Genomic DNA, 72,089 nt, shown 5'->3' with positions numbered 1-72,089 from the left:
GGACTTCAGGTGACTAATGAAGCTTTGTTTGAAGTCTGGTGGTTCCTCAAACTATACTTTTTTTCCCTAGTTAGAGCCTACACTATTGGTGTTCTGTTCAGGAAATTACATCCTGTGCCAATGGGTTCAATATTATTCCCATTATCTCTTTTATTTGGTTGGGTGTGCCTGGTTTTATGTTGAGGACATTATTAATCCACTTGGCTTTGAGTTTTATGCAAAGTGATAGGTATGGATCAATTTGCATTCTTCCACATGCTGAGGTCCAATTAGACTCATTCCATCTTTTGAAGATTCTTCTGTTATTCCATTTTATGTTTTTGGCTTCTTTAATCAAAAATTAGGTGTCCATAGGTGTGTGGATTTATATCAAATAACTGGATATAGAAAATATTAAAAATAAATCATTATTCTCTATCTGATCAAACACAATCCTGGGAACTTTGAGTTAAAATAAACTGTATAAAAATGCCCTTATGAAAATGCTGTACTGGGGTTTAGGGATTTAGCTCAGTGGTGAAGCGCTTGCCTAGCAAGCGCAAGGCCTTGGGTTCGGCCCCCAGCCCCGGAAAAAAAAAAAAAAAAGAAAGAAAAGAAAGAAAAGAAAAGAAAAGAAAGAAAAGAAAAAAGAAAACAAAAGAAAAAAGAAAATGCTGTACCAAAAATTTTTATTAAATTTTATTATTTTATAAAATCAACTCTATCTGTTGATTTGTCTGTCTATCTGTCTGATTGTCTGATGTTCATAATACCGATTGTATGTAGGTATTTCTTTGTAGGCCACTGTAAATAAAATTGCAATTGGACTACACTAATGAAGTAATTCCCTATATTCTATAGAATCAGGGTCTTTCTTAAAACTAAAGAACTTAGGTTATATTCTAGAAAGACATAGAGGTACAGCTAGGAAAATGGCATTCAATAAAATTGAGTAAAATGACAGTATAAAATTACTGGAAAAAGTTAAAAACCTACAAAGATTGTCTTTATTGTATTAAAGAGTAAGAAAGAGAGGATGTATGTTCATCACTTAATGTATTCTCTTCTTTTGTTAATGCCATTAAAATGTAACAGAATAGTTATTATTAGCTATTTTCTGCCAGCGAGAGAGTCTTTGATTTATAAATGTGCTGAATCATGCATTCGCCTTACTTCCCAGTGTACACATGAAAGGTATTTCAAGCAGAACAGCCGTAATAGAACACAGCAGCTATTTAATAACACACAATAAAACCATATGTAAGAAAGAGCAGTAGGAGTTTTACTTAGTGGTTTAATTTCAGAACATTTCCACAGTATCATAGTAGTCATACCAACATGTTTTTTTTTATTTATTTATTTTCATTAACTTGGTATTTATTTACATTTAGATTGTTATTCCTTTCGGTTTCAGACAAAATCCCTAGCCCATCCCCCCCCCTCTATGGGTGTTCCCCTCCCCATCCTCCCCCATTGCCGCCCTCCCCCAACAATTAGTTCTCGGGGTTCAGTCTTGGCAGGACCAAGGGCTTCCCCTTCCACTGGTGCTCTTACTAGGCCATTCATTGCTACCTATGAGGTTGGAGCCCAGGGTCAGTCCATGTATAGTCTTTGGGTAGGGACTTGGTCCTGGAAGCTCTGGTTGCTTGGCATTGTTGTTCATATGGGGTCTCAACCCCTTCAAGCTCTTTTCAGTCCTTTCTCTGATTCCTTCAGCAGGGGTCCCGTTCTCAGTTCAATAGTTTTGCTGCTGGCATTTGCCTATGCATTTGCTGTATTCTGGCTGTGTCTCTCAGGAGATCTACATCCGGCTCCTGTCGGTCTGCACTTCTTTGCTTCATCCATCTTGTCTAATTGGGTGGCTGTATATGTATGGGCCACATGTGGGGCAGGCTCTGAATGGGTGTTCCTTCAGTCTCTGTTTTAATCTTTGCCTCTCTATTCCCTGCCAAGGGTATTCTTGTTCCCCTTTTAAAGAAGGAGTGAAGCATTCAATTTTGATCATCTGTCTTGAGTTTCATGTGTTCTATGCATCTAGGGCAATTCAAGCATTTGGGCTAATAGCCACTTATCAATGAGTGCATACCAATGTATGTTTTCTGTGATTGGGTTAGCTCACTCAAGATGATATTTTCCAGTTCCAACCATTTGCCTATAATTTCATAAAGTCATTGTTTTTTTGATAGCTGAGTAATATTCCATTGTGTAGATGTACCACATTTTCTGTATCCATTCCTCTGTTGAAGGGCATCTGGGTTCTTTCCAGCTTCTGGCTATTATAAATAAGGCTGCTATGAACATAGTGGATCTTTTGTCTTTTTTATGTTGGGGCATCTTTGGGTATATGCCCAAGAGGTATAGCTGGATCCTCAGGCAGTTCAATGTCCAATTTTCTGATCCAGACTTTTCAGAATGGTTGTACCAGTCTGCAATCCCACCAACAATGGAGGAGTGTTCCTCTTTCTCCACATCCTCGCCAGCATTTGCTGTCACCTGAGTTTTTGATCTTAGCCATACTCATTGGTGTGAGGAGAAAACTCAGGGTTGTTTTGATTTGCATTTCCCTTATGACTAAAGATGTTGGAAATTTCCTTAGGTGTTTCTCAGCCATTCAGCATTCCTCAGCTGTGAATTCTTTGCTTAGCTCTGAACCCCATTTTTAATAGGGTTATTTGTCTCCCTGCAGTCTAACTTCTAGATTTCTTTGTATATTTTGGATGTAAGCCCTCTATCTGTTGTAGGATTGGTAAAGATCTTTTCCCAATCTGTTGGTTGCCGTTTTGTCCTAACCACAGTGTCCTTTGCTTTACAGAAGCTTTGCGGTTTTATGAGATCCCATTTGTCAATTCTTGATCTTAGAGCATAAGCCATTGCTGTTTTGTTCAGGAAATTTTCTCCAGTGCCCATGTGTTCCAGATTGCTTCCCCCTTTTTCTTCTATTAGTTTGAGTGTATCTGGTTTGATGTGGAGTCCTTGATCCACTTGGACTTAAGCTTTGTACAGGGTGATAAGCATGGATCGATTTGCATTCTTCTACATGTTGACCTCCAGTTGAACCAGCACCATTTGCTAAAAATGCTATCTTTTTCCATTGGATGGTTTTGGCTCCTTTGTCAAAATCAAGTGACCATAGGTGTGTGGGTTCATTTCTGGGTCTTCAATTCTGTTCCATTGGTCTATCTGTCTGTCTCTGTACCAATACCATGCAGTTTTATCACTATTGCTCTGTATATTGCTTGGTTCAGGGATAGTGATTCCCCCTGAAGTCCTTTTATTGTTGAGGATAGTTTTACCTCTCCTGGGTTTTTTGTTATTCCAGATGAATTTGCAAATTGTTCTGTCTAACTCTTTGAAGAATTGGATTAGTATTTTGATGGGGATTGCATTGAATCTGTAGATCACTTTTTGGTAAAATGGCCATTTTACTATATTAATCCTGCCAATCCATGAGCATGGGAGATCTTTCCATCTTCTGAGATCTTCTTCAATTTCTTTCTTCAGAGTCTTGAAGTTCTTATTGTACAGATCTTTTTACTTGCTTGGTTAAAGTCACACCGGTGCTTTATATTATTTGGGTCTATTATGAAAGGTGTCGTTTCCCTAATTTCTTTCTCGGCTTGTTTCTCTTTTGTGTAGAGGAAGGCTACTGATTTATTTGAGTTAATTTTATACCCAGCCACTTTGCTGAAGTTGTTTACCAGCTTTAGTAGTTCTTTGGTGGAACTTTTGGGATCACTTAAATATACTATCATATCATCTGCAAATACTGATATTTTGACTTCTTCTTTTCAATCTGTATCCTTGACCTCCTTTTGTTGTCTGATTGCTCTGGCTAGAACTTCCAAGAACTATATTGAATAAGTAGGAGAGGTGGGCAGCCTTGTCTAGTCCCTGATTTTTTAGTGGGATTGCTTCAAGTTTCTCTCCATTTAGTTTAATGTTGCGACTGGTTTTGCTGTATATAGCTTTTACTATGTTTAGGTATGGGTCTTGAATTCCTATTCTTTCCAGGACTTTTATCATGAAGGGGTGTTGAATTTTGTCAAATGCTTTCTCAGCCTCTAATGAAATGATCATGTGGTTTTGTTCTTTCAGTTTGTTTATATACTGGATCACGTTGATGGTTTTCCGTATATTAAACCATCCCTGCATGCCTGGGATGAAGCCTACTTGATCATGGTGGATGATTGTTTTGATGTGCTCTTGGATTCGGTTTGCCAGAATTTTGTTGAGTATTTTTGCGTCGATGTTCATAAGGGAAATTGGTCTGAAGTTCTCTTTCTTTGTTGGGTCTTTGTGTGGTTTAGGTATAAGAGTAATTCTGGCTTCATAGAAGGAATTCGGTAGTGCTCCATCTGTTTCAATTTTGTGGAATAGTTTGGATAATATTGGTATGAGGTCTTCTATGAAGGTCTGATAGAATTCTGCACTAAACCCCTCTGGACCTGGGCTCCTTTTGGTTGGGAGACCTTTAATGACTTCTTCTATTTCCTTAGGAGTTATGGGGTTGTTTAACTGGTTTATCTGTTCCTGATTTAACTTTGGTACCTGGTATCTGTCTAGGAAATTGTCCATTTCCTGCAGATTTTCAAGTGTTATTGAATATAGGCTTTTATAGTAAGATCTGATGATTTTTGAATTTCCTCTGAATCTGTAGTTATGTCTCCCTTTTCATTTCTGATTTTGTTAATTTGGACACACTCTCTGTGTCCTCTCGTTAGTCTGGCTAAGGGTTTATCTATCTTTTGATTTTCTCAAAAGAACCAACTTTTGGTTCTGTTGATTCTTTCTATGGTCCTTTTGTTTCTACTTGGTTGATTTCAGCTCTGAGTTTGATTATTTCCTGCCTTCTACTCCCCCTGGGTGTATTTGCTTCTTTTTGTTCTAGAGCTTTTAGGTGTGCTGTCAAGCTGCTGACATATGCTCTTTCCTGTTTCTTTCTTCAGGCACTCAGAGCTATGTGTTTTCCTCTTAGCACAGCTTTCATTGGCGTCCCATAAGTTTGGTATGTTGTACCTTCATTTTCATTAAATTCTAAAAAGTCTTTAATTTCTTCTTTATTTCTTCCTTGACCAGGTTATCATTGAGTAGAGCATTGTTCAGCTTCCATGTATATGTGGGCGTTCTTCCCTTATTGTTATTGAAGACCAGCTTTAGGCCGTGGTGGTCTGATAGGACGCATGGGATTATTTCTATCTTTCTATACCTGTTGAGGCCTGTTTTTTGACCAATTATATGGTCAATTTTTGAGAAAGTACCATGAAGTGCTGAGAAGAAGGTTTATCCTTTTGCTTTAGGATAGAATGTTCTATAAATATCTGTTATTCCATTTGGTTCATGACTTCTCTTAGTCTGTCTACGTCTCTGTTTAATTTCTGTTTCCATGACCTGTCCATTAACTAGAGTGGGGTGTTGAAATCTCCTACTATTATTGTGTGAGGTGCAATGTGTGTTTTGAGCTTTAGTAAGGTTTCTTTTACGTATGTAGGTGCCCTTGTATTTGGAGCATAGATATTTAGCATTGAGAGTTCATCTTGGTGGATTTTTCCTTTGAAGAATATGAAGTGTCCTTCCTTATCTTTTTTGATGACTTTTAGTTGAAAATTGATTTTATTTGTTATTAGAATGGCTACTCCAGCTTGCTTCTTCAGACCATTTGCTTGGCAAGTTGTTTTCCAGCCTTTTACTCTGAGGTAGTGTCTGTCTTTGTCCTGAGGTGTGTTTCCTGTAAGCAGCAGAATGCAGGGTCCTCATTGCATATCCAGTTTGTTAATCTATGTCTTTTTATTGGGGAGTTGAGGCCATCGAAGTTAAGAGATATTAAGGAATAGTGATTATTGCTTCCTGTTATATTCATATTTGGATGTGAGGCTATGTTTGTGTGCTTTTCTTCTCTTTGTTTTATTGCCAAGACGTTTAGTTTCTTGCTTTTTCTAGGGTATAGCTTGTCTCCTTATGTTGGGCTTTACCATTTATTATCCTTTGTAGTGCTGGATTTGTAGAAAGATATTGTGTAAATTTGGTTTTGTCATGGAACATCTTTGTTTCTCCATCTATGTTAATTGAGAGTTTTGCAGGATACAGTAACCTGGGCTGGCATTTTTGTTCTCTTAGGGTCTGTATGACATCTGTCCAGGATCTTCTGGCTTTCAGTCTCTGGCGAAAAGTCTGGTGTGATTCTGATAGGTCTGCCTTTATATGTTACTTGACCTTTTTCCTTACTGCTTTTAATATTCTTTCTTTATTTTGTGCGTTTGGTGTTTTTGAGTATTATGTGGCGGAGGTTTCTTTTCTGGTCAATCTATTTGGAATTCTGTAGGCTTCTTGTATGTTTATGGGCATCTCTTTCTTTAGGTTAAGGAAGTTTTATTCTACAATTTTGTTGAATATATTTACTGGTCCTATGAGCTGGGAGTCTTCACTCCCTTCTATACCTATTATCCTTAGGTTTGATCTTCTCATTGAGTCCTGGATTTCCTGTATGTTTTGAACCAGTAGCTTTTTCCGTTTTACATTATCTTTGACAGTTGTTAGTATGATTTCTATGGAATCTTCTTTTTTTTTTTTTTCTTTTTTTCAGAGCTGGGGACTGAACACAGGGCCTTGCGCTCGCTAGGCAAGTGCTCTATCTCTGAGCTAAATCCCCAACCCCTCTATGGAATCTTCTGCTCCTGAGATTCTCTCTTCTATCTCTTGTATTCTGTTTGTGATGCTTGTATGTATCGCTCCTTGTCTCTTTCTTTGGTTTTCTATATCCAGGGTTGTTTCCCTGAGTTCTTTCTTGATTACTTCTATTTCCATTTTTAATTCCTTCAATTGTTTGATTGTGTTTTCCTGGAATTCTTTCAGGGATTTTTGTGATTTCTCTCTATAGGCTTCTACGTGTTTATTTATGTTTTCCTGGAATTCTTTCAGGGATTTTTGTGATTCCTCTCTATAGGCTTCTCCTTGTTTATTTATGTTTTCCTGTGTTTCTCTAAGGGAGTTCTTCATGTCTTTCTTGAAGTCCTCAATCATCATGATCAAATAGGATTTTAAATCTTGATCTTGCTTTTCTGGTGTGTTTGGATAGTCAGTGTTTGCTTTGGTGGGAGAATTTGGCTCCGAGGATGCCATGTAGTCTTGGTTTCTGTTGCTTAGGTTCCTGTGCTTGCCTCTCGCCATCAGATTATCTCTGGTGTTACTTTGTTCTGCTATTTCTGATAGTGGCTAGACTGTCCTATAAGCCCGTGGGACAGGAGTGTTGTAGACCTGTTTTCCTGTTTTCTTTCAGCCAGTTATGAGGACAGAGTGTTCTGCTTTCGGGCGTGTAGTTTTTCCTGTCTACAGGTCTTCAGCTGTTCCTGTGGGCCTGAGGAGTTCCTGTGTGTTCCTGTGAGTCAGAAATGTGGGCCGAGTGTAGTCTCTTCTGGCTTCCCAGGCTTGTCTGCCTGTCTGAAGGTTTAGCTCTCCCTCCCTCGGGATTTGGGTGCAGAGAGCTGTTAATCCAGTCCCTTTAGGTTCGGAGGTGTCTCAGGCGGGGGGGTCTGCAGCTCCAGTGGACCCTGTTACCGTTTCCCAGAGGCCATCCCACATGTTTTTATTTTACAGAGCACAAGTCGTCCACATTTTTATGAAATTCTATTCTCACTGAAATGCAACTTTTTAATTTAAAAAATCCTCTAGAATTTAACTTTTGTTCTATTTAGTGTATACATTTTAAAACTCCATGGTTCAAAGAATTTAAATATACTTAATATGTTTAATAAATATGGGTCCATGACTAAAGGGCAATTATAGTTTCCTTTATCACTTTATGTTGTACAACCTTGGAAATAAAGTTACAAAACTCTATCTTCCTCAGAAGATCTATATATCTCATTGAACAAGATATTTTAGAAAATATGGGGCATAAAATAAAAAGAGAAATCAATGTTTATGTTACAGTGGAAATTACTGGGTTTTTAACACATTATATTTTCTGTCTTCACTGGGCTGTAAAATATAACTCAATGATCAAATAAAACATATCTTTCTTATTTAATAAAGGTTATATATCATTTAGTGAACTTCTGTCCCCACACTGTCCGCAAACAAACCCCAGCTTCTTGTAACTACTATGTTATTTGCTGATGCTTTGAGTTTGGTTGTTTTAGAGTTCACAAATAGGTGAGCATAGGTGACACTTGTCCTTCTATACATGGTTTATTCAGAATCCATTCATATTGCAAATTACAAGGTTTCTTTCTTTTAAAAAGATGGATAGCATTATTTTGTGTAATACTTTTATTTTCTTCATTTGTCTATTAATAGACAATATGTGCTAGGTTTATTTTACTTCATAATGGCTAGAATTTTTAAGGATACCTATTATGAATATGAAATCATTGTTGTGAAATGTCCATTAGAAAACGTGAACACTCCTACTTTGATACTTTTTTCTATTTAATGATAACATTTTGAAAAAATTATACTAACCCAATTTTGTTCAACTTTGCAATCATGGCCAAAGAGCCATTACTTCAAATTCAACATTTAATATTTTTTTTCCAAAAAATTACATCTTCTTCTGGATCATTTCCATCAAGTGTATGGTACTAGCTTTCAAATGATATTTCATTCATCCTTTACTTCAAAAGCACTTTCTTAAAGTTTAGTTTTGAATATTTTGTTCCATTGTCTTGATCTTCTTTAGAATATCAAGTTAATCATATGCTGAACACTTCTCCTGTCTGATTACTATAGTTCATAAGTTTGGCATGCATAGTATAATGCAAAATTTATCATGGGGATTAAAAAGGTTCAAACTTCTAAAATATACAAAAAATGAAAATCTATAAAATGCATAGCAGTGACTTAAATGAAAATATTAACAAGTTTGAAGATACCATTTTATAGTACATATACTTTTAAGATTAAAATATTTGTTAATTAAGAATACATGAAATTGCATGTCTAAAAGGTGTATCATAAAGTATTCCTTTTATTGTCTAGTAAAGAAATATTTTAATGATTTATTTTGAAAAATTATTTATATAAAGTAGATAAAAATATAATACACCTCAACTCTTTCATCCATACAACAGCTTACTTCTTCACTAAAAACTCTACCCTGTGTATACATTCAGTTATTTTTTATACATATCAGTCATACATCTGTAGATTTTTAATCCATTGCTCAATAAAAAAGATACATTAAGAGCTGGGATCATTATCTTTCCTAATCTATAAGTATAATATCATCCAATATCTAATAAGCATTTAAATTTCATTTTGTTGATATGTATTTTGTTATAATTTAAGTTCTATTCCCAGAGTTCATATACATTGACTTGCTTTATATTTTTCATCATGGCTTTCTTTTATTCTACTCTTTTACATTTGTTTTGAAAGCAAAACAAATCCTAAGGGAACCTAGAGGTACCTAGGAGTCAAGTTCTAGAGATATCTGAGATATTACCTAGATTAGATTAACTGAGCTGAAAAGACCTGTCCAATAGAGGTGGTGAAATTCCATGAGCTGTGGGCCCAAATGGGCCTTCATAAGACACTTTTGTATACTATTTTGTCACAGCACCAAGTCAAGCAATTAATATATTTCTCAAAATTTGGATTTTGCTCATTTCATTGCTTATGTTGTTTTGCTAGAGGAGGATTCTAAAATATTTTTTACCCTGTTAGAAATTCTACTTTGAGTTCTCTTATTTTTTTTCTTTCATTTTTTAAAATAATTTGCTCTTTTAAAAGATTTATTTATCTATTTATTTATTTATTTATTTATTTATTTATTTATTTATTTATTTATTATAAGAACACTGCAGTTGTCTTCAGACACACCAGAAGAGGGCGTCTGATTTCATTACAGATGGTTGTGAGCCACCATGTGGTTACTGGAATTTGAAATCAAGACCTCTGGAAGAGCAGGCAGTGCTCTTAACCACTGAGCCATCTCTCCAGTCCTCTTTCATTTTTTTATTAAATTATTTTATTTACACTCCAAATGTTGTTCCCCTTCCAGGTCCCCCTCACAGTGTTATTCACAACTACTTTTGCCTCTGAGAAGGTGCTCCCCCACCCACCTTCCTTACCCACTCCCTCTCCCCACCTCACTTCCCAGCATTCTGCCTCCCTGGGACATCAAGTCTCTTCAGGATTAGGCACATCCTCTCCCACTGAGGCCAGACAAGGCAGTCTTCTGTTACATATGTGTTGGGAGGCCATGAACAGTTGATGGCTTAGTCTCTGGGAGCTCTGAAGGGCCTGAGTTAGTTGATACTGTTGTATGACTTGAATTTCTTCTCCACAGCCATTTCTCCTTCCTTTTACATGGCTCTACTTTAGTCAAAAGCAGTTATGTCTTTAAAGTCCCCCCTGCATCAGTGTAAGCAGATTCTGTAGTATGTGGGGAACATTCTTTATATATTTTTTGCTTCAGACAACATTATATATCTAGTTTCTAAAAACTTGAAAATTTGCCCACAACTGTCATTCTAGACTATATAGGCAAATGATTTTAGGTATCTACCATTTTTATTAAAGCATTTTATATAATCTGGAAAATTAATATAACATCAGATGATATAGCTATTGAGCTGTTGAAACAAAACCAAATAAAATCTCTGCATAAGAATTAAGATTTTTAGAAGAATGTACTGGTATCACTTAGAATTATGTTTGCTCTTGAATAAACACATTAAAGAATATTATTATTGCTTAAACCACTACACTGGGTTACTTCACTCTGACTTTACCTAAAATAAATATATACAGGTGATTTCTTTCCAGTACCATTGCACTCTTACCTCTTCTGAACAATACACTACCTTTTTGAATGTTTCAATGATGGTCATAGATCACCTATGGTATAGAACATTGCCAGATATTTCTAGGATTATGTTCTGAGACCCATAACTACAATGTAACACATTTCAAAATAGAAATGTATCAACAAATAGCTAAGCTGAAGTTCTACTGGGTCATAGTTCCCTGATACCCTTAGAGATGTCTATTCTATTTTTATACAACACTATCATCAGCCATGGCAAGAAACTGTCTTGTACATGTCATAGATCAGAGAAAATAGCATTGCTTTCACCTGTATGATTATTTTTACTTTACAGCTTCTAAAATATTTTCCATTCCTCTCCTCCATATATAAAGCCCTACTTTTAAATGATCTTGTGTGATTCATTTTATATCTGTTATTTTCACTCCCCTAAAGGATATCTGAGTGAATAAACTCACTCATTTTTAAAACAAAAATTCATTAAACTTTACTTAAAATTAAAAAAATGGGGGTGATGGATCTGATCTCACAGGATTAGAATCTATATAAATACTAATACGAGGAAACTGAGATCTTGAGGGGTCATTTTATATAAGTCCTGGTATTATGGGCCTTGCAATATCATAGTCAAAGAATGCACACTTAGACTCACTAGATGCTGGGCATAAGGAAAATGTAGAGTAGCAGAAGAAGACTGTATATTTTTTAGAGAATCAATGATTACTATTATGTTGTTGTTATGTACTTTATTGACCTGAAAAATACTATTTTTATGCTAATGTTGAAGAGAACAGCTGCTTATGCACTCATAACATTTTGCTTCAGAAACATGTGGGTTTTATTACTTTATCACTGAGATGAAAGTAATATTCTAGTGTATAGTTTAACTTCTAAGTTATTAAGCCTATTAGAAAGATGCAGAAAACCTCATTTCAATTCTTATCTGCTTCTATTGAGTTTGAAAGAACTCCAACTTCTAAAACCTTAGTGCTTCAAAAACAAGGTGGGCATGATGAAAGCTTTTTTTTGTTTACCAACTTTTCTGATTATAAGTAAAACAATGGAGAAACAAAATAAAATGATATTTTAAAGTATTTCTTCAATATAAGCAATAGAAGTAATTATACTTTTTGTTGTTGTTCCAAATGTTTTTATTATTTTTTTAATTCATTGAAAGAAATACAATTTTATTTTAAAAATTGAGTAATCTCACTAACTGAAGGCCAGGAACAAACAGAAGTTCTGAGACAGACCTGATTAGCTTTGGAATGGAATCTTCTCCAGCCTATTACACCAACAGGCATCTTTCCTATTTCTAAGGCATCAGGAGCATTCTAGGAACTCCATGGGCTATTTCAGCATGAAGCTTCTCTGGAAGGGGGTGGGAAGGGTTAAGAACATCAAAAGTATCACATCCCTTTCTTATCAAACTGTACATGTTTCGACTTCTATCAACTGAGAATCATAAAAACTGTGTGGAATGGACCTGGATTTCAAACACCCAGCCACATTTTAGGAAAATCCTTACTAGGATTCCAAAGTCAGCTGTGACCCAAAGGACACAAAGGGCACCTCAGATCCCTCCTCTATTCCCATAACTAGTCAAAGGGCAGCCATCCTAGGAGATACAGACGTGGCTAGTCCACACTACAGTTTGACTGTAGTCACTTAGGAAAGCCACCAGACATGTGGACAAGGTAAATCAAAATCTAAAGGTTCCCCAGTAACAAGAGTTTCAAAAACACCCTACAGTTTCCAAAGCCCACATTTACCCATTCCCCAAACCTAGTTTTCCCCCAACTTTACAGAGATACTTAGCAAACTAAATATTATTCCCACTTGAGTAAGAAAGTCAAAACACCAACTAACATCTGTGTTCAATGTGGAACAACTTGCTTGTGCTAACAATCTCACAAAGGTAAGACAAAAGCTGGAGCTCATCTGTGTGGTCTGATTTGAAACACTGAACACTTACTTCCCTAAAGCTTTTTAAAGTCCTAGCACTGGTAACCACAAATTCCATAAGAACATCCATTTGTGAAAGCTGGGATTTCTTTACTTCACCTAAAGTCATTTTTAAAAACGTGTAAGTGTTGGAAAAAAATGCTGACTATGCTAACACAGACTTATACTATCTATAAAATGGGCCCAAATTATTACGATGGTTTCGGTAGCTCTATAATTTACCATACACCATTTAGAATAAAATCACAAATTGAGAAATACAGATGGAATTCAGCTTTTCTTAATCCAAGATATTGTCTCATTAGAACTTCCATTTTCCCATTCCTACATAAGAAGTGTTTCTAGGGAAGTGAAGATTTATTAAGAATATTCAAGTCCGGGACTTTTGTTTTAACTATAAACCCTAAGTTTCCTTTTAGTGCTTCAAAAATTCACTATCATTTAAGTCCACATAAATTACATGACTAATTAGACGAACCTAGAAAATAACCTCCAATGAAACAAGATCAAGTTCAGCCACTGAACCAAGTAGTCCAGGGTGATCATACCTCTCATGTTTAAGTTACAAAGCCGTAGAGCCTGGAAAGCGATCTACTGCCCTGTTTAAACACAATTTGCTGTCAGGTTCAGTATGGATGGGTTGCTCATTGTCTGAGAGGTTGTATGCATGCTCAAGAAACCAGTCTTTCAGTATACTTTATTTCACTGTCAGCAACTTAATTTTGGCTCCAACCGTTCCTTCTCTTCTTTTAGCTGGTTTATTCTTTTCAGTGTATCTTGAGCTTTCCGCTTGAGTTTTAATGAGCTCTTTTTCTAGGCCATATCGTTAGTTCTCAATATTTCGATTCTTGAGTGAGCTCCTTTTGCTTTACTTGCTTGGAAGTGTAGATTTGCCTCCTCCCCGCTGGCTCAGCAGGCACCAGCTAAGGAACCTGAAGTAAGCCATTGACATGTGCCTGAGGATGAATAACACTTAATTCCATTGTTCACTCCTTCAGTCGCAGCTGGCTGCTACAGCTTGCTCATGTGGACATGTTCCTTTGCCAACATAGAACAGAAAGAAATCAGAGCAGTGTGATTCGAGGAGGCCACTCTCAACTGCCAAAATATCTTTCATATACCTGATCCACCAGCCGGTCTGCTGGCCCCCAGAAGGCCTCAACTCCAAGCCACCTGCACAATGTGTCTCAGCCTGTGAGTCAGCAAGGAGGATCAATGGTTATAAAACCATGGAGGAGCAATAGTTATGAATGGCCTCTGCCTGTTCCCCACCTCAGCCACTGGCTTTCCGGCCTCTTCTGTCCTGTAATTATACTTTTAAAAAAATAAAGTGGAAGTGTCAAGACATCTTTTCTTATTTAAAATAAAATGTAGATAAAATAGCTCCTTTTCTTGTTAACAAAGTGTTCCTATAATATTTCACTGTTTCAATTCATACCTTCTATTCATTTACTAAGTTTTGGCTAAGAGACTGAAACAAATAAAAAAGACTCAGCCATAGCACACAAGATATATTCAGTACATATTCTCTCATCATCATTTCCAACTATCTATATAAGTGAAGTTTATCTTCTCCATTGAAGATACACATCAATAGAGAAGCTCCCCACTTCTAAAATAAACAGTAATTTTAAGAGTAACTATGTTTTTTAGAAACTTAAAATATTAAATAAGCCATAGTGCAAATTTTTTGATAATAATGAACACCTGATTTTGAGAAATACCTTATATGTTTTATATTTCTGAAAGGCTAAATAGTAGGCAGTATTAGCACTCCCCAGGCAAAGCAACCATTGGTGATTATAGTAGAATATTTATTGAACAAGATTGTGGATCAATACAACATAAGAAGTGTGACAATTACTTTTGTTAATATTCTGTAGGAGGCTGGACAAAATCATAACAATATTTTTATAAGATGGTATAGAATTTGGAGTTGCTCTACAATGATTAAGGCAGCTCTACTTGAAATATTTTATTCCTATTTCTCATTCAAACCAAGGAAAATTTTAGATAAAGAATGATTTATTAGTTACTCTATTTTTTCCTGTGATAAAACACCGTGACCAAGCCAACACATTAGAAGCAAGCAGCAAAAGCAAGCACTAGAGCAGGAATAGGAAGCTGAGAATTCAGATCTTTAAATGCCAGTTCAAAACAGAGAAAAGTAAAAGTGGGTGGCATGAGCCATTTTTCTCTCGAAGCTTAAACCAACAAGGCCACACCTACAAAACTTCCCCAAACAAAGCTACTGACTGGGAACCAAGGGTTAACATATCTGAACCAATAGGGGACACTTTCTTTCAAATTATTACAACTAGGGATTGTAGTTCAATGGTAGAATATTTATCTGCATGAGCAAACACCTGGCTTGGATTCTTACTGCTGTGAAGATACTTGAGGGTAGAAAGGTAGATAAATGGAAGGGAAAGAAAAGAGAAAATTAAAAATGGTTGAACTACAAAAGTAAAATTAAAATGAGGTGGGGGAGTAATACATCATTTAGATTAGATCTATTCAATGAATTAGGCTGGAAACAAAGCTTCATGCTTTTCTGATATATTCAAGGCCCTAGCCACTATATTGAAAGGAAAAATTAGCCAAGGGATGGTGTCGTAAACCAGAAATCAGGAGGTTGACAGGATGATTGCCAGGAGTTCAAATCTGGTCTAGGCCACAATGAAAGTACTAAGCCAGCTTGCACCACAGAGTGAAACTTTAAAATAATAATAATAATAATAATAATAATAATAATAATAATAATAATAATGTAAATATTCAAAATTATAGTACAAACTTTAATACACGTATGAGTAAAATAGTGTCTCTTTTTGAGTACTCAGAATACTGTAAAAATAAATACATGAATAAACTATTTCAAATTTCCTGTAGCTATGATACAAAGAGTGAAATGTTGCAAAGTAAAATCAATGACAATATGGCAATATCCACAAAGAAGTAGTCAAATATCTCAAATATTTGGTGTATAATTCTGCAGAATCTGTTGGTAAAATTCAAAGTGCAAATTTACAATAGAAAACCAAGTTATTCTTTTTTGTAAACCTGAATTTTTTCACCTAAGCAATAATGAAATGAAGGTGCATAAATATAATTATGTGTATAGAAAACCAGAAACTATAAAGATAAGCCAATTAATATTTCAGCTAAAGGTAAAAGAATTAAAAAACAAAATAAAATAGCCAAAATAGATTACAGATGATGCAGATTATTAACAAAATTATATCTGTACTTTAAAATAGAGATTAAGGTCTGGAAGGGTGGTCAGAAGCTATGATCCTTTACTATTCTTGCAGAATATGAACATTTGCCTCTCGCACCCTCAGCAGATGGCTTACAAATAATTATCTGTAACTAGCTCAAAGGGATCCTATGGCTAATTCTGGCCTCTCTGGACACCTACATTCACAAGTCCCTTCCCTTTGTCCTCTCTCCTCTCTCTTTCTGTCCTCTTCTGCCCCCTTTCTTTCTCTTCCCTTCATATACTCATGCCCCAAAATAACTTTATTTTATATTAGACCCATCATATGGCTAGTACTTTGTGGTGGAAGGAGATACCTTAGCATGAGTGCACTGATGCACTCCCTCCCACTGCATCATGTCATCTGATTACAAAACATATCAGAGGCAAATATTGTAACATATTATAAGGAAAATATGATCACCAATTCATTATAAAAATTATATAATGAAGATTTAAACTCAAAACAGAAAAAATAACATGATTAGTTCATTAAAAAGCTAAATAAAAGCAGAATTTCCCCCAACAATAGCCACTACTATAATACTTAGTAGAGAACAGAATAAATCATGACAAACGTTTTAGAAAAATTAACTTTACAAATTCCTACAGATAATATACAGTATGCAAAATTACAAATGACTCATAGAGGCAGGATGACAGTCAGCCTTATACTACCTGAATGTAAATTTTTTAATTGATTCCCTTATTTCTGATGAATAGAGTCTGACAGACCTTTGAATATGATGTGTTGCCTCAAAATAAGGTTGGTGTATTAAAGGCATGATCCCCAAGTTATTGATCATGGGTGAAGATTTAAGAAGCAATTGAAATAAGATCTCTCTCTCTCTCTCTCTCTCTCTCTCTCTCTCTCTCATGTGTGTGTGTGTGTGTGTGTGTGTGTCTGTATGTGTGTATGTGTGTTCTGCTTTGCTCTGTTCTGTTCTAGACAGCTTTTTCTTGCTTTTCAATAATTCTCTGAGACAGTGCTCTCTGCTAATAAAAATTTTAAATGCTATCTGGATACCTCTGGATATCATGGCATTTCTGACCAAAATCAGAAAAGCTGCTAGAAAAATTATTGAATCTTCCAACCAAGACAGAAATCCTGTTTAAAAAAAAATTGAAGAGCTGCTTTTGCTCTCCAGAGATCTCAAGATCTCCAGATCGCTCAGCTCGCAATAGAGAAAAATTCTGATGGGGAACTTCTGTGACCTTGAACTCAGGAATCTGCCTGCCCTTGTATCTGTCTGCTTTTGTGTCTTTCTGACAAACTGGCTCATAGTGTAGCTACCTTTCTTCCTTTAGACTTTTGAAGGCCCTCATAATTCATAAATCCTTGTATTTTTGGATAGTTAAGAAATTATATATTGATTCCATTCAAAAACCTTAAGGGCTGTCCTGAAGGTCTCAGCATTTAAAATTTTGCTGAGACATTACCAAAATCTTCACCACCTGGACTCATGCTGTCTGATTTTCACAGACTCATCAACACTAACAGAAAGGACATTCCTTAGAGCAATATAAAATCTGTATATTATTATACAAACAAAGAGCATTCAGGAGTACTTTTAAGTTGCTAGTATGAGAACTCTAATTTCTTTACAGAGGCAATTATTGCTATGAACTTTCCTCTTAGTGGTGCTTTCCTAGTGTCACATGAATTTGAGTATGTTAGACCATCATTTTTATTGAATGCTAGAAACTCTTTAATTATTTTTTATTTCATTCCCGACCCAGAGATAACTGAGTAAAAAGATGGTCAGTTTACATGAATGTGTTTTCTTTCTGCAGTTTCTGCTGTTGTTGAAGCAACAACAATCCATGGTGAGCTGATAAGAAGCAAGGGATCATTTTGATTTTCGTGTATCTATTGAGGCTTGCTTTGTGACTGGCTATATGTTAAATTTTGGAGAAGGATCCATGAAGTACTGAAAAGAAGGTACATTCTTTTGTGTTAAGGTGAAATACTCTGTAGCTATTTGTTAGGTTCCTTTGATTCATGTCTGTTAGTTTCATTATTTCACTGTTTAGATTTTGTCTGGATAACCTCTCAGTTGGTGAGACTGAAGTGTTGTTATCTCTCACTATTTTTTTTCATCTTTATTAACTTGGGTATTTCTTATTTACATTTCGATTATTATTCCCTTTCCCGGTTTCCCTGCCAACATCCCCCTAACCCTTCCCCTGAACTTCTATATGGGTGTTCCCCTCCCTGTCCTCCCCCCGTAACCCCCCTCCCCCCAACAATCACGTTCACTAGGTGTTCAGTCTTGGCAGGACCAAGGGCTTCCCCTTCCACTGGTGCTCTTACTAGGCTATTCATTGCTACCTATGAGGTTGGAGCCCAGGGTCAGTCCATGTATACTCTTTGGGTAGTGGCTTAGTCCCTGGAAGCTCTGGTTGGTTGGCATTGTTGTTCATATGGGGTCTCAAGCCCCTTCAAGCTTTTGCAGTCCTTTCTCTGATTCCTTCAACGGGGGTCTCATTCTCAGTTCAGTGGTTTAATGATGGCATTTGCCTATGTATTTGCTGTATTCTGGGTGTGTCTCTCAGGAGAGATCTATATCCGGTTCCTGTCGGCCTCATCCAACTTATCTAGTTTGCTTCATCCAACTTATATAGTTTGGTGGCTGTATATGTATGGGCCACATGTGGGGCAGGCTCTGAATGGATGTTCCTTCTGCCTCTGTTCTAAACTTTGCCTCCCTATTCCCTCTAAAGGAAATTCTTGTTTCTCTTTTAAAGAAGGAGTGAAGCATCCACATTTTGGTCATCCTTCTTTAGTTTCAAGTGTTCTGTGCATCTGGGGTAATTCCAGCATTTGGGCTAATAGCCACTTATCAATGAGTGCATACCATGTGTGTTTTTCTGTGATTGGGTTAACTCACTCAGGATGATACTTTCCACCTCCTTCCATTTGCCTATGAATTTCATGAACTCATTGTTTTTGATAGCTGAGTAGTACACCATTGTGTAGATGTACCACATTTTCTGTATCCATTCCTCTGATGAAGGGCATCTGGGTTCTTTCCAGCTTCTGGCTACTATAAATAAAGCTGCTATGAACATAGTGGAGCATGTGTCTTTGTTGTATGTTGGCGCATCTTTTGGGTATATGCCAAAGAGAGGTATAGCTGGGTCCTCAGGTAGTTCAATGTCCAATTTTCTGAGGAACCTCCAGACTGATTTCCAGAATGGTTGTACCAGTCTGCAATCCCACCAACAATGGAGGAGTGTTCCTCTTTCTCGACATCCTCGCCAGCGTCTGCTGTCACCTGAGTTTTTGACCTTAGCCATTCTCACTAGTGTGAGGTGAAATCTCAGGGATGTTTCAATTTGCATTTCCCTTATGACTAAAGATGTTGAAAATTTCTTTAGGTGTTTCTCAGCCATTCGGCATTCCTCAGCTGTGAATTCTTTGTTTATCACTGAACCACATTTTTTTTTTATTAACTTGAGTATTTCTTATTTACATTTCGAGTGTTATTCCCTTTCCTGGTTTCCAGGCAAACATCCCCCTAATCCCACCCTATCCCCTTCTTTATGGGTGTTCCCCTCCCCATCCTCCCCCCATTGCCACCTTCCCCCCAACAGTCTAGTTCACTGGGGGTTCAGTCTTAGCAGGACCCAGGGCTTCCCCTTCCACTGGTGATCTTACTAGGATATTCATTGTTACCTATGAGGTCAGAGTCCAGGGTCAGTCCATGTATAGTCTTTAGGTAGTGGCTTAGTCCCTGGAAGCTCTGGTTGCTTGGCATTGTTGTTCATAAGGGGTCTCGAGCCCCTTCAAGCTCTTCCAGTTCTTTCTCTGATTCCTTCAACGGGGGTCCTATTCTCAGTTCAGTGGTTTGCTGCTGACATTCGCCTCTGTATTTGCTGTATTGGCTGTGTCTCTCAGGAGAGATCTACATCTGGCTCCTGTTGGTCTGCACTTCTTTGCTTCATCCATCTTGTCTAATTGGGTGGCTGTATGTGTATGGGCCACATGTGGGGCAGGCTCTGAATGGGTGTTACTTCTGGGTCTGTTTTAATCTTTGCCTCTCTATTCCCTGCCAAGGGTATTCTTGTTCCCCTTTTAAAGAAGGAGTGAAGCATTCACATTTTGATCATCTGTCTTGAGTTTCATTTGTTCTAGGCATCTAGGGTAATTCAGGCATTTGGGCTAATAGCCACTTATCAATGAGTACATACCATGTATGTCTTTCTGTGATTGGGTAAGCTCACTCAAGATGATATTTTCCAGTTCCAACCATTTGTCTATGAATTTCATAAACTCATTGTTTTTGATAAGTAATATTCTTGTGTAGATGTACCACATTTTCTGTATCCATTCCTCTGTTGAAGGGCATCTGGGTTCTTTCCAGCTTCTGGCTATTATAAATAAGGCTGCGATGAACATAGTGGAGCATGTGTCTTTTTTTATATGTTGGGGCATCTTTTGGGTATATGCCAAGAGAGGTAAGCTGGATCCACAGGCAGTTCAATGTCCAATTTTCTGAGGAACCTCCAGACTGATTTCAAGAATGGTTGTACCAGTCTGCAATCCCACCAACAATGGAGGAGTGTTCCTCTTTCTCCACATCCTTGCCAGCATTTGCTGTCACCTGAGTTTTTGATCTTAGCCATTCTCACTGGTGTGAGGTGAAATCTCAGGGTTGTTTTGATTTGCATTTCCCTTATGACTAAAGTTGTTGAACATTTCTTTAAGTGTTTCTCAGCCATTCGGCATTCCTCAGCTGTGAATTCTTTGTTTAGCTCTGAACCCCATTTTTTAATAGGGTTATTTGTTTCCCTGCGGTCTAACTTCTTGAGTTCTTTGTATATTTTGGATATAAGTCCTCTATCTGTTGTAGGATTGGTAAAGATCTTTGCTCAATCTGTTGGATGCCGTTTTGACCTAATGACAGTGTCCTTTGCCTTACAGAAGCTTTGTAGTTTGATGAGATCCCATTTCTCGATTCTTGATCTTAGAGCATAAGCCATTGCTGTTTTGTTCAGGAAATTTTCTCCAGTGCCATGTGTTCAAGGTTTTTCCCATTTTTCTTCTATTAGTTTGAGTGTGTCTGGTTTGATGTGAGGTCCTTGATCCACTTGGACTTAAGCTTTTTACAGGGTGATAAGCATGGATTGATCTGCATTCTTCTACATACAGTTCTCCAGTTGAACCAGCACCATTTGCTGAAAATGCTATCTTTTTTCCATTGGATGGTTTCGGATCCTTTGTCAAAAATCAAGTGACCATAGGTGTGTGGGTTCATTTCTGGGTCTTCAATTCTATTTCACTGTTCTATCTGTCTGTCTCTGTACCAATATCATGCAGCTTTTATCACTATTGATCTGTAATACTGCTTGAGTTAAGGGACAGTGATTCCCCTGGAAGTACTTCAATTGTTGAGGATAGTTTTAGCTATCCTGGGTTTTTTGATATTCCAGATGAATTTGCAAATTGTTCTGTCTAACTCTCTGAAGAATTGGATTGGTATTTTGATGGGGATTGCAATGAATCTGTAGATCGCTTTTGGTAAAATGTCCATTTTTACTATATTAATCCTGCCAATCCATGAGCATGGGAGATCTTTCCATCATCTGAGATCTTCTTCAATTTCTATCTTCAGAGGCTTGAAGTTCTTGTCATGCAGATCTTTCACTTGCTTTGTTAAAGTTACACCGAGGTATTTTATATTATTTGGGATTTTTATGAAGGATATTGTTTCCCTAATTTCTTTCTCTGCTTGTTTCTCTTTTGTGTAGAGGAAGGCTACTGATTTATTTGAGTTAATTTTATACCCAGCCACTTTGCTGAAGGTGTTTATCATGTTTAGTAGTTCTCTGGTGGAACTTTGGGGATCACTTAAATATACTATCATATCATCTGCAAATAGTGATATTTTGACTTCTTCTTTTCCAATCCGTATCCCTTTGATCTCCTTTTGTTGTCTGATTGCTCTGGTTACAACTACAAGAACTATATTGACTAAGTAGGGAGAGAGTGGGCAGTCTTGTCTAGTCCTGGATTTTAGTGGGATTGCTTCAAGTTTCTCTCCATTTAGTTTAAAGTTAGCTACTGGTTTACTGTATATGTCTTTTACTATGTTTAGGTATGGGCCTTGAATTCCTATTCTTTCCAGGACTTTTATCATGAAGGAGTGTTGAATTTTGTCAAATGCTTTCTCAGCATCTAATGAAATGATCATGTGGTTTTTATCTTTCAGCTTGTTTACATAGTGGATTAATGTTGATGGTTTTCTGTATATTAAAACATCCCTGCATCCCTGGCATGAAGCCTACTTGATCATGATGGATGATTGTTTTGATGTGCTCTTGGATTCAGTTTGCCAGAATTTTATTGAGTATTTTTGTGTCGATATTCATAAGGGAAATTGGTCTGAAGTTCTCTTCCTTTGTTGGGTCTTTGTGTGGTTTAGTTATAAGAGTAATTGTGGCTTCATAGAAGGAATTCGTTAGTGCTCCATCTGTTTCAATTTTGTGGAATAGTTTGGATAGTATTGGTATGAGGTCTTCTATGAAAGTCTGATAGAATTCTGTACTGAACCCATCTGGACCTGCACTCTTTTTGGTTGGGAGACCTTTAATGACTGCTTCTATTTCTTTCGGAGGTATGGGTGGTTTAAATGGTTTATCTGTTCCTGATTTAACTTTGGTACCTGGTATCTGTCTAGGAAATTGTCCATTTCCTCCAGATTTTCAAATTTTGTTGAACATATACTTTTGTAGTAGGATCTGATGATTTTTTTGAATTTCCTCTGGCTCTGTTGTCATGTCTCCCTTTTCATTTCTGATTTTGTTAATTTGGACACACTCTCTGTGTCCTCTCGTTAGTCTAGCTAAGGGTTTATCTATCTTGTTGATTTTCTCAAAGAACCAGCTTTTGGTTCCGTTGATTCTTTGTATAGTCCTTTTTGTTTCTACTTGGTTGATTTCAGCTCTGAGTTTGATTATTTCCTGCCTTCTACTCCTCCTGGGTGTTATTTGCTTCTTTTTGTTCTACAGCTTTTAGTCATGCTGTCAAGGTGCTAATATATGCTCTCTCCTGTTTCTTTCTGCAGACACTCAGAGCTATGAGTTTTCCTCTTAGCACAACTTTCATTGTGTCCCATAAGTTTGAGTATGTTGTACCTTCATTTTCAATAAATTCTAAGAAGTCTTAATTTCTTTCTTTATTTTTTCCTTGACCAGGTTATCATTAAGTAGAGCATTGTTCAATTTCCATGTATATGTGGGCGTTCTTCCCTTATTGTTATTGAAGACCATCTTTAGCCCGTGGTGGTCTGATAGGACGCATGGGATTATTTTTATCTTTCTGTATCTGTTGAGGCCCATTTTTATGACCAATTATACAGTCAATTTTGGAGAAAGTACCATGAGGTTGTGAGAAGAAGCAATATCCTTTTGTTTTAGGATAGAATGTTCTATAAATATCTGTTAAGTCCATTTGGTTCTTGACTTCTCTTAGTTTGTCTATGCCTCTGTTTAATTTCTGATTCCATGATCTGTCCATTGATGAGAGTGGGGTGTTGAAATCTCCTACTATTATTGTGTGAGGTGCAATGTGTGCTTTGAGCTTTAGTAAGGTTTCTTTTATGTATGTAGATGCCCTTGTATTTGGAGCATAGGTATTTAGGATTTAGAGCTCATCTTGGTGGGTTTTTCCTTTGTTGAATATGAAGTTTCCTTCCTTATCTTTTTTGATGACTTTTGTTTGAAAGTTGAGTTTATTCGATATTAGAATGGCTACTCCAGCTTGCTTCTTCAGACCATTTGCTTGGAAAGCTGTTTTCCAACCTTTCACTCTGAGGTAGTGTCTATCTTTGTCTCTGAGGTGTGTTTCCTATAGGCAGCAGAATGCAGGGTACTCATTGCATATCCAGTTTGTTAATTTATGTCTTTGTATTGGGGAATTGAGTCCATTGTTGTTGAAAGTTATCTCTCACTATTAATGTGTAGGATTTGATGTGCAATTTAAGCTTTAGTAATATTTCTTTTACAAATGTGGGTGCCCTTTGTGGCATAGATGTTCAGAATTAAGATAGCATCTTTTTTTTTTTTTTTTATTAACTTGAGTATTTCTTATATACATTTCGAAAGTGTTATTCCCTTTCCTGTTTCGGCAAACATCCCCCCCTCCCTTCCATATGGGTGTTCCTCCCAACCCTCCCCATTACCGCCCCCTCCCCCAAAGTCTAGTTCACTGGGGTTCAGTCTTAACAGGACCCAGGGCTTCCCTTCCACTGGTGCTCTTACTAGGATATTCATTGCTACCTATGGGGTCAGAGTCCAGGGTCAGTCCATGTATAGTCTATAGGTAGTGGCTTAGTCCCTGGAAGCTCTGGTTGCTTGGCATTGTTGTACATATGGGGTCTCGAGCCCCTTCAAGCTCTTCCAGTTCTTTCTCTGATTCCTTCAACGGGGGTCCTATTCTCAGTTCAGTGGTTTGCTGCTGACATTCGCCTCTGTATTTGCTGTATTCTGGCTGTGTCTCTCAGGAGAGATCTACATCCGGCCCTGTTGGTCTGCCTTATTTGCTTCATCCATCCTGTCCAATTGGGTGGCTGTATATGCATAGGCCACATGTGGGCAGGCTCAATAGGTGCTCCCTCAGTCCCTGTTTCAATCTTTTGCCTCTCTCTCCCTGCCAAGGGTATTCCTTTTCCCCTTTAAAGAAGGGTGAAGCATCCACACCCCTGATCATCCATCCTGAGTTTCACTTGCCCTAGGCATCTAGGGTAATTCAAGCATTTGGGCTAATAGCCACTTATCAATGAGTGCATACCATGTATGTCTTTCTGTGATTGGGTTAGCTCACTCAGGATGATATTTTCCAGTTCCAACCATTTGACTACGAATTTAATAAACTCGTTTTTGATAGCTGAGTAATATTCCATTGTGTAGATGTACCACATTTTCTGTATCCATTCCTCTGTTGAAGGGCATCTGGGTTCTTTCCAGCTTCTGGCTATTATAAATAAGGCTGCTAGGAACATAGTGGAGCACGTGTCTTTTTTATATGTTGGGGCATCTTTTGGGTATATGCCCAAGAGAGGTATAGCTGGATCCTCAGGCAGTTTAATGTCCAATTTTCTGAGGAACCTCCAGACTGATTTCCAGAATGGTTGTACCAGTCTGCAATCCCACCAACAATGGAGGAGTGTTCCTCTTTCTCTGCATCCTCGCCAGCATCTGCTGTCACCTGAGTTTTTGATCTTAGCCATTCTCACTGGTGTGAGGTGAAATCTCAGGGTTGTTTTGATTTGCATTTTCCTTATGACTAAAGATGTTGAACATTCCTTTAGGTGCTTCTCAGCCATTCGGCATTCCTCAGCTGTGAATTCTTTGTTTAGCTCTGAACCCCATTTTTTAATAGGGTTATTTATTTCCCTGCGGTCTAACTTCTTGAGGTCTTTGTATATTTTGGATATAAGGCCTCTATCTTTTGTAGGATTGGTAAAGATCTTTTCCCAATCTGTTGGTTGCCTGTTTTGTCTAACTACAGTGTCCTTTGCCTTACAAAACTTTGCAGTTTATGAGATCCCCATTTGTCGATTCTTGATCTTAGAGCATAAGCCATTGGTGTTTTGTTCAGGAAATTCTTTCCAGTGCCCATGTGTTCCAGATGCTTCCCTAGTTTTTCTTCTATTAGTTTGAGTGTGTCTGGTTTGATGTGGAGGTCCTTGATCCACTTGGACTTAAGCTTTGTACAGGGTGATAAGCATGGATTGATATGCATTCTTCTACATATTGACTGATCTCTCCCTTTGATGAATCTGAAATGTCCTTCCCTGTATCTTTTTGATCAATTTTGGTTGAAAGTCTATTTTATTAGATATTAGAATGGCTGCTCCAGCTTGCTTCTTGAGTCCATTAGCTTGGAAAACTTTTTTCTAGTCCTTTACTCTGATTTAATATCTGTCTTTATTGCTAACTTATGTCTTTTTTGTATGCAGCAAAAGATGGATCCTGTTTTTATTAATTCTGTTAGTCTGTGTATTTTTATTGGGGAGTAGATTCCATTGATGTTAACAGGTATTAATGACCAATGATTGTTAATTCCTATTATTTTGATGTTGGTGGGTTTGTGTGTGTGTGTGTGTGTGTGTGTGTGTGTGTGTATGTGTGTGTGTGTGTGTTTGTCCCTTGATTTTTGCTGGCAAAATTACTTATTTCCTGTGCTAAGAAACAATTTCTTAATCAAAAAATACTTGAAGTATCCTTCAGGTGTGAAATATTGATTTTTGTCCCTTCATCCAAAAGTTATAGAAAATTGTAAAAATCATTCATCCCTAAGCCAGATCTTCAGAAAGTTAACTCACATTAATATTTAAATTTTTGTTATTATATTTCCATTTAGAGCTAAACTCCATATATATATTCCAGTGCTCTATTATATATATATATATATATATATATATATATATGTAACTTAAATGTGAATTTCCATTTTTTCATTGGAATTTTTTATTAAAAAACAAATAAATTAAGGAGGTAACAATTAAAATAAAGTCATTACTTTTTATTACTTTAATACACTTCTCCCAAAAGAGGCTATTGAAAATCTCTGATAAAGAGCATGGATTGTTACCAAAATTTTATTCAATGAAATATTAAATAGGCAAAGATTGAAATGTAGTGAGGAAATTTTGTCCAGTTTAAAAAGCAAATGGCAATATTACAAATGCTACTATATGCAAGCATAATTGTCCCTGAGAGAATCCACCTAGCTGCTGACTAAAACAGATGCAGAGACTCACAGGAAGTCCATGAAAGAGGTTGGAGGAGGAAAGGACCTGGAATGGACAGCGATCCTAAAGGACTAACAGAGTCAACTAACCTGAACCCCACAGATGTAGGATGATGTCATTATGCAGCAAGGTAGGTCCAGCATAAGGCAAAAGTTTATCATTGGATGAGAAGGAAGGTAGGTGAGGAAAAAAAATTAAGGAAGAAGGGAGGAGGAGGAGGAAAATCGAGAGGAGATTAAGATGGAGTCTATGGAGGAGGATGGTTCAAATTTAGGCTAGATTGATTTTATCTTGTCTAGGTGGGCAGTTTATATCTTTATCAGTTGGCAGTGAATTTATTGTGTGGATGAACTGTGGGTTGAGAATTTACCATATAAATCTAATTGCTAAATTACAACTTTACTGGGCTAAAGAGGACAGTGTGTGAAAGAAATGGCTGAACGGGAGTTAGAGCATGCAGATCTTGTTCTGTTACCTGTGCAGAGTGAGAACACACAGGGCCCTCGGAACGAGGTGTGTGTGTGTGTGTGTGTGTGTGTGTGTGTGTGTGTGTGTGTGTGTCTTTGCCAGACATGGTAACTACTGCCTAGGGGACCTCATGGAGTGGGCAGCTAAAAGCAAGACATCTGGGAGAGGGTGGCTTGTAGACTTGTGGCAGAGTAGCAGCCAAAATGAGCAAATCAAGCTCATGGAACTGAGAGAAAATGTTCCTTTTGATTTTACTGCAATGCATAAGAACTTCACAAGCAAAGATTGAGCTACCAACCAACATGGAATGGCCCTATCACCCCCCCACACAAAAATATGTAACAGAAGTGTTGTTTGGTCATCATGTGTGTCACCTAACAACTGAAATGGGGGCTATCCTTACTCTGTTGCCTGCCTGTGGATTCTGTTTCTCTAACTGGGCTGCTTTGTCTGGCCTCAGTGAGATCCTGTTCCTAGTCCTGCAGTGACTTTATGTACCAGGGTTACAGGTAACCACCAGGGATCAGGGCAGATGGGAGGGGCTTGCCCCTTTCGGAAGAGAAGGGGACTGTGTAGAGTGAAGAGTAGGGCTGTGGTACGGTTGTAAAATGGATGAATTAATTAATTAAAGAAAAAATATAATATATTACCATGATTACTCCTTTGATAAATGGTTATGACAGCAAATAGATATTGGTTTGCATTAATAGGGGCATACTACCAGTTTCAGAATCTATCAATTTAATTATGAAGCTCTTTGACTTAATGTACAGATGCTAAATCAAAGGAAAATTTATTTTTCGTTTGGAAATGTGAAGGAATGAAGAGACAAAAATAACACAAATAACTTAGCATGCTTTACCCAACCCTAATGCAATGAACTGCTCAACAGCTAAAACATTTTTATTAGATTTTATAACCTGCAAATTGATGAGTTATATTTAGTATCATTTCTTGTGAATACTCATCAAATTATGAATACTCACAAAAACACATAATGCAGTTCATTTCTTATATACCGAAATATTTGTTTTCAAAAAAAAATTAAACAGAATTTATCTCCTGGTATTTGTACAACAGCAGTTTGAAAGGAAATTTTAATATTGATTTGCCAGTAAAAATAAAACAATAGCAATGAATTCCCTCACTTATTCTTCAACTGAAGGGCAATTTAAATTATAGAGGTGATAAAGAAGGCAAAGTTATCAAACCCCAAAGCCAACTATCATCATCTTTCAAACATTTCATTTTTAAAGTTGCTAGTAATTTGTCTACATACTTCACAAGCACTTTTATATAACTTGTAAACTTTGAAAGTTAGTTTCACATCTGGCAAGCTATTTAAAAATTTTAAAAGTTTTTAAAAGCTATTTTAAAAGTTTTAAAAATTGCTGTGCAAGCATGAGAACCTGTGTTCCAATCCCAGCACCAATGTAAAAACAGTTGGGCATGTTAATGCGAAACCTAAAAATCAAAACTACTCAAAGTGTTTACTTGAAAGTTTGAATTCAAAGAGCTAAAAAAGACAGTACAAAAGCTGATTCCATTTCAATGGTAACATATTCAGAATATATTTCAATAAAGTCAACCTCCATTCTGAATTATTGAGTTATCTGGTATGTACCTATTTTCCTAAGTACTTAAGGAGTAGAAACAGAAATCTACTAATAAAACATGTTAATTTTCTTTGGTTTCTACAGTTACAGTGATAATTACGCTTTCATGAAAGTAATTATTCAGTCTTAAAATACTGAAAACCCTAATCATTCATCCCATCCATTACACAGAAAAAAAATGGGAATCATAAAATATCTTTAGGAATCTAAATTTTATAACAAGAGAATGCAAACAGCTGCTGTCAGTAATTGGTGCCACCTAGTACTGAACACATTGCAATAGGAGCTTTCTAATAAAGCTTAGTTACAAGGAAGATGACATGAAGAATACAAAGCCACCTAGTCCCAATTTTAGCAGTTCAGAATTGTAGTATTTGTTTTTAAAATAGTGCTAAGTATCAGTTTTCATGAATGTAGAATATTTTTAGTTTCTCCCATAAATCTTTACTTTATAAAATATTGGTCAGAATTGACTAGAGCCTTTAGGCTTAATTCAGTCTAGCATATGCATTGGTACAATGTATGAATTAACAGTGTTTTTATGTGTGTGTTGGGGGGAGGTGTTTGTGTTTGTACGTGTGTATGTGTGCACATTTGTGTGAGGTGTATTCATATGTGTGGACATATTTGTGACTGTGGAGGTTACCTGTTATTTGGTATTTTCCTCTTCTACTCTTCATCTTATTTTTTGAGATAGTTTCTCATTAAACCTGGAACTTGACATTTAAATGAGTCTAGCTGGCCAGAAATTTCTGTGGATCCTTCTATCTCAACTTCCCAAGAGCAGGGGTCCCAAACTGACACGACCACACCCAGCCTTTCATATGGATGTGAGGAAACTGAACTCAGGCCCTCACATATCCATGGCAAGCACTGTACTCACCAACCATCTCCTAGTCTATGTTGTTCATTTTAACAGAGTCAAAAATATTTATCAAAGAGGAATAGCATCCTGTGACTCATGAAAACTGTATGAAATTGTTATTTTATTGTACATAAATAAAATTTAAATGTGACTATGCCCATTTGTTTGTATGCTGTGTGTATTTGTTATGAGCACACAATGAATGCAACTTGCATCTGAGTTGTACAAAGGCTCCATGAGATTTAGGCAATATCTATGTTGCCCTTGTACTATCTAAGAATGCTTCATACAACCTGAATATTTTTTGTAAAGAGTCAGAAGTGACAAGAAGTGGTAAATTATTGCCTAGATTTCCAATGTTTCCACAGAAGATATTGAGGCTCTTTGATCATTGCATGAGGATGTAAAGGCCAACTCCAAATTCCCTTGTCCAGAGAGCATGATGTTTTTGAAAAATAAAAATAGGCTCAAAATAGTCAAAGATGTTGTTGGCAAAAGTTAAAGTCCAATAAATTTAATCCTATAAAACAGATATTAGAGCTGATTTTTCATTGAGAAAATGGAAAATTAAAACTCACAGGAAAGAGATGGAACATTTCTGCTTTAGATATTACCTGGGCTGCAGTGATTGTCACAAAATAATTTTAAGAGCAGAGGTGAGTGGCAGAGTGTACCCTTATCTTCATTATATGACCCAAGGCTCTGCCTGACTTCTGCAGGCGGCCTTAGTGGCCTCAGGAACGTTCAGAGTCACCTGAGGCACAGCCAGCAGTGATGAACAGCATCCCTCTACTCCATTGTCAGGCCTGCTGCTCTGCTTGTCTCCCTGAAGAGACATGTCAGCCAACACCAGGGAAAAGCAAGTGGCTAAGGGCCAGCATAAGAACACAGTCAACAAGATCCAGGGCAATATGGACCACCAGAGCCTAGTTATCCTACTACAGCAGACCATGGGTATCCTAACACATCAGAAGCAAGAAAATGTCCTTAAATCTAACCTTACAAAGATGATAAAGACCATTAAAGAACAAAAGAATAAATCCCTTAAAGAAATACAAGAAAAAACATCAAAAATGTAAAGGAAATGAATAACATTGTTCAAGATCTGAAAACAGGAATAGAAGCAATAACTGAAACACAAAGTGAGGCAATCCTGGAGATGGAAAACCTAGGGAAAAGAAGAGGAACTACAGATTCAAGCACCAGCAACAGAATAGAGGAGGTCAAAGAGAGAACCTCAGGCATAGGAGATACAATAAAAGAAATCAATACATCAGTCAAAGAAAATGTTAAATCTAAAAGTTTCTGACACAGAATATCCAAGAAATATGGGATAAGATGAAAACACCAAACCCAAGAATAACAGGAATAGAAGGAGAAGACTCCTAATTCCAAGGACCAGAAAATATCTTCAATAAAACCATAAAAGAAAATTTCTCCAACCTAAAGAGACACCTGTAAATATATACAAAGCTTGCCGAACACCAAATAGAATACACCAGAAAAAAAATCTTGCCACCACATAATAATCAAAAAACTTGAATGTATAGAACAAAGAAAGAATATGAAAAGCTGCAAAGAGAAAAAGACAAGTAACATATTAAGCAGACCTATCAGAATTATACCAGACTTTTGAACAGTGACTCTAAAAGAAGTCAGGGCCTAGCCAGATGCCTTCCAGACTCTAAAAAACTACAGATATCAGACTAGTCTACTATAACCAGAAAAAAAATCTTAATCATTAGAGCTAGAGAAAACAAGATTTTTCATGACAAAGCCAAATTTAAAAAATATCTATATATAACTCCAGCCCTACAGAAGATGCTAGAAGGAAAATTCCAACCCAACTATGTTAACTATCCAAGAAAACACAGGAAATAAATAACCCACATCCAAGCAAAACAAAAGAAGGGAATGTGCATACTTGGCATTAAGGCCCAAGACACACACAACACACACACACCACATCAAAAAACATCAAATAACAGGAATTAACAATAATTTGTCATTAACATTTCTCAACATCAATGGGCTCAATTACACAATAAAAAGACTCAGGACAATAGAATGGAAGTAAAATCATGATCAGCATATAAGAAACATATATCAGCAACATGGATAAACATTGCCTCAAATTAAAGGCCTGAGAAACCCAACAAACCAAGCAAATGGACCCAAAAATCAAGCTGGAGTAGCCATTATAATATCTAATAAAATAGACTTTCCACCAAAATCAATCAAAAGATACAGGAAAGAACATTTCAGACTCATGAAAGCAGAAATCTAACAGGTTGATATTTTCATTCTGATCATCTATGTCCCAAAGGGCATCCACATTTGTGTAAAAAAATTGCTAATGCTTAAATTGCACACCAAATCCCCCCATTAATAGTGAGAGACTAAAACACCCCACTGATAGGTGATCCAGACAAAAATGAAACAGAGAAATAATGAAACTAACAGATATTATGAGTCAAATAGATTTAACAGATATGTACAGAACATTTCACCAAGACACAAAAGAATATACTTTCTTCTCATCATCTCATGGAAACTTCCCTAAGATTGACCATATAGTCAGTCACAAAGCAAGTTTCAACAGATACAAGAAAATTGAGATGACTCTTTGTCAACTTAAAAGCAACTTAAAAGCACACTTGAAAGCTCTAGAATAAAAAAAAAAAGCAAAAATGCCCAAGAGGAGTAGACAGCAAAAAAGTAATCAAACCGAGGGCTCAAATCAATAAATTAGAAACAAAGAAAACAATACAAAAAATCGATGAAATGAAGAGCTGGTTCCTTGAGAAAATCAACAGGATAGACAAACCTTTAGCCAAAGTAACTAAAAGGCAGAAAGATAATACCCAAATTAACAAATTCAGAAACAAAAGGGAGGACATAACTACAGACACTGAGGACATCCACATAACCATTAGGTATTACTTCAAAAGTCTGTATTCCACAAAATGGAAAACCTAAATGAAATGAAAGATTTATCAATATATACTACTTACCAAAGTTAAAGCAAGATCATATAAACAATTTAAATAGTCATATAACCCCTACAGAAATAAAAGTAATCATTAAGTCTTCCAGCCAAAAAAAAGACAAAAACAAAAACAAAACAAAGTAAACAAAACAAAAACAACATCAATGAATACAAAACAAAAAACAAACAAAAACAAAAAGCAAACAAACAAACAAAAACCCAGGGTCTAGTGGTTTTAGTGCGAAATTCTACCAGACTTTCAAAGAACTAATACCAATAATTGTTCAAATATTTTTCAAAATAAATTCAGGTAGATGAAAGACTTCAACATAAAACCAGATATATTAAATCTAACAGAAAAGCAAATGGTGAATAACCTGAGTGGGTTAGTACAGGAGAAAACTTCCTGGACACAACACTACAGTTCAGGCAGTAAGATTATAAATTAATAAATGAGACCTCATGAAACTGGAAAGCTTCTATAAGTCAAAGGACACTGTCAATGGGACAGAATGGCAGCCTAGAGAATGGGACAAGATCTTTACCAATCCTATATCTGGCAGAGAGCTAATAACCAAAGTATAAAAAGAACTCAACATTATATACCAACAAACCAAATAACCCAACTTGAAAATGGGATACAGACATAAACAGAGCATTCTCAACAGTGGAATCTCTAATGGCCAAGAAGCACTGAATGTAATGTTCAACATCCTTAATCTTCGGGAAATGCAAATAGAAACAAATCTGAAATTCTATCTTACACCAGTTAGAATTGCTAAGATCTCAATCGACAGTTTATGCTTGGAAAGATGTGGAGCAAGGAGAGCACTGCTCCATTGCTAGTGGGGATACAAACTTATCAGCCAAACGGCAAATGAACAAAAGTTTCCAAATACATCAGCAAGGCTCAGCAGGGAGCAAACACTGAGGGAGCCCAGTTAGGTCCGACAGTTTCTCAGAAAATTGGGAATAGTTCTACCTCAAGACCCAGCTATACAACTCCTAGGAATATACCTAAAGATACTCCACCATACCACGAGGACACATGCTCCACTATGCTCATAGGACAGATAATCATTTGCAATGCTGAAACAGCTCCATTAGTTCCAATCTAAACAAATAAAGGCACTATGAGATTTTAATAACTCTTATGCTTCTTAAACTTTGAAGAAGAAGGCTCAAGATGAACACAGCTGAGGAATGTGTTCTTTGTGTCTTGATGGATCTTGTTAAGACCCTGAATACAGTAATCATGGGACCTTTGTTTATGCTTGGTTCCTTAACTACTTTATTTATGCCTTGGAACTGACCTTACTCTTTGCATGTACCTAGAATGGTATAAAAGCAAGTTGGCAGAAAATAAAACTGCTTCAGCCTCAGCACTGGCTCGAATCATTTTAAAATGTCTAATTGTCTGTTCTTTTTAATCTTCATTCCCTCCCTGGAGAATCTGTTAACTGACTGAGCTGGTTTGGTCATATATTAGTCAAAAACATCACTTAAGATGAGAATCTTTGTCTTTTAGAGATGATGCCAGTTTTGACATGAAAGGAAGTATGAAAAATAGTTCTGCTGACTTATCATGTCAATAATATTTCTGACCTTTCTTAGAAAGACTCTATGAAGAAAGAATAAATAAGTTTAAATTGGCAGCAAAACTTTGGCATTAGAATCTGTTTCTACTTTGATTAGCTGTCCTGTCTGTAGTCTGCAATATGCATTTTTCCCATAGTTAACAAACTGAAGATGAAGTTGTCTCAGTAGACTCTGAACATGTTCTTGCTGGCAGGCAGTAGCACAGTATTCCTGACTGTAAATACACAGGGTATAGATAGAACACTAGTTGAATCAACTTATGTTGGCTGGACTTCATGTTTTCTGGTAGATTTTTGACAACCCTCCAATGAAACTATTGCTATAAAAACTAGTAGAGTCAGCTTTAACAGTAAAGGGAAGTGGGAAAACTCTCCTTGAGCTACTCAGTAAAGCAGTCAATGAGTACTTTAAAATTTGAGTTTACAGAGATCTTTCAGCCTCCAAGGCTTCATTTATAAATGACCAAGTAGACTCCAGAGCCCCACCTCACATACCAGATATTGTTATTGCTCTTGTTTGAACATCATAAATAGATGAGAAGGCTATATTACTAGAGATTCTACCTCTTCACCTACTTCAGATGCAGGATATAGAGAAATCAAATTCAAAGTAATCAGGAAAAATCTCTGCCTGCTTGGCAACCTTTCATAGTGCTACAAGCTGCTATGTAGACTGCTGGGAAGAAAAGACATTAATAGTCTTACCTAGTGTTGGCATTTCTTCAAGGCTCCACCCAAGTAAGCCTCACTTGCTATAAAAGGGGCTTTTTGGCCCCAACTCGTTCTCTCTGCCCCTTCTCTCTATCTGACTCTCTTCTCTCCCTGATCCCTTTCTCCCTCTCCTCCCCTTCTCCTTCCTTCCTCTCCTTCTACTTGTTCCTGGCCAGCCTCTAATCTCCCCACCCCAACATCCTGTGTGTCTGCCTTTCTGTCTTTACTCCCTATTCAATTCTCCATGTCTCAATTAGGGACATTTTCTTAACAGCCATCGGATTGCTTGCTAGACCTATCCATTCAAAAATGGGTCATTTGGTAAGCTCCCTCCTCCCCACTGGTCAATATAAACATCCCTGGTCCCAAGGGAAGGCTATTGAGCTCACAGCCACCCTCTGGTGTCCTTCAGGACAGAGATATTCACAGTCATGACTAGCCTTCCCTCTGTCTCCTCATTATAGGAACTTTTCCCTTGGATGAGTTCTTTCTTTTCCTGAGATGGTTCCTTTCTCGCTGCAGAGAAATCCTCGGCCTAAGTGAACCATTATCGTCGCCACTTACATGCTGACTGGAGCTCAGCCTCCACTTTATCACACGATGACCTGATGACCTCAGAACAGTAGTAGAGATAATATTAATAGCTTTATCTCACCCAGAATGGAAATGTCTTTGCTGATAATTCTAGGCCTACTATGACACCTCCTTGTCTTTAAGGGCTTCCAACCATAAGCTAAGTTTGGCCTTATCACCCACTGAGTAAAAACCTAAAATGGCCACTTAATGGCTTTTGAAAGGAAAAATTTTAAACTCCTCACCAGTGATCCAAAAATGGATTTTATATACAGGGTTAGCGCCAACCAACTCCCTTCCATTTCTGCCCTCCTCCCCCTCAATACCTCTGGCCACTTTTTCTTTCACTCTGCTTCTAAACCACCATCACACACACACACACACACACACACACACACACACACACACACACCCGCCCCTTGACTCTAACAACACTCTCCCTGAGATCTTGTTTTGAACTTGATCTGCCACTGCCACCATGACTAGCCATTTGTTGAAAAAGTACAGTTGTTGGGAGGGGTGAGCACCCTCCCTGGGTGTCCTTTGCTCTTACCCCTACCCCTGCCAAAAAGCATCATTGTCTGCTTCCACAACCCACACTTCTGCAGCAGTTGGCCACCACCTGCTGTCAAGCTGCACCATGCACTCCTCACACTGAGCCATTTAGATTTGTCTTTGTTTGTCTCTGCCATGCTTCTGCCTTTCCACTCTAAGATACACAAAACTTCTGCCATTCCATTTTGAGGTATATAACACATGACTTTTCTACAGTTAGAGCTAGTGCTTTGGCCCCATCTTAGCTAAGGGCTGTCACACAGCTAGTTGTAGCCTCAGTACCATCTTTGGTTAAAGGTAGTCTCATGACTATCCTGGTATTTTTGTTATGGCAGTCTCCAATTTCATTCCTCCTCACTTTAGAACAGCCTGACTTAAGGGAATCTAAAATGCCATGCAATTAGATAAGGTTAATTGTGATTTCTATCCTGCCTTGGTAAATAGTGACTTTAATGTTAATTTGCTGATTTATAACAGTAAAAAGATTTCACTGCCTTAAACATACACAGCCTTTCTGTTTTCAAGTAAACATTACTGCTATTAAGTTAAAATATATGCTCTTTTGTTTGCTAGATATATTCCAGAACAAATTATTAAAAAGAAACAAAAATTGTCTAACTCAGATATTCTCAAAAGATACTCGCTCCCAATCTTGCCAGAAATTTGCTAAATGTTACACTAAATGTTTAAGTTTATTTTGACAGAGACTCACAAATTCTAATAGTAAGTGAGAAGGTCTCTGAGAAGATGTGTACAAAACAAGACACTACCTGAATATGGTATAATCACTGAGTCCTTTGCCTCTTGCCTGGTGCCAGGGGTTTTCTGCCTAAACTGTGACAAACAAAGGATACTCTGGAGAGTTAAATGTCTCCATATTGCCTAAGACAAGGAGACATTTCCTCATGTTCTTACTTCCAGGAAAAAAGCATCTTCTGGGCCTGATGGCCAGACTGACTGTGCCCAAGTTATAATAGAGACCACAGGGACCTGGGTTTTTTCTCAAAATCTATGTTTCATACAGCTCTAGAGAAGCAACCCACAGATGAACCAGCCTGCTCTCACAAACATACATGTTTCTACTGGACCTGCTCCTTCTACCTACAGATGGTTCCATAAACCTTTGACAGCATAGAAACAGCCAACTCTTTTAAGACTTGACAAACATACCATTCCCATTTTCTTAGGTTTCCCCAAGACATACTGCCCCAAAGTCAGCAGGAAATAGCTAAACGTCATGACAACCCTATTCCTGTTTAACCATCACCTCTTTCTAGTTTGTCTTTTTTAATTTAAACCAAAATGGAGGAACATTTGCATTTCTTCTGGGCTCAGGCAACAGTTACCTGGCAATAGCCAGATAGGCCTGGCTTGCTATAAAGGGGGCTATTTGACCTCTCCTCCCTCTCTCTTCTCCCCCCTTTCTCTTTCTCTGTATTCTCTGTCTCTAAGCCCTTCTCAAGTCACCTTCACATGCCCTAAATAAACTCCATCAGATGCTATGGCTTATACCCCAGTGAGAAATAAGGCCTCAGCACTACTCCCACTTAACCATATGGTGTTCTACAAAACATGTCCTGGTCTTCTTATAAAACACAACACCCAGCACTAGACTCTGCATTTTACAATACTGACTTGCCTGACAATATGTACCCACTTGTGAAATAGTAGCATGATGTTTAAGGGTAAGTATCCACATTCTAACTAGATATGAGTCCTTGCTGCACAGCAGAGATTTAACATACACCTCATTAGTCAACTTTTCTTACCCTTGTATCAACTTACCCGAAGTAAACTGTACAGATTGGTAATGGCAGATCTGGTACATTAAAAGCACCAAACACTACAGCCAAGGTTGTAGAGCAGCAGGTACTCTCATTATTACTGTCAATGATGCAAAATGGTACTTTCAAGTTGAAAACTAAGCATAATTTTCAGTAATCATAACCCTTAACATTTTTCAACATTGTTGAAATCTTAGGATCACTAGAAACATACAGGAAAATATTCGTAGCAACTAAATTCAAAATTGCTATTCCTTAGAAGAAATTAAGATGTGTTCTAGTAGATGAATGGATAGATAAACTGTGGGAATGTCCCGACAGTAGAATGTGAAGTAGAAGATGATTAAACACCCAAAGGAAAAGAGGTAAGAAGCCATGGAATGACATAAAGAAAGCTAGAATGCAGTCACTAAAAGGAAAAACCAACCTGAAAAAAGCCCATGCTAATTATTCAAATTATGGGCAGTCTCTATAGAAACATTGAAGAAAAGAAGGAGAATCACGTTATTCTGTACTTTAGACAATATCACTTATAAGTGAGCATACCATGAGGTCTTACAGTTCTATCCATTTGTCAGAAAAGTTTGTTATATCATTCTTTAATGGTTGTGGTAATCCAAAAATGTGTAATGCACCACATTTTCTTTTATCTATTCATTGCATGAGGACATCTAAATGTTTACAGTTCTGCTATTATGAATAAAGCTGCTATGAACCGAGTTGAGCAAGTTCCACTGTGTATATGGTGGAGCATCTTTGGGTATATGGCCGTAGTGGTCATAAAATACAGGATAACCATAAAAAACATGGATCCAAATAATCTAAGTAACAAGGAGGGCCCAAGGTATACCCTTAAATCTCACTGAGAAGGGGAAATAGATTATACACTGGGGAGTGGATGGTAGGAAGTGTCTGGGGGAGACTGGGGAGGAGAACAGGAGGTAAGGAGGTGAGGGAAGACTGAGGGATAGAGTACTAGAAAAGACAACTGGATTGCAGAAGGGGCATCTCTGATGAGATAGAAACATATGACTTTAAAACTTCCAGGAATCTATGGGGTGACCCAAGCAAAGACTTGAGAAATGGAGAATATAGCCTGAACTGGTATCTTTGTAACCAGGTACAAAACCCAGACCCACAATTTGTCCCTACATACAAGATGTGCAAGGTAAAAATGGAGCAGAATCCTGATGGACCTGCCAACCAATGACTGCCCTAGCTTGGAGACTCCATACCATGAGAGGGAGCTCACCCCTGACACTATTGATGATATTCTCCTATACTTGCAAGAAAGGATCCTAGCATAAATGTTATCAGAGGAACTTTACCCAGAAAACTGCTTGAAGCTTACAGGAAACCACAGTCAAAACATTGAGTGGAACTTGCAAAATCCTGTGGAAGACACAGAAGAAGGATTGAAGGAGCCACAGAGGTCAAGGACACCACCAGTAACCCTACAGAGACAATTAAACTGGGTCTATCAGTGCTCATGAAAACTGAACTACCAACCAGAGAGCATGAATGGGATTAACCTAAGCTCTTTGCACATATGTAACAGCTGTGTAGCTGTGTCTTCATGTGAGACTCCAGGGACTGTCTCTGACTACATTGCCTGCCTTTTGATCCTTTACCCCTAATTGTGCTGCCTTTTTTAGCCTCAGTGAAAGAGGATGAACCAGTCTTTGCATGGGGTTTGATATGCCTGGGCTCTTGATGTTTTAAGAGGTCCCTCCTCTTTAGAGAGAAGGGGAGGGGGTGCGGTGAAGTGAGGGAGAAACTGGGAGGAGGGAAGGAAGGAAAGCTTCTATCAGAATGTAAACTGAATCAATAACATAGTCAAGAGAAAAAAGAATATCAGAGGGAGAGAGGGAGGAAGGAAGGAAGAAATCAAATATTGCTTATAACTGAGGGCCAAGGAAATTGGCAAACAGAATACCAAGGAAACAGTATGAATATTTTAGCAAGATTTGTGTATGAACTACAATGAAAGAAACAATTATTCATTTACTTAAAATGTTGGAGAATGTATATATGTAGAGAGAGCCATCACATAAAATATTGACAGTTGGTGAGTGTGGGCCTATCAAGTTTAATAAATATATCGTAAGCGATTTCACTATTTCTTCCTCTTAATTTTTTCCATGAATCTAATGCAAGGTCACCCATATTTGTAAAAGAAACATTTCTAAAGCTTAAATCATACATCAAACCCAAAACATTAAGAGTGGGATACTTAAACACCGAACTCACACAATGGACAGGTCATGAATATTGAAAATAAACAGAGAAATAAGGAAAGTAACAAAGGTAAAGAATCAAATGTACGTAATAGATATCTTCAGAACATTTCACCCAAACACAAAAGGATATACCTTCTTTTTAGCACTTCACAGAACCTTCTCCAAAACTGACCAAATAGATAGTCACAAACCAAGCCTCAACAGATAGAAGAAAGTTGAAACAAATCATTGTATCTTGTCAGAGAACCAGAGATTAAAGCTGGAACTCAACAATAACAAAAACAACAGAAACTGTACAAACTCATAGAAACTAAACAACTCTAGTCAGTGACCACTATGTCAGAAAAGAAATTAAAGAATTTCTAGAACTCAATGAGAATGAAGGCCCAACATAAACAATGAAAGTAGTGCTAAGAGGAAAGTTAATAGAACTAAGTGACTTCATAAAGAAATTGGAGAGATCTCATACTAGCAACTTACAAGCACACCTGGAAGCTCTAGAACAAAAAGAAGCAAACATTCCCAAAAGGAGTAGACAGCAAAAAGTAAAGTCATGGCTGAAATCAATAAATTAGAAACAAAAGGAACAATACAAAGAATCAATGGAACTAAGAGCTAGTTCTTTGAGAAAATCAACAAGCTAGACAAACTAACTAAAACACGGGGAGAGAGAGAGAGAGAGAGAGAGAGAGAGAGAGAGAGAGAGAATCCAAACTAAAAGGATTAGAAACAAAAATAGGGACATAACAACAGACACTGAGGAAATCCATGGAATAATGAGGTCTTACTTCAAAAGCCTGAACTCCACAAAATTGGAAGTCTAAATGAAATGGACAATTTTCTCAATAAATACCACTTATCAAAGTTAAATCAAGATCAGGTAAACAATTTAGATAGTCCTATAACTCCCAAGGAAATAAAACCAGTCATTAAAAGTCTCTCAACGAAACAAAAAAAGTCCAGGACCAGATGGTTTTAGCACAGAATTCTAACAGACTTTCAAAAAACTAATACTAATACTCCTTAAACTCTTCCACAAAATAGAAACAGAAAGAATACTACCAAACTCATTCTATAAGGATACAGTTACCCTAATACCTAAACCACACAAAGACTCAGACTCAAAGAAAGAAAACTTCATACCAATTTCCCTTATGAACATTGATGCAAAAATACTCAATAAAATACTTACAAACTGAATTTAAAAAATCAAATACATTATCCACTATAATCAAGTAGGCTTCATTCCACAGATATAGGGTTGGTTCAATATAAAAAAATCCATCAATGCAATCCACCATATAAACAAACAAAATGAGGGGGAAAATGCACAGGATCATCTCATTACATGCTATAAAGGCCTTTGACAAAAATCCAACATTCTTTCATGTCAAAAGTCTTGGAGAGATCAGGGATACAAGGTACATACCTAAACACAATAAAGGCAACATACAGTAAACTAATAGCCAATATCAAATTAAATGAAAAGAAACTTAAAGCAATTCTACTAAAATCAAGGACAAGACAAGGTTGCCCATTCTCTTCAGATCTATTCAATATAGTACTTGAAGTTTTAGTAGAGCAATAAGGTAACTAAAGGGAAATTAAGCAGATACAAATTGCAAATGAAGAAGTCAACATGTTGCTATTCTCAGATAATATGATAATATACATAAGTAAGCCCAAAAATATCTACCAGACAACTCCTACAGCTAATAAACACCTTTAGGAAAGTGGTTGGATACAAAATTAACTCAAAAAATTAGTAACTTCCCTTTATACAAACAAGTTGTAGGATGAGAAAAAATTAGGGAGACAACACCTTACAGTAGCCACAAATGATTAAAAAAAAAATTCTTGGTTTAGTTCTAAAAAAGCAAGTAAAAGATCTGTGTAACAAGAACTTCAAGTTTCTGAAGAAAGAAATTGAAGAAGATATCAGAAGATGAAAAGATTTCCCATGCTCACGGATTGGTAGGATTAACGTAGTGAAAATGGCCATCTTAACCAAAAGCAACCTACAGCTTCAATGTAATTCCTATCAAAATTCCAACACAATTCTTTAAAGACTTTGAAAGAACAATTCTCAACTTCAGATTGAGAAACAAAATATCTAGGATATCTAAAACAATCCTGTACAATAAAAAGTTCTGGATGTATCACTGGCCCCAATTTCAAACTGCAGTACATAGCAATAGTAATAAAAAATGCCCCGGCCTGCAGCAGCTCTCTGCTCCCAGAACCCGTGGGAGAGATACCTTACCGCCTGGTCAGGTGGGCACTCCTGAGGCTGCAGAGCAGAAGAGACCACCAACACTGCCCACCCCTGCCCACATCCCTGGCCCAAGAGGAAACTGTATAAGAACTCTGGGCTCCCGTGGGAGAGGGTCAGGTGAGGCAGGAGCCCTGCCTGAGACACCGCTGAACCTGAAGGAAACAGACCGGATAAACAGTTCTCTGCACCCAAATCCCGTGGGAGGAGAGCTAAACCTTCAGAGAGGCAGACACGCCTGCGAAACCAGAAGAGACTGCTCTCTACACACATTGCTGATTCCAGAGGAAAACACCGGAGGCCATCTGGAACCCTGGTGCACGGAGGCTCCCGGAAGAGGCAGCGCAGATCTTCCTGGTCGCTGCCACCGCAGAGAGCCCGTGGGCAGCACCCCGCGAGCGAACTTGAGCCTCGGGACCACAGGTAAGACCAACTTTTCTGCTGCAAGTGACCTGCCTGGTGAACTCAAGACACAGGCCCACAGGAACAGCTGAAGACCTGTAGAGGGACAAAACTACACACACGAAAGCAGAACACTCTGTCCCCATAACTGGCTGAAAGTAAACAGTAAAACAGGTCTACAGCACTCCTGACACACAGGCTTATAGGACAGTCTAGCCACTGTCAGAATTAGCAGAACAAAGTAACACTAGAGATAATCTGATGGCGAGAGGCAAGCGAGGAACACAAGCAACAGAAACCAAGACTACATGGCATCATCGGAGCCCAATTCTCCCACCAAAACAAACATGGAATATCCAAACACACCAGAAAAGCAAGATCTAGTTTCAAAATCAGATTTGATCATGATGCTGGAGGACTTCAAGAAAGACGGAAGAACTCCCTTAGAGAACAAGTAGAAGCCAGAGAGGAATCGCAAAATCCCTGAAAGAATTCCAGGAAAACACAAACAAACAGTTGAAGGAATTAAAAATGGAAATAGAAGCAATCAAGAAAGAACACATGGAAATAACCCTGATATAGAAAACCAAAAGAAGAGACAAGGAGCTGTAGATACAAGCTTCACCAACAGAATACAAGAGATGGAAGAGAGAATCTCAGGAGCAGAAGATTCCATAGAAATCATTGACTCAACTGTCAAAGATAATGCAAAGCGAAAAAGCTACTGGTCCAAAACATACAGGAAATCCAGGACTCAATGAGAAGATCAAACCTAAGGATAATAGGTATAGAAGAGAGTGAAGACTCCCAGCTCAAAGGACCAGTAAATATCTTCAACAAAATCATAGAAGAAAACTTCCTAACCTAAAAAAAAAGAGATACCCATAGGCATACAAGAAGCCTTCAGAACTCCAAATAGATTGGACCAGAAAAGAAACACCTCCCGTCACATAATAGTCAAAACACTAAACGCACAAAATAAAGAAAGAATATTAAAAGCAGTAAGGGAAAAAGGTCAAGTAACATATAAAGGCAGACCTATCAGAATCACACCAGACTTTTCGCCAGAAACTATGAAGGCCAGAAGATCCTGGACTGATGTCATACAGACCCTAAGAGAACACAAATGCCACACCAGGTTACTGTATCCTGCAAAACTCTCAATCAACATAGATGGAGAAACCAAGATATTCCATGACAAAACCAAATTTACACAATATCTTTCTACAAATCCAGCACTACAAAGGATAATAAATGGTAAAGCCCAACATAAGGAGGCAAGCTATACCCAAGAAGAGGCAAGAAACTAATCGTCTTGGCAACAAAACAAAGAGAAGAAAAGCACACAAACACAACCTCACATCCAAATATGAATATAACAGGAAGCAATAATCACTATTCCTTAATATCTCTCAACATCAATGGCCTCAATAAAAAGACATAGATTAACAAACTGGATACGCAACGAGGACCCTGCATTCTGCTGCCTACAGGAAACACACCTCAGAGACAAAGACAGACACTACCTCAGAGTTAAAGGCTGGGAAACAACTTTTCCAAGCAAACGGTCAGAAGAAGCAAGCTGGAGTAGCCATTCTAATATCAAATAAAATCAATTTCCAACTAAAAGTCATCAAAAAAGATAAGGAAGGACACTTTATATTCATCAAAGGAAAAATCCACCAAGATGAACTCTCAATCCTAAATATCTATGCCCCAAATACAAGGGCACCTACATACGTAAAAAGAAACTTTACTAAAGCTCAAAACACACGTTGCACCTCACACAATAATAGTAGGAGATTTCAACACCCCACTCTCATCAATGGACAGATCATGGAAACAGAAATTAAACGGAGACGTAGACAGACTAAGAGAAGTCATGAGCCAAATGGACTTAACGGATATTTATAGAACGTTCTACCCTAAAGCAAAAAGATATACCTTCTTCTCAGCTCCTCATGGTACTTTCTCCAAAATTGACCATATAATTGATCAAAAAAAAGGGCCTCAACAGGTACAGAAAGATAGAAATAATCTCATGCGTGCTATCGGACCACCACGGCCTAAAGCTGGTCTTCAATAACAATAAGGGAAGAATGCCCACATATACGTGGAAACTGAACAATGCTCTACTCAATGATAACCTGGTCAAGGAAGAAATAAAGAAAGAAATTAAAAACTTTTTAGAATTTAATGAAAATGAAGGTACAACATACCCAAACTTATGGGACACAATGAAAGCTGTGCTAAGAGGAAAACTCATAGCGCTGAGTGCCTACAGAAAGAAACAGGAAAGAGCATATGTCAGTAGCTTGACAGCACACCTAAAAAGCTCTAGAACAAAAAGAAGCAAATACACCCAGGAGGAGTAGAAGGCAGGAAATAATCAAACTCAGAGCTGAAATCAACCAAGTACAAAAACAAAAAAGGACCATAGAAAGAATCAACAGAACCAAAAGTTGGTTCTTTGAGAAAAATCAACAAGATAGATAAACCCTAGCCAGACTAACGAGAGGACACAGAGAGTGTGTCCAAATTAACAAAATCAGAAAATGAAAAGGGAGACATAACTACAGATTCAGAGGAAATTCAAAATCATCAGATCTTACTATAAAAGCCTATATTCAACAAAACTTGAAAATCTACAGGAAATGGACAATTTCCTAGACAGATACCAGGTACCAAGTTAAATCAGGAACAGATAAACCAGTTAAACAACCCCATAACTCCTAAGGAAATAGAAGCAGTCATTAAAGGTCTCCCAACCAAAAGAGCCCAGGTCCAGACGGGTTTAGTGCAGAATTCTATCAGACCTTCATAGAAGACCTCATACCAATATTATCCAAACTATTCCACAAAATTGAAACAGATGGAGCACTACCAATTCCTTCTATGAAGCCACAATTACTCTTATACCTAAACCACAAAAGACCCAACAAAGAAAGAGAACTTCAGACCAATTTCCCTTTATGAACATCGACGCAAAAAATACTCAACAAAATTCTGGCAAACCGAATCCAAGAGCACATCAAAACAATCATCCACCATGATCAAGTAGGCTTCATCCCAGGCATGCAGGGATGGTTTAATATACGAAAACCATCAACGTGATCCATTATATAAACAAACTGAAAGAACAAAACCACATGATCATTTCATTAGATGCTGAGAAAGCATTTGACAAAATTCAACACCCCTTCATGATAAAAGTCCTGGAAAGAATAGGAATACAAGGCCCATACCTAAACATAGTAAAAGCCATATACAGCAAACCAGTGGCTAACATTAAACTAAATGGAGAGAAACTTGAAGCAATCCCACTAAAATCAGGGACTAGACAAGGCTGCCCACTCTCTCCCTACTTATTCAATATAGTTCTTGAAGTTCTAGCCAGAGCAATCAGACAACAAAAGGAGGTCAAGGGGATACAGATCGGAAAAGAAGAAGTCAAAATATCACTATTTGCAGATGATATGATAGTATATTTAAGTGATCCCAAAAGTTCCACCAGAGAACTACTAAAGCTGATAAACAACTTCAGCAAAGTGGCTGGGTATAAAATTAACTCAAATAAATCAGTAGCCTTCCTCTACACAAAAGAGAAACAAGCCGAGAAAGAAATTAGGGAAACGACACCCTTCATAATAGACCCAAATAATATAAAATACCTCGGTGTGACTTTAACCAAGCAAGTAAAAGATCTGTACAATAAGAACTTCAAGACACTGAAGAAAGAAATTGAAGAAGACCTCAGAAGGTGGAAAGATCTCCATGCTCATGGATTGGCAGGATTAATATAGTAAAAATGGCCATTTTTACCAAAAGCGATCTACAGATTCAATGCAATCCCCATCAAAATACCAATCCAATTCTTCAAAGAGTTAGACAGAACAATTTGCAAATTCATCTGAATAACAAAAACCCAGGATAGCTAAAACTATCCTCAACAATAAAAGGACTTCAGGGGAATCACTATCCCTGAACTCAAGCAGTATTACAGAGCAATAGTGATAAAACTTCATGGTATTGGTACAGAGACAGACAGATAGACCAATGGAACAGAATTGAAGACCCAGAAATGAACCCACACACCTATGGTCACTTGATTTTTGACAAAGGAGCCAAATCCATCCAATGGAAAAAAGATAGCATTTTCAGCAAATGGTGCTGGTTCAACTGGAGGTCAACATGTAGAAGAATGCAGATCGATCCATGCTTATCACCCTGTACAAAGCTTAAGTCCAAGTGGATCAAGGACCTCCACATCAAACCAGACACACTCAAACTAATAGAAGAAAAACTAGGGAAGCATCTGGAACACATGGGCACTGGAAAAATTTCCTGAACAAAACACCAATGGCTTATGCTCTAAGATCAAGAATCACAAATGGGATCTCATAAAACTGCAAAGCTTCTGTAAGGCAAAGGACACTGTGGTTAGGACAAAACGGCAACCAACAGATTGGGAAAAGATCTTTACCAATCCTACAACAGATAGAGGCCTTATATCCAAAATATACAAAGAACTCAAAAAGTAAGATCGAAGGGAGACAAATAACCCTATTAAAAAATGGGGTTCAGAGCTAAACAAAGAATTCACAGCTGAGGAATGCCGAATGGCTGAGAAACACCTAAAGAAATGTTCAACATCTTTAGTCATCAGGAAATGCAAATCAAAAAACAACCCTGAGATTTCACCTCACACCAGTGAGAATGGCTAAGATCAAAACTCAGGTGACAGCAAATGCTGGCAAGGATGTGGAGAAAGAGGAACACTCCTCCATTGTTGGTGGGATTGCAGACTGGTACAACCATTCTGGAAATCAGTCTGGAGGTTCCTCAGAAAATTGGACATTAAACTGCCTGAGGATCCAGCTATCCCTCTCTTGGGCATATACCCAAAAGATGCCCCAACATATAAAAAAGACACGTGCTCCACTATGTTCATCGCAGCCTTATTTATAATAGCCAGAAGCTGGAAAGAACCCAGATGCCCTTCAACAGAGGAATGGATACAGAAAATGTGGTACATCTACACAATGGAATATTACTCAGCTATCAAAAAACAACGAGTTTATGAAATTTGTAGGCAAATGGTTGAACTGGAAAATATCATCCTGAGTGAGCTAACCCAATCACAGAAAGACATACATGGTATGCACTCATTGATAAGTGGCTATTAGCCCAAATGCCTGAATTACCCTAGATGCCTAGAACAAATGAAACTCAAGACGGATGATCAAAATGTGAATGCTTCACTCCTTCTTTAAAAGGGGAACAAGAATACCCTTGGCAGGGAAGAGAGAGGCAAAGATTAAAACAGAGACTGAAGGAACATCCATTCAGAGCCTGCCCCACATGTGGCCCATATATATACAGCCACCCAATTAGACAAGATGGATGAAGCAAAGAAGTGCAGAAGTGTAGATCGCTCCTGAGAGACACAGCCAGAATACAGCAAATACAGAGGCGAATGTCAGCAGCAAACCTCTGAACTGAGAATAGGACCCCCGTTGAAGGAATCAGAGAAAGAACTGGAAGAGCTTGAAGGGGCTCGAGACCCTATATGTACAACAATGCCAAGCCACCAGAGCTTCCAGGGACTAAGCCACTACCTAAAGACTATACATGGACTGACCCTGGACTCTGACCTCATAGGTAGCAATGAATATCCTAGTAAGAGCACCAGTGGAAGGGGAAGCCCTGGGTCCTGCTAATACTGAACCCCCAGTGAACTAGACTGTTGCGGGGAGGGCGGCAATGGGGGGAGGGTCGGGAGGGGAACACCCATAAGGAAGGGGAGGGGGGAAGGGGATGTTTGCCCGGAAACCGGGAAAGGGAATAACACTCGAAATGTATATAAGAAATATTCAAGTTAATAAAAAAAAAAAAAAAAAAAAAAAAAAAAAAAATAAATAAAAATAAAAATAAAAATAAAATAAAAATTAAAAAAATGCATGATATTGGCATAATATAAAATTGATCAATGGACTAAAATGGAAAACACAAAAATAAACCCAAATACCAATGGACAGTTACTTTTTGACAAAGAATTCAAAATCATAAAATGGAAAAATGCATATTCAACAAATAGTGTTGGTCTAACTAGATATCTGCATGTAGAAGAATGCAAATAGATCCATATTTATCACCCTGTGCAAAACTCAAGATCAAAGACCCCAACATAGAACATGATACACTAAATATAATAGAATAAAAAGTAGGGAACTTCCTTGAACACAGTGGCACAGGAGACAAATTCTTGAACTGAACGCTAATAGCTCAGACACTAAGATCAACAATTAATAAATGGGGTCTCATGAAATTGAAAAGCTTCTGTAAGGCAAAGGACAGCATCAATAGGAAAAAATGGCAGCCAGCAGAATGGGAAAATATCTTCACCAACCCTACATCCAACAGAAGACTAATATCCAAAATATATAAGAACTCAAGAAATTAGTTATCAACAACCAAACAAAGCATTAAAAATGGGTACAGAGCTAAACAGAGAATTCTTAACAGAGGAATCTCTAATGGCTAAGAAGCACTTAATGAGATGTTTTATGTCACAAGTCAGTAGGAAATGCAAATCAAAATGACTCTGAGATTCCATCTTATCAGAATGGGTAAGATCAAAAACTCAAGTGACAGCACATACTGGCAAGTTTCTGGAGCAAGGGTAATACTCCTCCATTGCTGGCGGGAATACAAACTTGTACAACCACTTTGGAAATCAATTTGGTGGTTTCTCAAAAAATTGTGACTAGTTCTACATCAAGATCCAACTATATTACTCCTGGGCATATACGCAAAAGATGTTCCACCATCCTATAAAGACACGTGCTCAACTATGTTCATAGCAGCCTTATTCAGAATAGCCAGAAACTGGAAAGAATCTAGATGTCTCTTAACAGAAGAATGGATAAAGAAAGTACGGTACATCTATATAGTGGAATACTTCTCAACTGCTAAAAACAAAGACATGAAATTTGCAGGCAAGGGAGTGGAACTAGAAAATATCATCCTGAGTGAGGTAACCCTGACCCAGAAAGACATGCATGGTATGTACTCACTTATAAGTGGATATTAGTCATAAAGTACTGAATAAACATGTTACAATTCGCAGACCCAAAGAAGCTAAGTAATAGGAGGGCCCATAGGAGGATGCTTGACTCTCACTCAGAAGGGGTACAAAATACACATTAGAGGTATATGAAGGGACAGGACTGGGTGGGAAAATGGGTAGGGAGGGGAACGAGGGTGGGTGGATCAGCAGGGTGGGGGTGGGAAGCAGGCTGGGAGAGAGAACAGAAATCGCTGGGACTAGCTGAAAACCTGTGATACCGAGGCTCCTATCAGAGTGACCCTAACTGAGACTCCTAGCAGCTGGGGATATGGAGACTGAAGTGGTCACCTCCTGTAGCCAAATGGGACTTTCAGGGTAGGGAGAAAGATATCAACCAATTCACAAAGCCTTCAACCCAAAATTTGTCCTGCCTACAAGATATGTGGAGATGAAGATGGAGCAGAGGTTGAAGAAACAGCCAATCAGTGACTGGCACAACTTGAGATCCACCCATGGGAGAGAGCTAACCACTCACACTATTAATGGTACTCTGTTATGATTGCAGACAGGCACCTAGCATGACTGTCTTCTGAGAGGCTTCATTCAGCAGCTGAGGGAACTAGGTGCAGAAACCCATGGCCAAAACTTAGGGAGAGCTCCAGGAGTCTTGTGGAAGAGTGGGGGTAAGGATTGAGGGAGTCAGAGGGGTCAAGGACACCACAAGAAGACCTATAGAGTCCCCTATGGGGTCTCACAGAGACCAAATCACCAACCAAAGGGCCTGAATGGGCTACACCTAGGCCTCCTACATATTTGTAGCAGATGAGTAGCTTTGTCCTCATGTAGGTGCACTAACACTTGGAGCAGGGGCTGTCTCTGACTCTGTTGCCTGTCACTATATCACCTTCCTTCCCCTATCTGGGCTGCCTTGTCTGGCCTCAGTGGAAGAGGATGTACTTGGTCCTGTTTCTACCTGATGTGCCAAGGCAGGTTGGTAGACATGGGGGTCAAGGGGCTTCTTCTCTGAAGAGAAGGGGAGGGAGTGATGGGAGAAGCGATATGTGAAGGTGAGACTGGGAGGAGAGAAGGGAGGGGGCAGAGATCAGGATATAAAGTGAATAAATAAAACAATAAAAAATAGATAATACTGAAAAACAAAATCTCCACAGTCTAATGTACAGGCAATCTGAATTCCCAGATGACTCTATATATCAAGTTACTTACTTGATAGAAAACTAACCAGTACAGAGGCCTAGCTAACAAAAAAGGAAGCTCCCATCCTAGTCCCAGATGAATTTCTCTATATCTTGCAGTCAGCATACATGGCACCTTGAGCAAACTAGTTCCACTGAGCAGCCAATAGTAGTGAGAACTGTTTGTATTATATTAATGTCTTCCAAGGCCTACTTGACCAACAATACGTATCCACGTAGCCCATTTATAACACTGGGATTTTTATTTAAAAATACATAGCTTGAAGTGGAAATTTCTGGTTACTTTGAAGACTCAGTGTGCCATATATTTTTCTGGCAGCTGTCTTTTGAGAGGATATTTTGCTGAAGCAGACACATGAGAGGATGTTTTACTGAGAACAGACACATGATATTTTTCTGAAAATTGTCTTGTGAAAAGGCATGTGATATTTTCCTAGATTGGCACTAGAGAGGAAGCATGATATAGACCTACCACCCCACAGACAGTGAGAATATGCTCTTGAATCTGTTCTCCTTGCAACCCTTGATGGTCTTCACTGACAGCATTCTTGCACTGGTACACCTTGCAAGGCTTTGCTGGTCTTTGATCTTCATTTCTTGTGACTTCATAGAGAGCAAAACACCAAAGAACTTCTCATGGTACTCCAACTGCTTTTTGCCACTTCTACAAACTCATGCCAATTAGACAGAACCACAAGGTTTCTCCTGGATATAGCTGCTATGAGGTTTCTTCTGGATCTAGCCACTGCTACTGATTTGTGTTTAGTGACACTATTGAACTGAACTGCTGGTATCCTGACACTATTGAACGAGACTGCTGATATCCTGACAATGAAGATTGGAATCGCCCCCAAAGAACTACTTCTAAACAGGTCCACATTCCCTTGTCCTATTAACTATCTTTCTATCCTACCTTTGCTCAGTGGGCTAGAAGAAATGTTGAAGCATTAAAGAACCCTAAATAAAGTTAGCCTTGAAAAATCTAAGTCTACAATAGCTTCTGAGAAAAAAAAAAAACACCCACTCACATGTTCACATGTGATATTTCTTGAGACAATTTGGTACTTTATTTTTTATTAAATTATCAAATATGATTTTCTTATGGCTTAACATGCATTGTTAGTTTTGGATGAGTTACCCCCTTTCCCCTGACGTCCTGTCCCAATTAAACCTGTCTAAGTCTGAGTTACCTCATTTAATTTCCACTTCCATCATTTTCCTACAATGTCATGCCTCCTTATGGCTGAATAAAATTCCATTGTGCATATGTACCACCTTTTCATTATCTACTTATCAGCTGATGGATTTCCAGGCTGGTTCCATTTCCTTACTATTATGAACAGAGCAGTAGTAAACATGGGTGTTTACTTGGTAGGATAGAAGTCCTCTGAGCATATGGTATAGTAAGGTCATATGGAAGTTATATGTTTTGGATTTCAAGAAACCTGCTTTCTATAGCAGTTGCATCAGTCTGAAGTAGAAATTTCTGGTTCTGTCATGTGATGCAGACTTGCATGTTGTTTTGCTGGAGCAAGACCCAGAAGAGGACCTGTGATGTTTAAAGACACAGGGTGCTTGTAGAGCTAGTCTTGCAGCCCTTCACTGGTCTGATGTCTTTGAGCCATTGAGAGGGACACAGCAGAGAACTTCTCCTGGCGTTCCAGCTGGTTCTGGTTGTTCCTGCTGACTCATGTTGATTTGGCAGAGTCCCTGTTGTTTCTGCTGGATTGTGCACCTCTGCTGATTCATCTTTGGTATCCTGACACTACTGAACTAGACTGCTGGTGTCCTGACAATAGAGATTGGAATCACCCCTCAAAAAGTACTTCTAAACAGGTCCACATCCCTTTGTCCTATTGACCATTGTTTCTCCACTTCCTTTAGGTGGTGGGCTAGGAGAGGAGTGGAAACATTTGAAAACCCTTATTAAATAGGTTTTGAAAAATCTAAGCCTGCACCAGTCTACAGTTCCACCACCGGTAAATAATGTATTTAGTAAATAAGTTCCCCTTTCTCCACATCATTGGCAACATTTGTTGTCATTTGTTTTGCTGATGAGATGTCAACCCAAAGTAGTTTTAATTCACATTTCCTTGATTGCTAAAAATGTTCAATATTTTTAAAAATTGTTTATTGGCCACTTATATTTCTTCTTTTGAGAATATTTTATTCAATTCTTTAGTCCATTTTTAACATTGGATTATTGTTTCCCTGTTATTGAGTGGAGGAGGGTAGCTCTCTATATTCTGGATAGGAATCTTATGTCAGATATATTACTGTCAAATATTTCTCCTATTATATAGGCCGTCTCTTTACTTTATCAAGCATTTTCTTTTCTGTTAGGAGCTTTTAATCCCATAAGTCACAACTGCTAGTTTTCAGTCTTAACTTCTAAGTGGCTAGAGTTTTTACTCAGAAATTCCTTACCTGTGCTTGTGTATTAAAAGTGTTGGCCCTACTTTTTACTATAGCATTTTCAAATCTATATTAAGATCTTTGATCCACTTGAAGATGGGTGTTGGGTTTATTGTTGTTGTTGTTTTTTCAAGACAGGGTCTCTCTAGGTATTCCTTGCTGCCCTGGAACTCACTATGTAGATCAGGCTGACCTTGAACTCCCAGACAGCTGACTCTCAAGTGCTGGGATTAAAGGAGTGTACCACCACACTTAGCATAGAGTTAAGTTTTATGCAGAATGAAAAATAAGAGTCTAAGTTTCATTCTTCTATATGTAGTTATCCAGTCTGACCAGAGTCATTTGAGGAAGATACTGTATTTTGCACAATTTTAAGCCTCTTTGTAAAAAAAAAAATCAAGTGGTTCTAGCTGTCTGCACTGATATGTGGATCCTCCATTCTGTTCCACTGATTTACGTTCGTGTTGTGGTGTCAATGTGGTATTTTCATTCCTGTGCCTCTGAAGTCTGATATCATGATACTTCCAACATCACGCAATTGATGAGGCTTGCTCTAACTATCTGAGGTCTTTATGCCTCCATGTAAATTTTAAGAGCATTTTTTTTTAATTTCTAGGGAAAACGGTGTTGGAATTTTGATGGGAAATGCTTTGGATCTACAGATTTGCTCCTGGTAAGACACCTACCTTCATAGCTTTGTTATTATGACATACATTTTCTCCATTACTAGCCTCAAAGAGATGCTAATAATGAAGGAAAGTTGGGTTTTGCCAGAGATGTTTTCCACATCTATTGAGATGATCAGGTGCTTTCTTTCCTTGAGTCCATCTCTGTAATGTATTACGTTTATTGATTTTCATACAATGAACCATCCCTGCATCTCTGAAATGAAGCAATTATGATCATGATGAGTGATCTTTTTTATGTGTTCTCAAATTTGGTCTGCCAGCATTCTGTTGGAAAAAAATAATGCCTCTATCATCATTAAGGAGATTGGTCTGTAATTTTACCTTTTTCTTGTATGCCTATCTAATTTGAGTATCAGGGTAATGTTGACTTTGTTTTGAACTGTGGCTTCTTCTGTTTTATGGAATAATTTGGTAAATATGAGTGTTAGTTCTCCTTCAGAAGCCTGGGAAAATTCTGTAGTGAGCCCATCTATGCTTGCATCCTTCACCAGACAGACTTTTCATGATGGTTTCAATCTTGCTCCTCGTTATTTGCATAATTTTTCATCTTGGTTTAACTTTGGTTCTTCATTCCTGTCTAGAAATTCATCTCGTCCACTAATATTTTAACATTTAGCTGAATATAGGTTTTTAAGATGCATCTTGATAATTTCTCATTGTTATCTATATTAATGTCTTTCTTTTCATCTCTCATTTTAAAATTTGGGCTTTCTCTTTTTTTTTTTAATACGATTAGAAAGTTTTGTTGGTCTTGTTTATTGTTTCAAAGAGCCAACTCTTCACTTTCTACATTTAAATCTTCTTTGTTGTGTTCATTTATAGTCTGTCTTCCCATGATCCAGCTCAAATTTCTTTTTTCAGTATTCCCTACTTGGTTGAATTTCATTTTTATATTCTACATTGAATGCCTCATCCATCTCTCTCTCTCTCTCTCTCTCTCTCTCTCTCTCTCTCTCTCTGTCTCTCTCTCTGTATGTTGTTGTTGTTGTTGTTGTTGTTGGATTCTAAGGCATGCATTGTCACCTCCTTTTATTTCTTTGAACAAACTTCTCATGCTTTCATATTTCTAAAAAAAACTTCTATAAGTCACTCTATTAGGAATCATTACTTGAGGATTGGTAGATTTTGAAATATGTGTTATCTAGGTTTTTCATGTTGTGTTTTCATATCGGGATTTGTGCATAGACAGTGAAATTGTTGGCTGATTTTTTTATTATTAATTTGAGTCTCGTTTCTTCTTTCATTTGTGTCATAAGGAGAACTAGGTTGTAATACAATTGAGATGCCATTTCTCTGTTAGGTGTTCAGAGTACCAGGCTCTCCCTAGTTCTCTGCAAGTAGAATGTTGTCTATAGTAACAGTCACGACCCAGAGTAGACCCATATGAAAATAAATGGGAGGGGGACTTTTAAGACAAAAAGGTGTCTCATGAGGGAATTTCAATGAAAGGTAGAAGGAAGAAAGAGATGGTAAAGGCGTGCTGAAGATAACTTAGAATATGTTCAGATCTCTGGAGGCTGAAGCTCGGGGACTTGGCAAACCAGGCCAGACTTTCTTCTTTGGGAAATGAGAACATAAAAGAGTAAGGGCACAGTGAGAAAACTCTGTGTAGGGCAAGAACACTGAGGAGCTGAAAGGCCTCCTCTGAGAGCTATCAAAGATAGAATAGATGCAGAGGAGGGAGAACTGGGTGGAGGTGAGTGATGCAAACTGACTGGCCCAATTGTAGGCTTCATCTGAATTCTCCCACATGCCTTCCCTGGCTCCCAAATGCTGTCTGGCCACTGGGAGTTGCTCTGCCAAAATGCGTTATTTTTACTTCAGGATGCTAATTGAGCATGGTCCTGAAGGATGCTGCTGAAGCAGATTCTGGGTGATCCCAAAGCCCCTCCCACCCATTTCCTCTAACAAAAAAAATGTTCCAGTTCTTGATCATCAGGTAAAATTGCTCTCACCTCTTCTCCGAAGCTTTACACACTCTTCCCGTGTGACTCACAATCTTCCTGCAGCAGCACCACACCCATGTGTGTCATTATGTGGCACATTGCTGCCTCCCAAATGTGATTGTGAGTTCTCTGACTTTCCGGAGTCATTCTGATGTGTATTTGTGTGGTGGTGGTGGTGGTAGTGATGGTGGGTGGCGTTATTCTCCAAACCTGACTCACAGAGCCCTTCCTCTGCTTCTTCATTCTGGCATCTAGAATCATCAAGCACATATCTGGGAACATGCCGTAGCTGCTAATGCTGTGAAATCGAAAGAGGAACTGAGAAATCCTGGCAGGCCCCTGACCTACCACTTCTGCACACAACACCCCTTTCCAGCCACCTGTCCGACCCACTTCCACAATCTGACTAGCCGTTTCTGAGTCTGTCTTCAGCCCCAGAGGCTGTATGTACCTCAGAGGCTCACCAGTTGTGGATTGGGGGACAGAAGGGGAGCTTGCCACATTGGAGCAGGTGCTGAGAGGGAACAACACAGCCAAAATGCATGTCCGCCCTGGGCTGCTGCCACAGCCAGTCAGAAACAAGGAGCACAGTGGCACCCACATGGTGGAGAACCAGAAGTGCAAGGTATCCATTTGGCATCGTAAACACAAGTGTCTCTATGGAGGGCTGTCCATGAAAAAGCCCCTGCCTGGGTGGATGATACACACCTCGGTTTTTGGCAGAAGCCAGTAGGGATCACTGTACCCAAAAATCTTGACCTTGTGGGCAGGGGAGAGGAGACAGTCACACTCCCACCCCCATGTATGGGCGCTATGTCCATATCCAGGCCCAACCTACATACAGATAGAGGGTTCAACTTCTATAGTCTACAGTCAGGTGGGAATTCAAATTACAAGCTGTGTCTACATGGCAAACAGTTGTGTAATCAGGAAGAATGGGTGGCTGTGGTCTTTTGTGGATCACATACAGGCCCAAGTTCCACTGGGCTAGAAAATAAATGTACCTTTCAGTAGAAAGGGGACCTTTGATGTTTTACAGTATTGGGAAGTGTTTTGTTTTTCATGTGTGCCAAGAACTTTATATCATTCCCATCCATTTCACATCACCTTATGCTCTCTCTCTCTCTCTCTCTCTCTCTCTCTCTCTCTCTCTCTCTCTCTCAGACAGCACTCTATTTGGATATTTGGATAGTTTGTATTTATATAAAAATTCACTGAACTGTACACTTTTAAAGGGTTAATTTCATGTTATGTTAATTATGTCTTGATTAAAATGCTCAGAGTTAGTTTTAAAAGTGAGAGAATATTTTAAGGGCTGTGTTGTCTGGCCAAATGGTGCCGCAATCATCTCATGACCCGTGGTCTCTGACTCTTCTGGAAAAAGATGGCATTTGTCTCACTAAGAATTGGAGAGAATACCCCATTGCCCATGTATTAATCAAACTTCTCTAGAAGGACAGAATCATGTATCTGGGTAAATGATAGGATGGATGGATGGATGGTCACTAGGTAAACAGATGACAGATGAATGATTGATAGATGACAGATAGATAATAGACTACTGATAGATAAATGATAGATATGAAGACAGATCAGGAAACTTCTTAGGGGGGTATTAGCTTGATGACTGGAAACTGAGACATCTCAGGATGATTCATCTACAAAGTTTCGAATAAGAAAAGTTGGTAGAATGGTTCAATCCATGTTCAAATGCCGAAGACCTGTGGATCTAGTTGTGCAAGTCCCAGATCTGAAGGCTGGAGAACCTCAAACACTGATGCTGAAGGTCAGGAGATGATTGTGGCAAGAGAAAGAAAAGGGAGAAGAGAGAGAGAGAGGGTATCAGGAGATGAGGAGAAGATGGAGGAGGGATGAGGGAGTGAAAGAAAGAAATAATCACCTTTTCTATACTTTCTGTTTCGTTCCAGATCTTACATGGCTTAGATGGAGTCCACTGCATTGAAAAAAGGTGACTCTTCCTAGCTTGGTCTATAGACTGAAGTGGCAACTTTTCTTTTCTGGAAACACATTCATAAGCATACCCAGAAATAATACTTTTCCAGGCATTCCTAGACCTCTTAGTTTTTAAGCTGGCACCTGTAATTAAGCACCACATCCCTCATCCTCAGACAGTTATGCACCTGTACCTAACGAGTCAGTGTGAAAAGGGATTTCACTCTGGTCTCCAAACATGTCATCTACTCTTTCCAGGAGCCCTTGGATACTGATGCCGTTACAGTCTATGCTGTGCTGTGTTTTGTTTTGTTTTGTTTTCTCAGCTTGACATAAACCTAGAAATATTTAGGAAGAGGAAATCTTATTTGAGGAAGTGCCTCCATCAGATTGGTTTATAGGCAAGTGTCCGTGGGGCATAAGAGATTTCTTAATGGTTGATGTGAAATGGTCCATCTCACTGTATATAGTACCACCCCTGGGCAAATGATCCTAGGTACCATATAAAAGCAGGTTGCAGCCACAATACAGATTACTAGCCCAAGGGAGGATGCTTGAATCTCACTCAGAAGGGGAAATAAAAGAGTCATCAGAGGTAGATGGAGGGAAAGAACAGAGTGGGAGGGGGAGGGGAGGAAAATGGGGGGGGGTGAGGTGGACAAGGTCTTAGGAGAGCCAGAGAGAGAGAGAGAGAGAGAGAGAGAGAGAGAGAGAGAGAGAGAGAGAGAGAGAGAGAGTCAGAAGATAAAAAGAAATCAGTGGCAGGTGGTGGGAGCATCTCTAGAATGTGCCAGAGACCTGGGATGGGGGAGGCTCCAGGAAGTCTATGAGGGTAACTCTAGCTGAGACTTCCAACAGTGGGGGATTTGGAGCCTGAAGTGGCCATCTCTTGTAGTCAGGCAGGACTCCCAGTGGAGGGCTAAGGACATCATTCTGCTCAGAAAACCTCTGACCCAAAATTTGTCCTACCTGTAAGAAGTGCAGGGACATAGATAGAGCAGGGACTGGGGGAGTGGCCAACCAAAGAATAGCCCAACTTAAGACTCATCCCATGGCGAAGAGAAATGGAAAAAGAGTCCTGATACTGTTAATGATACTTTGTTATACTTGCAGCCAGGAACCTAGCATAACAGTCCTCTGAAAGGCTCTGAGGACTGTACCAGCAACTGACAGAAACAGATGCAGAGACCCACAGCCAAACATTAGGCAGAGTACAGGAAGTCTTGTGGAAGAGTTAGGGGAAGGATTGAGGGATCTAGAGAGGATAGGGACTCCACAGGAAGACCCCTGGGGGGCTCCAAGAGACTGAACCACCAACCGAAGAGCATACATGGGCTAGACCTAAGCCCCCTGCACATGTATAGCAGAGGTACAGTTGGTCTTCTTGTGAGTACCCAAACAACTGGAGCAGAGGCGGTCCCTGACTCTGTTACTTGTCTGTTCATTCTGTTCCTCTAACTGCTTTGCCTCACCTCAGTGGGCAAGGATGTACCTAGTCTTTCAGTGACTTGACATGCCAGGGTGGGTTGGGGGGGTAGTCTTCCCCCTTCTCAGAGGAGAAGGGGAAGAAAACATGGGGAGGGGCTCTGTGAGGGAGAATAGGGGAGCTGTGATTGAGATGTGAAGTGAATAAGTAAATAAGTTAATGGGAAAAAATAAAGGAAGCAGTCTGAACAATCAATAGAGAGCAACCCAGTAAGCAGCATTCTTCCACGACCTCTGCTTCAGTTCCAGATTCCTGCATTTTATTCCTGACTTGGCTGCCTTCAGTATGCTATGACCTGGAATGTGTAAGCAGAATAAATCCTTTCCTATCCCTTCGGCCAGTTTTTATCACAGCAATAGAAAGCTAACTAGGACACATTCCAGGAACCAGACTGTACCCAAAGAATCCAAAACGGTCTGTGATGTATCATCCAAGCCCAGAATCAGAATAGCACAATGAATTCAGACTGCAAAGGAACCAATTCAAAGCTTACAAATATGTGCACTGCAATACTTTTTACAATTAAAAAAAACAAAACCCTGAAATAGACTTTTAAAACACAGTATGAGAAGTCCTTACAATGAAATAGAATAGAACTCTCAAAGGCCATGGCTCTAGAGCACTTTTGCTGATGAGTTTATGATGGGTGCAAGAAAATGCACAACACAAACTTCCAGACCATATGTGTATTATATTCTCAATGAGGATAAAATTATATATGCCAAAACAAATGTGGGGAGAAAGATATGGAATGTAACAATGATTTCCAGTGGGGAGATATTTCCATTCAATGGGTTTTAAGGGTTTTTTGTCCCCTAAGTAAGTATCTTAGCCCGTTTTCTATTGCTACAGCTAAATATTTGAATAGTGAATACAACTGAATATGATAACAAACAGAGATTTGCTTAGGTCACATTCATGAATGCTGGAAGTCCTTATTCTTATACCATAACATGGCAAGGGCATCAACTTCCAGAGCAAGTAGACATATTGAAGAGAGCTACCTTTTCCAGTGAAGCCACACCCATTAATTAGTCCATCTCTTTATTAATCTATGAATACACCAATTGATTTGTTAGCCAGAGCCCTCATGACTCGACCACTTGCACAAGGTTCCATCTCACCACTACTGCTGTACTAGGAGTCAAATTGTAGTGAGATTTGAGGGAGGAATAAACTACACTGAAAACCTCACAATCTCTGCAGCCTTAGTGGACTATGCCTGTAATTTAAGCACTCAGAAGGCAGCACAAAGGAAAATGGAACCTGGGCTCTTTTTTGCTTAAGTGGAACCCTATATCAGGGGGGAAAGGCAGTAAGAAATAGGATTTTTCTCAGAGAAATGAAACATTTGAGGGGGAAACTCTAGGTAATCAAATAAAAGAAATGTAGCTAATCACAGGATTTCACCATGTCGGGGGACAGGGGTGAGTAGTTGAGTGTCAGTGAATCTGCAACCAGGATGCTTCACCAGATGAGGAGGAGGTGTTGCTCCTCAAGTGATTTCTTGTACAATTTCCTCTGATATTTTAATATCTGCAGCAGCTGTCATTATTAGCCTTCATGGTATAAAGAAAAGAAATCCATATTAGCCACAATAACTTATTTTCAGTTGCAGATCAATGGCGCATCTCAACGAAAGAGCATTCTCTATTTACAACCACAGACGGTTTTTGGTGTGGCTGCCTTTCATGTGGCATTTCAGGACCCAGACTCCTTTCATCTGTGCCTCTGCCTTCTTTGAGGTCCTCAGAGCCTCTTCGCTCCAGAAGCATGAGAAGAGAGAGGACAGAAGAATGGAAGTAAGGCTGTGGCAGATATGCCCTCTATAAGGTCCCTTTGTCCCAAATCAGGCCTGTGACTGTTTCTAGCTTCTTCTGTGGTCCTAAGGAGAAAGAAAATGATTCAAGGAAGAACCAGCCCTTTTACCACATAATTTCAACAGTGGGAGACACAGTGCATGAAGACTGCACAGCTAAGAACAGGCAGAGAAATTACTCAGTGACCATGGTGAGCCTTGGTCTTGTCCACTTAGGGATCATGTCCTCTTCTAGGTCTTCAGAGTCTCAACTCAGTGACATTTGCAAGTGCCCTGCCACAAGTATTCATCCAGGGCATAGACACCAGAATGACCTGATGAAAATCCTCATTTTAAATATTTTTGAGGCTCTTCAGATCTATCAATAATTAATGTTCCATACTTTCTTGCCAGGTTGTTTTCCTTGATTAAACTTCTGCACTTCCCCATTCAATATTAACAGCAGGCGTGGTACAGTTAGTTCCTTGCTGTGCTCATGATGTAGCATCAAATTTATAGGCTTGTTTTCTCAAGGCTAAGACGTCAAAGACCTATCTCTACTTCTTGGGGGCTCTCCCAGCCGGTAAGGTCTGCTGCCAATAAGAAGAGGGCTGTGCTTGGTTTTCACATTTTGAGTAGAACAGAAAGTCTTTGCCTGGACAGCTGAGTGCACTAGAGGTACAGTACCCTTGGGGTGGCCAAGTGCTGTTCTTGCAAGCAGGAGGTTCTAAGTTCAATCCCCAGAACCCTTGTTAAAACAAAAACAAAAGCAGTCTGTGTGATGCTATTCTATTAAACTCAGCACTGGGCGGCAGAAACAGGTGAACGGGTATATCTCTGGGGTTCAGCTAGTTAGCCTAGCCTACTTAGTGGGATCTAGGCCTCTACACATTCTGTCTCAAAATACTTGAGGAACAATATCCAAAGTTGCCTTCTGTTCTCCACATGTGCATTTGTACATGCACACACACAGAAACAAGTGATTCTGGGCAATATGGCAGAATGTCCCTGGGTAGAGGGGGACCTACTTAAGAGCTTCAGGGCCCTTCTTAAAGGAGGCAAGGTTTAGCTGAATGAAGTGTGGACTAGTTACAGGAATTTGGGGGCAAAGCAATCATCAAAACTGAACCCAATTAACGTTTTAGTTTATGTTGTGAGAAATATTAAATAAAGGCATCATCCCACACTAGCACCTGCTTCTGTCCAACCCCAGCGGTCTTGCTGCTTCCATGGCTAACCCCATGTCTGGTCTGCCCATCTCTCGGCTCTCTTGCTGCAGATTCAGCTCACATTCCCAGCCATCTGCCCCCTATGGTTAGCCGTCACAAATCCCTGTAACCCAGTAAAAATCAAAACTCTAGAGGCTTGTAATTTATCAATCAGATTTATATCAGTAAATTCTCATACCACAAAACATCCCCACATTGAACTCAGAGCCAATTGATATTGATATAAATTACCCATCTAGATAAGACAAATTGTCCTGTAATTGTCCATCCCTTATAAGATATTCATAGCTACCTATGGCTATTTAAAGCTACACAGAATCTGCATCATCTTTCTCTTCCTCCATATTCCTTCCTTCTTTGATCTCTCGTCTCTCTGCGCCATCTGTAAACTTCTCAGCCCACCTTCCCTTTTCACTGCCCAATCACAGGCTCTTGCCTCATCTTGTGCCTGCCCTCGCCTGCATAGAGACAGCAACCCCCAAGTTTATAATTTAGTTTCCAACATCAAGGTCCCTCTAGACCCCAAACAATGAGCTCTCTCACTACACTACAAGGATGATCTCACTTGACTCTTGTGTGTAGCATATTTTCAACCTCTTTCTTTCTCCCAGGGGGAAAATGGTTCAATTTCTCCTGTCTTCTTCCAAAAATATGACCTTTGGAAGTCTCAACAGGTCCTATTAAGTATCTTTGAGGATACCCTCACAAGCAACAGTGGTGAACAAGTGATATTCATTTCTTGACATATAATATAAGAAAACGTCCCATATACTAGGCAGTTTTCAGGGAAACAGACAGGTAAATTTTCCCATTCAAAGAGTATGACAAAGGCTGTTGCTGGGTTTTGTTCTTACCTGAGATTGTTTGCCAAAATCTTTCTCACGAGTCTATGGTGAAGATCATCTACATTGCTCCCAATAGATCCAATCATTCACTCATTCCAGGCATGAGAGACCAACTTGACCAACATAAAATTTAATATTCTATAATTCACAGAGATCCTAATTTATTCAGCATCTGGTTTTGGAAAAAAAGACCACTGAAAGAATTTGCAGGGTGTATGTGTTATTGATACCTTTAACCAGAGCCTCTCCATTCACATTCAAAGGCAATGATCTGCCTGGACTATTTTTCTGTGCTTCAAAACCAATGCGTTCTCACCACTTGGTTGGCCTTGTTATCTGTCTTCAGAATTTTTCATTCTCTTCCCTTGATTGTGATTACATCAAACCATTAAGAGTTCCCTCCCCATAATTGAGGGCTTTAAGTGAGTACCCCTATCAGGTTTCAACCTAATTAATGTTCTAAAAACATCAATTTATCCTTTATTAACCTGGAAGGGTTTTTTTCCACAAATACATTTACCAACGCATCTCAATGTGTTCTCATACTGATGTGAGACCATTCCCTTGAAATAGGAAAGCAAGGTCTTATTATCCCCATTATCGAAGATGAGATACTAAAGCTAGAAAGGTAGCATCCCCCAGATCTAGGATCAATTCTTGGGTGGGCCTTCTTCCCAAAATATTTAGCAGCCTTGCTTGGAAAAAACAATACAGAACACGGCAATAGCCCCTTACCCTAGCACCCAAGCTTCTCTAGCTTGCTTCCCAACTGTTCCTAAACCTGTCTTTCAGAATACTAGTCATTGAAATAAATAATTTCATAAGAGAAAGAGCTCTTCTATGAGGTAGCCAACTGAGTGGAGATGAGAAAGTGAGCCTCCTTAAGGGCAGTTCAGGAGTCCTTATGGGGGTAAAGAAACAGCATGTTCCAAGGTGTAGAGAGAGCTCATTGGAGGTGCAGAGAAAAGAGTGGAGATTAGTGGTGCACACATCCTTAGTCACACCCCTTAGTTTTTCATAAGACACTGTCCAGGGAAAGCTTCGTTAGCAAGCTCTAATGGAGATATAGTTCTGTCTGGCTTGTTCAAGTCAAGAGTCTCCCATTGAACACCTGTGTGGTGTCAGGGACAGGGTTGATATTTTCAGTTGGTTTGAACTAACCTCCAAGTTTCTGCAAAATATTTTAGACAACTTTTAGCATTACGCCTCAAGTTCAGAATGTGACCAACACAATGCTAATAGTCATGTGTCACTTGGCTATAGAGCTTCCAATCCTGGTAGTAAAAGAAATAACCAAGAGCATGTGAAGCCAGAGGGCTTGTTTAGTGTTTCCCTCTATAGACTCTTCTTGTATACCAGTCATCTGTTCCGACTGAGCTTGTAGTCCCAGTGTTCTGAGTATGCCTTCCCCAGAGCTTTGCTGGCATCCCCAGGTCCTTTCAGGAACTTGTGAGTGGGCTTCAGGGAGGCAGAGTACACTGCAAGGTGTTATGGGAATTCCATGTGCTTCTGTGTGTTTGCCAGGGAAGAACAGACCTTGAAAAGGACCCGTGACATTCACCACCCCCACCCCACCCCAACACAAATAAAAGGTTGGAAATCAAGTCCATGGATGATTTCTCTTGCTCCAAATGTCCTTCTCAGTCCTCCTGACCTACCTGATACTATGCTTCTTAATTTCTCTTCAGAACTTAAAGCCAAACACTGTCATTGGGACTTGGCAGATTTCCCTCTCTGGAATAGTTTAATTGCTCTCTTCTTTCCAAATATTAATTCAAAAACGGAGAAGCCGGATTATTCCTAGGGTGGCCTTTACATATGCAAATAACATGTGATAACTTATCTCAATTGATAGCACAATTATCCGTAAACTTTAATCACTCCCTTCAGAGTTGATTTACATCCTCCTATTACCACAGCGGTCCTGTGTGACAAAGCAGAGGAAGAGCTGAGTAGATATTTAACCACTTTGACAGATAGTGTTCTGACTATGAAAAGAAAGTCATACTCTCACCTGTAAGAACTGCATAATGATACTATATGTGGGGGCTGGGGGAGGAATGGGAAAGGCTCAACTTCTCTCCAAATACCAGAAACAGACCCACCCAGGTGCCCATGAAGCTTGCATGAAGAGTAAGCCTTCAAAGGATTGATTGATTTGGGGGGATATCCCCAGGAAGTTAGCTCAAGAGCAGTAAAGTGGATGAAGGTAGTGAGGACACTGGATGCCCAACCTTGGCATCCTGGCAGCCTTTTATGTCTGGAAGCTTTCACACTCCGGGTAACTGAAGCCTCTTCTGTTGGCTACACTCCCCCCAATTTTGAACTTATCACATACTGTTCTCCACTCAGTGGTGTCATGTTGTCCTGGGTAATATGTGGCTTTCCCCTGGACAGAGCCATTATGGAGCACTCTACTTGGATGGATTATGTCAAACCCAATACATCTGAGAAATGCACCATTGTCCGTCCACCTTCCCAATTAGTACAAAGTAGCCCCCTTATCATCTACCACATTTTCTGCCCTTCTATGCTGTAATGACTAGTTTCCTTTTATGTCTTTTTTTAACTTTAAACAAAATTTTATTATACAAAGGTTGTCACACAATTAGATATTTCTCTATTTTGTATAAAGTTATTCTTATTCCACAGAAAGGCTGCTTCTGAACATCTCATCCGGTCATGCCAGCACTGTATTCCTGACTGTAACAGAATCTAGTATAAATGCCGAGTGTTTTGACTTGAAATCAGGACACAATCTATGGCTTTTGCATTCAGTACTAGGAATGTACAAATGTTTTATTGAAAAAATACAAAATAAATTATCTGAAATATGGACAACATCAGCAGTAACGATTATATATTATTAATGGAAATCAATAACTGGTGTGATCAACCAGTCATTTTTTCAAGTGATTTCTCTGAAGTCATTGGTCAAGAATCTGCTTTGAACTTCCTGTCACAATTCTTTGATAAGGAAAACCAATATCCTTGGAGGTAGAACATGCTACCTCTCATTCCACACATTGTTCCCAATTCCAGGGACCTTCTCTTCTGTAGGAATTTCTGTCAGTATAGCTTCTACTGTACTTATGAAATGATTAGTTTTAAATGTTATGTTTTCACAACTTAGAATCTAAAAATCTATAGTCAATTGAAAAGTTGACTATATCAGGCCGGTCTATGGACATGTATATGGGGAATTTTCTTAATCTTTGATTAGTATAGGAAAATCCAGCCCATTGTGGGCAGCACCATTCCCTAGGCTGGGCTATTAACTGTGTTTAAGAGGAAAAAACTAGTTGAGAAAAACCTGAAAGGAAGTAACATGGTGCATTAATTTCTCTTTACTTAAGTATGTAGATGTGGTGTGGTCAGATACTTTAAATTACAGCCTGACATCCCCCCAGTAATGGACTATGGCCTGAAACTGTGAGCTGAATAAACTCCTCTGCAAATGTCTTTTGGTTGGGCTATTTTATCACAACAATAAAAATAAAGCTAGAACATTTTCCATCTGAGCTTCCAGTGTACTCGTTGTTGGCCTCCACAAAGACATTTCTGCTCCCTAATCCCTGAAAATTATGGGCATGACCTCATTTGGACAAAGGGTCTCTGCAGGTATAATAAAGAATGTTGGGATGAGGAAGTCATTGAGGGTTGTCCAGATGGACCCCTAAACCTAGTGCTGTTTTCTCTGTCAAAAATGTAGATGAACACAATTGTGAATTCCCGCAATGTCAAAATATCAATAAAGTCACAATTATGTCAGTTTTGTTGACTATAATAGACCAAGTATTTGTAAATTTGCCTGATAGATGTGGCCATAGGCAATTATAGATTCATTTGATTCTCTCATATGATTTTGGCACATCCATGTATTCATGTGCTCCTGACTCAGTTTGGTATTTTAGCAAGTTATCTATCAGTCTGTGGCGTGGTTTATGCTAGACAAGTTGTGATTATTTACCCGCACATACATATACACACAAGATAGAGTCATTCTGCCTCGGATTTGTAGTAAAAATGGACCCAATACCTGATGTTTATGTGCTTATTTTTTTAATGGAGTTACTCAGGGAAAGGCACAGACTGAGTGCCCTTGTTTTATACAATATGGAGCAAGTTTGAACAGGATAAAGTTCATCTCTACACCCATTAACAAGTGTCCTTATCTGAATGAACAGGGAAATTACAGAGTCAGAAGAGGAGGAGGTGGGTTGGAGAGATGGCTCAGTGGTTAAAAGCACTGACTGTTCTTCCAGAGGTCGTAAGTTCAATTCCCAGCAACCACATGGTAGCTCACAACCATCTGTAATGGAATCTGATGCCATCTTCTTGTGTGTCTGAAGACAGTGACAGTGTACAATACATTAAATAAATGATATTTTTTAAAAAGAAGAAGAAGAGGCAGTGGGACCACAGAAAGGGGGACTGCCATCATGTGACCACTGGCCAAAGAATACCAGGAGCTGGAAGAGGCAAAGATAGATTCTTTTTTGAACTTTCAAAGATGCCCATCCTACTGACACTGTAATCTTGGCTTTCTGATCTCTGGTGCCATGAGATGATATATTTGAAGTCACCTAGGTCATGTCAACTTTCTATCGCAGTCATAGCAAGTCTGATTCCCAACATCTTACATAGTAATAACTAATATTCGTCAGATGCTGACAAGGTGCTAATTCTTCTGCATGGATTAGCTAGATGACCTTCAGAAGAAACTGTAGAATAGGTATTTTCATGTCCCTATTTATAAATGAGATGGAACAGGGCCCCAGAGGATACACAGCAGGTCCATGTCTCCTCCACAGGTAAGAATGAGAGTCCAACCAAGTCAACTGTATAACTACAAGCCTATGTGCATAGCCACTAGGTGGCACTGTCCTTAACGCGTGTCATCTAATCCATGTGATTCTAGAAAGCTTCTGACTTAGCTATGACTTCTTATTTCCATTCTCCAGTCTGTATCTGATGTTGTCTTTCATAGTTATTTATGAACTTGCTCTTCCACCACAATGGCCAACTCAAGAATGCTGGAGCTGTCCATAAACCTCTCTCACATACTCCCTCCAAATGCCATAGCTTTTGGTCTCTAGACCAGCAGTCCTTAAGCTGAGCTATATGTGCACTTGAGGGGATGCAGACTTTACTAGGGTTAATGGCTGAGAGTCATTGTAAGAAAGACATACTTTAGATTGGTGAGTACATTGTTTTTTCTTTTTAATTTTAAGATGTTGGACGAGTCAAACTCAGGGCCTCATGAAGGACAAGCAAGCACCTTACCACTGAGCTACATCCTCAGACACGCCCTTGATTTAAATGACTTTGTTGCCCATGCAGAGGGGTTGGGGATTTAGCTCAGCGGTAGAGCGCTTGCCTAGCAAGCGCAAGGCCCTGGGTTCGGTCCCCAGCTCCGAAAAAAAGAAAAAAAAAAAAAAGACAAAAGATAAGTTGCCCATGCAGGTCTGGAACTTGGAAGCCTTTTGCTTCAGGCACCACTGCTCTCTGAATAAAATCTGTGCCATTCCCCTTTGTTGCTACAACACAGCTGTGGATCAACCCACACCAAATTCTGTGGTATCCAATAGCTATCATTTATTCTCACTGAAACAGAGGAATAGGTGGAGTCACTTTTAAGGCCATGGGGTGCATTTGGGCAGGTTAAACCTGACTGCCCATCACATGATCATGGCCCTGCACTGGGATGGAGCCAACATTTGACTTAACGATGTTCTGTGAGTGAAATCTGATATAATTCCAGGTGTTTAGAGCCTCAGCTCATTATGGCCTTGCCTCACTCATCTTCAGAACATCTGGACTATCTGCTTGGGTTATTAAGTCACTGATCTATGAACTCTGTTGCCTTCTGCTTATGAAGGAGACAGGATATTATACACAGGTAGAGGGAGGGTGTTAGACACTCAGTGTTTGCCAATAGGTCGTGGTGTTAGCCATGCCTGCCACAGACAGACACTTATGAGCCAGATACTGAGCATGTCCCAGCATGCAGGTTACACCATCTTTGACATTTTTCATCACCCTTCTCCCTGTTCCAGTTGTAGGCTCAGGGAAGGAGAGGCTGACTTCTAGGCTTCTAGAGAGAGGCTCACGTTTCCATCTGGGGCTCTGCATCTTTGTGGTAAGCACTGACTGGGACAGCTCGATTCTGTAATCTTTGGGACCCAGCTGAAGGAAACTGATGCCTGGTGTCTGGTTTTCCCATGGCCAAAGGAGAAGCACTGATGTGCAAAGCTGCAGCCGCCTATGGGGAAATGGAGAGTTGGAGCTGGTAATTCATCTCTCCCTATACTTGTTCTGAAATGGGCTATTCCAACACAAACTTGATGGCTCCCCTGCTCTTGCTTTCTTATCAATTTTTGAAAACTAAAATGAGCCTTTTTCCCTCCTGGAATCAACAAGATTAGCTGCTGGGTGAACAACATTGAACCTTCCATTCTTGGTTGAGAATAAAAGATCTGTGAGAGAAACTCTCAAATCAACTTCTCAACTCACAAGAGAGCAGGAAGTTGTAGATTGTGTAGAAAGTAAAATAAATACAGGATGGTTTAAGTGGGGATAATATTCAAGTCTTCTTGGAATAGTGGAGTTTCCCAAGAATTTGGATGTTAACTCTTTTCCTCTTTTCATTGTTATTCCATGGCAAATTGTCAGCAGTCTTAGCAGTAGCCATGTATCATTCAGCTTGCAAAATTATTATGAAATGAAAGGTTGTCTGGAGACCACTCTGTATTATTTTGTACCTAACCAGTTTCAGGTAATCCTGAAAATGGACTTGTGACTTCTAGGATCCTGTCCTCAACGATAGGAAAGATTAAGGTAATAAGGAAAAAATTCAGCCAGATAACCTACATAGTACAGGATCACCTTGACAACCTAAGTAGTACAAGATGACAGTGGCACCACCTTGACAACCTAGGTAGTACAGGATCATGGTCCTTTTCACAATGGCCCCTGTCTCTACCCAAGGTGGTATTTAGCCAATGTGGTAGTGAAAACCAAATTCAGAGAAAAGTTGGTATTCAGAGTAAATCTTCATTTAACTAATATGAATATATTTATTATGGGGAACTAAGATAGGCTCAACCATACCAGACCCTAAAGAACAAGAGTCTAAGGTAGGATAACCTTCCTCAGGGTTGGAATGAATAAAGAAAGAAGGGTGCAGGGATGTTGAAATAAGTCTTCATTATAATCTATTTATGCTGGTGATAACAGGGAATTGTGACATTCAGGTTATAGACATGTGAGTGGAATGTATACTAGTGTTTTAGGGTAAAAGCCCTGATTCAGAGCTCACAGCAGACTCGGTTTTGCTATCCACTCTGATGTGTCAACTGAAAAGCAGAAAGAGGATTTAATTAACATGGCTACCCTGCAAAGAAGTGATAAATGGTTTTATGAGCCAAAACTTTCAGATTTCTTTAGGGAATGATAGGAGGTACTCAGCCCAGGTCAAGATGTAAACTGTCTGATGTTATTGCAGTTCTGGTTCTGAGAGGCAGTTAAAAGAAGTCCTGGTTGGAAGGTGTTGGGGTACATTGTGTGAAGGTGTGTCTCTGTATATTGTTAATTCTGTACCAGCAGAGAGCTAAGTGCTGGTAGGATCATGATATTGTTATTTCTATGACCCATTTACTTGTGTCTTACCTTGTAAATTTTCATCTTTCCTCACTAGCCTAGGGGAATCTAGAATTATATCTAATTGTCTATAACAAAGATATGACAACCAATGGTTGGGCATGAAGTGGAGGGCAGAAAGAGAGGGAGCAGTGAGGGGTGCTGAAAGAAGAAATGAGACACAGGAGTGGACACATTAGTGGACAAACCAAAGCAGAGCAGAGAGATAGAGCTAGCCATATGTCAGGACATAGTGCCAGGATTGGTCAGATTAAGCTAGACAGCTGTCCGAGAGACTGCCCTAACTAAAAAGGCCTAAACTTTAAAAATATTAAAAAGCTACTGGTTCAAGAAAGTCCTGCTATACAAAGGGGTAAACTGGTTCCTCACAGATTATTACTCCTGCTCCAAAGCCTCTCTTTCCCAAGTGTCTTTCCTTCTGTGTTTGAAGGTGCTTATCAATGAGTCTTATCACTCCTGAAATCCACAGCGACTTGAGATTTTATACAATACCCAGAGACTGTCTTCTTCACAGAGTTACATCAAATGAAGTAATAATGACATCACTAGGTCATATAATCCTATCAGACCAGCATCAAGTATGTGGCCCTTTGTTGACAAGAAATGCCATTAAACAGCATTGGACAGCATTGGGATTTACAATGTATTAAAAACTGTATCTTTCCCTCTGAACATAAAGTGAAAATTTCTAGGTGAAAACTTGGGGATAGTACTGCAATCCATTGCTTCTCGAAATTCCTCCAACCACTATGGCTTCCAAAGAATTAAAATGTTATAATGGTTGGGGTTTTTTTTCCAACTTGACACAATGTAGAAATATCTGGGAAGTAAGCCCAATTAAGGGCTTCCTAAATCAGATTGGCTTATGGAGACATCTGTGGAGGATAGTATGGTCTTAACTGATGGGAGAAGACCCAGCCTACGAGTGAGCAAGATAATCCCTATTTTGGGACGCTGGTGTGTATAAGGGGTGAAAGGCTGC

The 72,089-nt window shown here is 38.8% G+C and overlaps 1 pseudogene; it reads right to left on the bottom strand.

Annotated features, from left to right (window-relative positions):
* Positions 1–13,271: 13,271 nt before the first annotated feature.
* LOC116883227 lies at positions 13,272–71,131 on the bottom strand (annotated as a pseudogene).
* Positions 71,132–72,089: the final 958 nt, after the last annotated feature.

This window comes from Rattus rattus, chromosome 14 (assembly GCF_011064425.1).
Source record: "Rattus rattus isolate New Zealand chromosome 14, Rrattus_CSIRO_v1, whole genome shotgun sequence".
Classification (NCBI taxonomy): domain Eukaryota; kingdom Metazoa; phylum Chordata; class Mammalia; order Rodentia; family Muridae; genus Rattus; species Rattus rattus.
Note: the sequence above shows the minus strand (reverse complement) of the source record. Positions and strands in the feature narration are given on the sequence as shown.